This window comes from Ornithorhynchus anatinus, chromosome 19 (genome assembly GCF_004115215.2).
Source record: "Ornithorhynchus anatinus isolate Pmale09 chromosome 19, mOrnAna1.pri.v4, whole genome shotgun sequence".
Classification (NCBI taxonomy): domain Eukaryota; kingdom Metazoa; phylum Chordata; class Mammalia; order Monotremata; family Ornithorhynchidae; genus Ornithorhynchus; species Ornithorhynchus anatinus.
Genome location: NC_041746.1, coordinates 26,961,788 through 27,033,876, shown reverse-complemented (window position 1 = coordinate 27,033,876; position 72,089 = coordinate 26,961,788). Strand labels below are relative to the sequence as shown.

The following is a 72,089-nucleotide window of genomic DNA, read 5'->3' as shown; positions in this document are numbered from 1 at the left end:
ATAGGCTGTCCAGGATGCAGGCTAAGGGAAAACAAATTCTTCTCCAAGATCGGGTTCCCCATCTATCAGTGCATTGGATGCTGCTTCTCCAGGGCTTACCCGACTCCCGCACGATCGAAGAAGACAATGCTGGTTCCAAAGAATATCACATCAGAAGCAACATGCTGTGTGGCCAATCACTTTAAAAAGGTATAAGTAACAGTAGTAATAGTATTTACTAAACTTTTATGGTGTGCAGCGCACTGTGTTAAGGACTAGGAGAGAATACACAGGTGGGAAAGGTGATGGCATGAGTGGTTGCTGTTCTAGGGGGTAGAATTTGGGGTTTTAAAACCCAGACCAAGTGAAAAATCAGTGCCCCAGACATGTTCCTGGCCTAGGGTATTTCACCTTTGGGCATGAGGGTGACTTTGCCACATTCCTACTTAATTGTGCCCCAGACACACATTTAGTACAGTGCCTGGCACAGTTAAGCACTTAACAAATACCATTATTATTATTATTATTATTAAACATAGCAAAATATAGCTGTATAAATATATATAGAGAGAGGGAGAGAGAACTCTATAAATAGAGATCCCTTATCCATCCTTTAGGGAAGGAAGACCCTAGGATGGTTAAAATTCTGGTTATCTAAGAGTCAGGGCTGCTCAGCCAGGGGCTTCACAAAATTTCCCAGAAGACTAGTGATAATCACTGCTCAGCTATCTGAGGAAGGGTCACCAGGAACAGAAACAACAGTGGGGAGAAAGGGAACTCACTGATGAGTTGATTCCTGGTGGGGCTTAGTTTCAGGGATTTTATGGTCCCTGGAAATCACAACCTAACACCAGTACTGAGCTGTCTGCTGGTCAGATTAGCAGCCATCCAGTTACTGTTGCTACTCCAAACAGCCCTAAAACAACTCCTGGAAGAGTTTAGGGAGGAAGCTCAAAGAGCCTCTCTGGGTCCAGTAAGGATAAAATGAGGCCTTCCCCGAGTTCACCGGCCCCTCCTCCCAGTTTAGCTTTGGAATGAAGGTGCTCTATTGGGTGCCGAGCTGTGAGCCTTAGCCTCATTCTCACCTCGCTCCACTGTTTATCACCTATTCGTCCCTAGAGTTCCCGGGCAAGTTAGGAGTGTCCCCAGTTTGAGAGTGGAGCCTCCATCCTGAGTCATAAAAGCAACAAAGGTTTATTTCTCTTTGGTGTAATTGTCGCATGTATGTTTTTCCTTTTAGATTACAGTGATGGCTGACACAAAGATAGAGAACCACACTGAATGCACTTGTGGTACCTGCTATTATCATAAGTCTTAATCCTGAGGTATAAGACTGCTGGTTCCCTGAAAGGAAAAACAAGTTCTCCTCCCAGAACTGCTATGTAAATCCTTGGTTTTCTTCCCAACGTGCTTTGGTGTGCCACGCAACGTACTGTCATTTTACTGCTTTTATCCCCTTCCCCAGCATTAACCAGCATCCTAATTCCTTTCATTTGGAATGATGTATATAGCATGGCGCTGTTCTCCAAGGCCAAGGCCATATAAAATAAAGTGTTTATTATGTCATCATTACATTTCCGCAAACTCAGCTTTCCTTAAGGGCTGGGAAATAGGGGGTTTAATCAAATTGCTCTGGGGGGAGGCTGGCTATTACAAAATTGTTTTCACAGTGGGCAGCATCATCATTGTTGGGGAGTTGTTGAAACATCCACAGGTTGTGTCACGATGGGGCAAATCTAGGGGAGATTTTAAACTTTCTTGGGACCCGAAGGTTTAATGACACTAACAACTGCTCACTTGTTGACAGTCAATTTCCCACTGGCCCTTTTTTTTGGTGATAAAGCCAGCTGAAACTCAACTATCTTAGGTGTAACCACAACAGAGAGACATACAGGGAGGAAGGAGGTGGAGCAGAAGGTGGAGAAAGGCAGTGAAAGAGGAAAGCTGGCTGGCGGAGAAAGCGGATAAAGAAGGGGACAGGCTTGTAGAGGGACAGAGACAGTGAAAGATCTGCAGAGAACTAACCTAGGAGAGGGCTCCCTGTGCCGTCCCATGGCTTCTCCTCCTGGATGTGGAGAGTGGGGGAGTGCCGCAGAAAGATAAGTCCGGGAGCATTGCTTGGGTCCAGTTCCCAAGGACGTCCTCTCTATCCTGGGTGCCTCGGCTTCTCCATCCCATCAGCTGCTCTTGTCTTCAAGGAATGAGTAAACTTCCTGGGGGAGAGGGTGTAATTTGAGAGACCTGGGAGAGGTTGGGCTGGAGGTTGGGAATTGAGGGAGGAGGGTTTAGCCCTGTAAGGTTGGTCCATTTACACGTTTAAGCATTGCCCAAGTTCTTTGTAATTTCACCTTTACTTTCTCAGCTAACACAGGGAAGTCTTCCCAGTACACTGCCCCATAGGAAGTTAAACCTAAATAAAGGTCTTACACCCCAAGGAAGATATCATTAAAAGAAATGAGTTAAGGCCACAAAGGTTTCGGGGCAGGGAAGAGGCAGTCAAGTCCCTGGACAGTAAAAAGGATGAATTCTCCATGCTACAGAGGGACAGACAAGTTCTTAATGGACACACTTCCCCCGAATAAATACAGGCTGAAACCCCGACCTCATGGGTCACGAAAAGCACCATCTGGGTCGTGAAACATCTGACATCATTGTCCATGAGCTGCAGGGTAAGCCTGCCGTTTAGCCCAAACAGCTTTGATTCATTCTCCACCTCATACCCACACGCTCGTATTGGATTTAACGAGCCTCCCTGCTCTGCCAGACCTCAGGAGAGAAGCCAGGAGACAAAGGAAACTCTTTTCCCCCGCATGCCTATTTTCATTTCTCAATGCTCTCTTTTCCCAAGCAGGGCCGGATATTGAACTGTAAATACTAAACGCTGTTTTCACAAAGAACCGGTGCGCTCCTTTTCTCTTTGTGTTTCCCTCTCGAGCAAAGCAGGGACTTAATTATCTGACTTCAAACGGGAGACTTGAAAAGGAAATAACTCTTGGATGTTTTGAATGCCATTCCCTACTGAACTCCAGGAAAGCATTGCTCTGGAGACGGAGGTTAAGATTCCCCGGGTTCATCAGGCTCAAGAGCCTAAGAGTTGGGGGGTGTGGAAGGGGAGAGAAGGGGAAGGGAAGAAAGGGGGTTGGGAGGCTAGAGGGGCAGCAGTGAATAGAGAAAACAAATTGTAAAAACGAGTACTTGAACACCTGGACTCTGACCAGAGGCATCTACAAAATACCCTGCTGTTTCAATAGGTTAGTACTGTAATCTCTTATGCAAACACACCTTTACCATGGCTAATTTTGGAAGGAGCATAAAAACCAAATGGAAACTCCCTTCAAGCAAGGTACTGCGATTTACTCTGCTGATTAAGAACCAATCATATTATTTCTGAAATGCTAATGGGACAGAAAATCTAGTTCACATTCATTTATTAACCTATAAAAGAAGGATATTTTCATTCACTTTTAGGATACTTTTTTTTTTTTGGCCTTGGCCTTATTTATCTTTGGGATTCATAACCTGCCTCTGGATGGGAAAGCAGTAGGATTGGTCTGTTTGCTATGGGCCCTGGGGAGTCTGACATACAGTATCCCAGCTAGGGATGGTGTTACTATGGAATGGGATGGAGCCATCATGGAGGTAGGGACCTACGCTCTGGTCATGGGATATCTGGAATTCCCTTCAGCCCCCGTCACTGTCGACCTGCTGCTTGGACAAAAAAAGATGGAGTGGTGGTCCTCCTCTGTCATGTTGTGTAACGGTCTGGGTGAAAATAGAGGTAGGATTCTCACCAAGGTAAACATAGCCCCCCTGAATTTGGTGTGGCCAATGGCAACCCAGAAGGAGAAGTGGGTTAGAAATGGGGGAGATTAACGTCTCAGCCACCAAGAGGGGATTGGGTATTGGCTTGGAGGCCTCCAGGGTGGCCTGCACTTTAACAGGGCTGTGAAATTCAGCTGCAAAGTCACCTCTTCCTCTCCTTAGCCTCTCGTCATTATCAGTGGCATTTATTTATTGAGGGTTTGCTGTGTGCAGAGCACTGTACTAAGTTCGTGGAAGAGTACAATACAACAGGGTTGGTAGACACACTCCCTTCCCACAATGAGCTTACAGTCTAGAGAGGGAGACGCATCAATATAAAGAAATAATTTATAAGATGTAATTGAAATCTAAATAGTTTAACTTGTCCTCATCTCAACTTGTTGGGATAATTAAACTCAGCCTAATATAGATTTATTTATTTGTCTAATTATTCCATTAGTTGGTAAGGGACTCTCCTGTGCCCTAAATACAACATTCCAAACTCAGTGGGCACAAATGTCAGCGACTGACTACAACCAAAAATGCCAGTTTCAGAGTTTATCTGGTCAGAGGCACTTTTGGTTCTGCATGCAGTAAGTGCTCAATGAATATGATTAATTGATTATGAGAGCTCCAGGAGTGCTATGGGCTCTGGCACCTGGTGGTCTCAGTGGATAAAAGTGACAGTGTGCTTTCTGATGTCACTCAAGGAAAATGAGTCCTTCAGTCAGAATAAAGGTCCACCCAACTTTCAAATGGCAAATATGAGATTATAGATCCATTCCATGCCTCAGCTATTACTCTTGCATTTGAAGAGATGATAAGTTCTCATGAGAGAACTAATCATTCATTTACCATTGCAAATTCCCCAGAGCATGGAAAATGCAATAAATATGCTAAGTATTATTAACACAATAGTCTCCTCCGAACAACTGCCTGAGCTGTAGTTAGCTTTGGATGCAGGTCTGAATGAAATTGGACCTGATTACATTTATTCTGCTCCTGAAATCTCTTTTTCCCCAAAGTTGTTTGGCTCTGAATTTGAAGCCTGCTTAAGTGTCCTATATCCTGCATTATCTCTCGCCTCCCCCTTAGTGAAGAAACATTTCAAGCAAAGTGCAAGCTGGAGGAAGTGGAGCTGGTTACTGTCTTTTTCCTCTGGAGTTTCTACATTCAAATCAGAGGAGTCGCCCAAGTGCTTCCGTTGGTCACGTTCCTCATTCCACATTTTTACATGAGAAAAACATTATTTTGCCAGCGTCGTCCCAAGGAAGCCAGACAATAGAGATAACCACCCTTGGCAGCGATCTCAGGGCGAGACTAGGAAGCTGCCCTATAATAAACAAACCCCCCAGGTCTCAGTGAAACTTCTGAAAACATAAGTTGTTTCCTGGGAAGGAGGAGTGCAAGTGGCCAGCCCAGTGGATTCAAGGGGTAGCTAAGGTCCTTGTTGAACTCCTTCCACCACCCGGAACTAAGAGGCCAGATTCTGGCTGTCATCGTGGGAGCTCCAGGAAGGGGATGGATGGTGGTGGTAGACAGAATCAGAATTGTGTGCAGGATGGAAGAGCACCAGGAATAAGGTTGGATGAGTTTGAGACCGGGGGATCCAGGTCTCTGCTGCCTTCAGTCCTTCCCTGTGGTCCCTCTGAGCAAGAACAAGTATTTGGGAGCTGGCTGTGGGAATGTGGGAACGGGAAGTTTTCTCCAGGGGAAGAAGATTCGAATTGTGCTCCCTAGGAAGAAGATGGCTGGAAATCCTCATTCTGCACCCAGAATTGCAGCCGTAGAGATGGGGCTTTCCCTGCTCGCCTTTTTTTTTCTTAAATGGTATTCGTTAAATGCTTACTCTGTGCCAGGCAGGAAATGTTTGTTGCAGGCAGGTAATGAGTCTATCAACTCTGTTATACTGTACTCTCCCAAGCACTTAGTACGGTGCCCTGCATACAGTAAGCACTCAATAAATAATAATAATAATAATGTTGGTATTTGTTAAATGCTATGTGCCAAGCACTGTTCTAAGCGCTGGGGTAGATATAAGGTAATCAGGTTGTTCCACTTGAGGCTCACAGTCTTAATCCCCATTTCACAGATGAGGTAACTGAGGCACCGAGAAGTTAAGTGATTTGCCCCAAGTCACACAGCTGACAAGTGGCGGAGCTGGGATGAACCCATGACCTCTGACTCCAAAGTCCATGCTCTTTCCACTGAGAGTGATGGATTGATTGCCTTCCTCTGAAGCCCCAAAAGGGGATCACATGCAAAATCTTCAGAAACCAAGCCTCTTCCCATGCAGGGGTAGTGGATTTTTGGCACAAGCTGCCGCATTCTCCCAGAGAGTCTCTGACTTTGAGGGGGCAAAAAAAAAAAGGACTCAGTTGGGTGGATCAAAAGGGAAGAGGCTCAGTGAGTTGGGTCTAGGTCACTCTCAAGGGTCATCAGGCAGAACGGAGTTTCTGACCACTCACTGCCATTTCAAATGGCACAGACCCCCCCCCCCCCAGCCTAAGGCCATTTTAAGTTTTGAGCTCCTTGGGATTTAGAGTGAAAGGATCATTGAGCTCCAATCTCCCCCTCTGGAGGCCCAGGAATGCCATCCTCAAAAGCCCCAGTGGTTCTGCTGAAAAGGGATGGCGTGGGGGCGGGGAAAATTCTTAGACGGTTGGGGCTGGGGCTCTGGGGCAGTCCCATGCCCGAGCTACTGAATCCCTGACAGCAGGCTGAAAGGCACTTATGTCTGCCTGCACTCATCGTTCCTATTTCCTTGTGCAGCCAAGCATGGGTTAGGAATGTGCATTTTTGAAAATGAGCGTTGCTCAGTCTAATGCCCCCGGTAAACACGTACACTCCTAATGGCGCTGCAAAGAAAAACTGACTCTCATTTGGGGATCGATATAAAGACACGCCCCATATTTCTGACTTCCACGGGAAGCAAACTGAATGAGAGATAATGAAAAGTTCCCCACTTGGCTTTTTTTTCCCTTTTGACCAAGAAGGAAAAGGCAAGGCCCCTTGGCTCAAACAATTGGGAATCTGATTAGTATTCCACCCACATCTATACTCGAGGGGGGTGAGGCTGTCAGTTGGTCAGTCTGGGCCAGAGGGTCGTCACCTTTTCTTTCTTGACTATAACTCTCTACTTATCCCTGCCTCAGAGAAACAGCCAAGACAGTTGTTTGTAATTAAAGAAACCTCCTGTTGGATGCAAAATCCTCTGGAGGCAGGAGTCACAAACCTTTGCCATGGCTGCTGGGAGATGATCCTGTCTTTGCCAAAAGACTGCAGACCACCAGTTTCCACACAGACTTCGGCCTTTCTCGTACCCAAGTTCCCACTACTTCCAGCCGGCGTCCGGGAGAGATGCTTTCTGAGCAGAGCGGATTCTTTCATTCTTCCCAAGTTTGCTCTGTAGTAGGCGTAAATCAAGGAAGAAATCATTTTAAATATTTCCAGGGGCACTGGACAGTATTCTGCCTTTGGGCCCTTCCCACTTTTTTGCGGCTCTGGACATTTCAGAAATTTTTAATGGACTTTGAGTGCCACCCTGTGGCAGAGAGATTAGTTGGCCACCCCTGGTAGAGTCCTATGCCGATTGAAAATGTGTGGGCTGATGGAGCTTCTTCAGGGTCGGGGAGGAAATGAGAGGGAGTCATTCGCACATGTCCATGGTCCCTGGGGAGACCTGGACCATTCTGAACACGTGCAGAGATATCTGGGAGGCACAGAGATGCAGTCACGCCACAGTTACCACATGTACAATCATCCTGGGAATTAGGGCCACCTAAGGCCCTGCCAAAGAGAGAACAATTATATTGAAAACCGGTCTCTAATTATACCATTAACTCCTCCACTTCAGGGACTATGTCTTTTTCTCTCTGCAACTCTGACAGGGCTCTGCCCACTTTAGGTGATAAGTCCAGCCTGTGTGATGACTATTCATGCCCGTGGGTGCATTTCAATGCAGTTTGATTACTGCTGGTTGATTAACTCAGTTCCTGGACAGGAAAAGGGTGCAGTTTTGAAAATGCGTCCAATAGTTCACAAAGATGTTACACTTTGTTTTGTTTGCATACGCTGGTGCAAACTGTGGATCCTACGTGGTTTAGCGCCTGACACTTCCTGAGCAAACTCTCAGGGCAAGGCTGGGGAAGGAGCTGGCATTTGCTGGAATGGGAATGATGCTTAGCCGGGTAGACTGGTGATCAGAGTAAAGTGATGCGACAGAAAGACGCGCACGATTGAATGAATGAATTAGACTCTTATATGAAAAGAGGATAGGACCTCCCTGTCTCCAATCTCTCCCCACTCCAGTCTGTACTTCACTTTGATACCTGCATCATTTTTCTACAAAAACGTTCAGGCCACGTTTCCCCACTCCTCAAGAAGCTCCACCTCCAAATCAAATAGAAACTACTTACCATTGGCTTTAAAGTGCTCAATCACCTTGTCCCCTCCTACCTTATTTTGCTACTCTCCTACTCTCCAACCCAGTCCACACACTTTGCTCCTCTAATGCCAACCTACTCGCTGTAACTCAATCTCATCTATCTCGCCTCCCAACTCTCGCCCACATCCTCCCTTTGGCCTGGAACACCCTTCCTTTTCCTATCTGACAAACAAATCCTCTCCCCCACCTTCAAAGTCTTTCTGAAGCCACATCTTCTATAAGATGATTTTCCTTCTATCTCCCTTGGCTTTGCTCTTGCTCTCTCTCTCTCCTCCTCTTTCTGATCTTCTCATGACGCCTGCATTCTTGATCTTATTATAGGGCAAACTCCCTGAAACTTGGAGATGCCTGTTTGTGAGTTGTGAAAATTTTGTTATTGATGTTAAATAGTTAAAAATGGTATGCAAATCTTACAGCCTTCCAAATGTATCTGATTTCTCCACTAACTTCTATCCCAGCCTCTTTCTGGCCAACATTAGTTCTCTGGCTGGTGGGGATCTAAGGTATTTAGCTCTGGCAGGTACCCACTTTCTTATGTTATTAACTTCCATTCTGGACGCATAAAACTATTACCGCAAAATTTAGTTCCTGTTGGACAACTCCTTCTTGACCTCCTGGGAGTTGTTGTTATTGGGATTCAGTTATTATCAGACTATTATTTCCTAATCATGAGAAGCAGACAATAATATTCATATTTAAACAAAAGCAATTTTTTATTACTAAACAAGGTTTTTACGAATAATTGCATTCACACACACATACACACACATATGTATAATATCACCCTTTAGAGTTAACCTGCAGAAGTCCAACTACAAAAGGCCTGAAATTGGCTAGAGGCATTTTTCCTGTTCATTCTGATACATATTATCACCATCACTGAATTGCCTGAGCACTGATTTCCAGTATTGGGTGTCTACTGCATCTAGAGCTGTGTCTTAGACTTTTGGGATATAAAAGAAAAACTAAAAAACAGTATCTCTGCCCTTGGGGATTTTAATCAATTAATCAATCAGTGGTATTTATTGAACACTTACTATGTGCAGAACACTGTACTAAGTGCTTAGGAGAGTAAAACAGAGTTGGTAGAAACATTCCCTGCCCACAACATGTTTGCAGTCTAGAGGGGGAGGCAGACATTATTATAAATATATAATTTGTATTTTATATTATATTTATAATCTAAAGGGAAGAGCACGTGAGCCAATAGGAAGAAAGAACACTAGAGATGAATAAACCAGTTCCAAATGACAATTACGTAAACAGCTTGTAGGAGTGAGCTGAGGAAGTCAAAGGGACTGTGTGGTGGGGAAACTGGGGAGGGTGTCCTGGAGGCTTTGAAGAAGGGGAGGGATGTGGAGTGGCAAAGTTGAAGAGGGTGAATATTTCAGCTGGGGGAAGAGGCGTATGCAATGAGTGAGGGCCTTGGGTTGCACTTGGATTTGCCCCCTTTATTCACTCCTTCAACTCCACAGATTATGTTCATATGCATAATTTATTTATATTACTGTCTGCCTCCTCCTCTAGACTGTAAACTAGTGGTGGACAGGGAACAAGTCTATCAACTCTATTCTATTGTCCTCTCACAAGCGCTTAGTTCAGTATTCTGCACACGGTAAGTGCTCATAAATGTGACTGATTTGGGGGGAGAGGTAGGAGAGTCCCAGATGAGACTCCAGTGAAAGGCAGCCACTGGGCAGGCCCATCCTATTGGCCTCGGCTGTCACATTCATCAGTGCTGTGAAGGCAGACACACGCTGGGCCCTGGCTGGAATTTTGTTCCGATTACTTAGACGTTTAGACTGTGCAGTTACCCAGTAATCAGAAGCAGAGTCCTAGTTCTCTTTCTCCGAACTTTAGCCTTTCCCTAGCCAGGAGACAGGCATCTTGGGGACACTATACTCTTAACCTGCCATCAATCTGGTGAGACAGATTTTTCTGTCCTTTGGAGCAATCTTAAAAAGGTTTCCATGCCGATCAGCCTAAAAGCCAGAGCTTTTCACAAACACTTTTACAGAGGAATAATGTAACTCTGTGACTTTAAGACTCCCTGACATATGGGAGAGCAGGAAGGAAACAGCCCAAATGAGTACTTTTTCTCAGGGAGCCCATATTGCTGTCATTTGCCCTGGTCCCTCAGAAGGTCTGGTGGAGCTGCAAGGAAACGGGAAGCCCAAATCAAGGAGCGATAGCCTGTTTTATACCTTATCACTTGGCTCCAGATAGCTGAAGTCCTCCCCTTTGCTTTTTTTTTAATGGCATTTGTTAAGTGCTTACTGTGTGTCAAACTGCTCTAAGTGCTGGGGTAGATACAGGTTAATTAGGCCAGACACAGTCCCAGTCCCACATGAAGCAGCGTGGCCTAGTGGGAAGGGCATGGGATTTGGGTTCTAATTCCGGCTCTTCCACTTGTCTGCTGTGTGACTTTGGGCAGGTCACTTAACTTCTCTGTGCCTCAATTACCTCATCAGTAAAATGGGGATTAAGACCGTAGGCCCCATGTGGGATGGTAAGACACAGAGCAAGCACTTAAATACCATTTAAAAAAAAACCCATAATTGAGTCAACTTTCATTTCAACTTTCTGGGGTTTCAGTCCTAGCTCTTAAACTAACATTTCCAGTGAGCTTTTTCCTTTTTGGAAAATGCTGTGATTGATGAGGTTCTATAGGCACTACAATGGGGCCTGGCAGCTGAAGGAGGAAGCCCTGAGGTCCAGGATCTGCTTAGACTGCATCTCCCTGGGATCCTGTCGAAATTCAATTTGCTCATGTGACATGTTATTTATTTCTGAAAGGAGGAGAATGTTGTTTTCTGAGCTGCAGTTAGGTAAATGCGTTTTTTTCTTTTACTGTTGCTAGGCAGCAAGCTCAGTGGCAAAATCTTTAGCCATAGATGTAGTTTGCATTTAGGGGGGAAAATCCCAACCCACTTTACAACAGCTTTTTCCACCATCCCACTTCTCTTCACTCCCACACATCTACCCTTGTCAAGGCAACTGAATGATCCTTCAAAAATCATTATCAATACTCTCTTCTGTTCCTGGAAACCATGTGAGATTTCTCCTGTTTATTCCTGGGGATATTTCTTCATGAAGAGGCCAGGTGACATATACTTGGGTTCATCAAGGATGAAAAGGTTTTTGTGACTGCTGCCACCCACACCAAAAGGACAGCTTGAAAGCAGTCTTCCACATGCCCATTGAGAGTCACTAGCTCTCCTGGGTCTCCCTATTGTGTCCTGTACCAAATCATGGCCATTTGGAGCTTAATAGTGTTTTGATAGGTTAAGATGTAGTTGGATTAAAGTTAGGTGGGTCCGACATCACCATCATCATTATCATGACCACCAAGTATTTTTTTTTGAGATAGCTCTGACCAAATTGCTGTAGGAAGTTCCTTGGATCTTTGGACTCTCAGGCACGTTGCTTGCTTGCCCCCATAATCATTTAATCAGTAGTATTTACTGAGTGTCTATTATGTAAAGAGTCCTATATGAAGTACTTGGGAGAGCACAATAGAGTTGGAAGACATGGCCCCTCTCCTCAAGGAGCCTACAAGCTACTGGAGGGGAAAGATAAAGTAATTTACACATTATTTTGTAAATCTCAAATCTAAACTTCTAAGCTCAGACTTACTTCTAGACTGTAAGTTTATTGTGGGCAGGGAACATGTCTACCAACTCTGTATATTATAGTATCCCAAGTGCTTAATAGAGTGCTTTTACCCACAGTAAGCACTGAGTAAATACGATGGAGAGAAGAGAAAAATGAGACTAAAAATAGATATATGGAAATCTAAGGGCTTAAAATAGTAAATCAATATGTACAAAAGTGCATCCACAGTGTAAAAAAGACAGCTATATTAGGATTAACTGACTTCCTACTACTGCTCTGAACTATTCCCAAGCTCTTTTATTGAACTAGATTTCCCTGGCTCTCTATAAAGACATCTATAGAATGAATGGTGTACACACCCATCCTCACATATTATTTCTTTCTATAAAGGCCTATCTAGTGGTTATAATCTTTACCTCTTATCCATCAAGAGGTAGATGGATAGATCCCTGACAAGTCATATCTCCAGATTTAGCTGGTTTACACTCTAAACAGATGTAAAAGACTCAAAAAGATTCAGGAAAGTGATTCCCTACAGCCATTTTAACTTCTAAAGAGAGCTCAATTTCATGATTGTTACACTAGTCTTACCCAGCACGGCCTAATGGAAAGAGCACAGGTCTGGAAATCAGGTGAGTCCTTGTATCAGCTCTGCTATAACTTGCTTTATTTGACTTTGGGCAAATCACCTAACCTAGCCTCTCTGGGCCTCAATTTCCTCATCTATAAAATGGGCAGAATCACCCATCTACCCTTCCCAGCCTCTCAGGGGTATTGTATGAATACTGAGATAACTGATCTGAAAGCTCATTGGAAAATGAAAACAGGTTACCATTTGAGGTATCATGGAAACCCTGGACATTCATAGAGGGACTTAATCCTCGCTGCCATCCATGGTGAGAGCCCTAATGCCCGGGGCTCTTGATACAGGCCAATGAACCCAGGATGTGCAGTGCTAGAAAAGGCAGCAAACAGCGAGGGTGCTTTCAGAGGCTTCAGTTCCTTTTGGCAAATGACAATTTCCTCTTTCCTGATGGGAGGATGGCTATATATCTTTGACAGAATGTTAGCTGAAAAGGATTTTGGCCCTGAGCAAGTCACAAGAGCTATCCAAACAATTGTTATTAAAGAGGAAGCACAACCAACCAATACCTAGAATTCGAAGCTGTCATGGGGGAAGCTGTAGAAAATATTAGGTGCTGAAACAAGAGTACATTAAAAAAAGATATTAAAAAATTCAGTGCAAGTTGCTGTTGGCATAAATTTTTATTTATTTCCAGCACTGGGTGAGGGAGGGAACTAGTGTTTCATCTCATGTCTTTGTTGTCTCTAGTCTGTTTTGTGCTCTGCAGTTCACAAAAAGAGCATACTTTGATCGCAACCAGTTTGTACTGGCCAACAGGTTCTGCTGTGGTTGGCAGAACTTTTAACGTTCCTTCAAAGCTCTGGCACTGTTATGATGTGCCCCCCTTAAGCACTTGCTTGCTGTGTATTAAAAATCACATTCCTCGGGTTGAAAAACTTTCTTGCCCCTGCGTTTCAAATATACTCTGAAGGTTGAGGGTGAAAGAGTTGCCTCGGTGTTGTCTGCAATAAAAAAAGTGACAATCTTGAGCAACAATGCCCAACTGGTAAGCAACTATTACACTGACATTACCTGGCTGTCAGCTATTCTTCTGATGCCATCTGAAACTTTAGCACTGCTCCTAGAACAAAGGTCCTACTTAGGCTGGATAAGGGAACTGACAGAAATGATACGCAGCTTCATTTAATGACAGACAAATAAATCCTTCTATCTGGATCAACATCTGCATTATTTCCAAAAGAAGGCAGGAAACTGGGTACAACTTGACATCTATCATGGATCCTAATTTTTTGAGTGTGGTACTGGAAAAGCATAAGAGAAGGGTTTAGTGGTGGATGATGTGATGTTTGTTCTGCCTTCAAGTGATCTTGGAAAGAAAAACTTAAAGTACTTTTTTTGTCTCCCCTCTGACCCTAAGCCACTGAGCCATCCCACATCAGGCAGTGACATCTAGCCACAACTTGCCTGGTCACCAGGAAGCTTAGCATATTGGTTTATGGTTGCAAGGAGCCAGCCAAACCTGTGTTTAACCTGTTTGTATAATGGACTTGGGTAACAGTAAAAGATCATTTTTTTTGGAAAAAGGGAGCCCTATTAAGATTCAAATTCTATATTTAGTGTCTATTTTAAAGAACCGACTCTGTCACTTGTCTGCTGTGTGATCTTGGGCCAGCCACTTAACTTCTCTGTTCAAGTTACCTCACATATAAAATGAGGTTTAAGACTGTGAGCCCTATGTGGGACAGGGACTGTGTCCAACCTGATTAACTTGTATCTGCCCCGGCGCTTAGTAGCACAGAGTAAGTGCTTAACAAATGCCATATTAAAAACAGATTGGATTCTCTCTTAGAGGAATTTGGAGGCGTTACTTAGGCCAGGAGGGGGCACCAACGTGTCTTCATAAAACCAAGCAACAACGAGGACACCGAATGTAAATACAGAATTACATTTGATGAAACCAAAGGGGCGGCTCTAAGGTTCATTCCAAAGCTGAAGTGTGCCTGCTCTGTATTAGAGATGTCTGCTTTAACCTGTGTATTGATTGATCACTTGAAACAAAGAACTGGATTTGCCTGGATTTAAGAATAATCATTCATGGAAAAGCAGGCCGATGAGCTCACTGTGGGCGGGAAACGTGTCTACTCTATGTTTTACTCTCCAAAGTGCTTAATACAGTGCTCGGCACAGGGTAAAGTCTCAATAAATACGATTGATTGATTACGGATAATTCAGGATCAGACGAAATTGTGGGATCTTTGGTACATTAGAAAACTATGTGAAGAAACACACTAAATAAAAACAGGATTGTTGAGTCTTTGGTACATAAACAATGAAAAAACTACATAAAAATAGTATGGTTGTATTTGATGCATAAGAAGACTTTGGGAAAAAAATCGGACCGGACTCCTGACTGTTGAAATATCAAGGGACCCGCTTCTCCTGGAAAGAGACAGGATTTACAGAACACAGGCGGACTCTGGGGACCCGAGTGTTGGACTCGGCATTTGAAAAGGTCAGATTTGGGAAGCAGAATGGCGTAGTGGATAGAACACAGGCTGGGGAGTCAGAAGGCCATGGGTTCTAATCCCAGCTCCACCTCTTGTCTGCTGTGTGGCCTTGGGCAAGTCATTTCACTTCTCTGTGCCTCACTTCCCTCATCTGCAAAATGAGGATTAAGACTGAGAACCCTATGCGGAACAGAGACTATGTCTAACCCGATTTGCTGGTAGCCACCCCAGTGCTTAGTACAGTGCCTGGCACAGAGTAAGTGCTTAACAAATACCATCATTATTATTATTATCTACACATATATAAATAATAATAATAACAGTGGACTCCCAAACCCGTGCTCTTTCCACTTAGCCACACTGCTTCTTATGACTCATATATCTATGAATAGATATATAGATTTCTAGATAGAAGCAGTGTGACTTAGTGGAAAGAGCCCGGGCTTGGAAGTCAGAGGTTGTGGGTTCTAATCCCGGATCCTCCACTTGTCAGCTGTATGACCTTAGGCAAGTCACTTAACTTTTCTGGGCCTCAGTGACCTCATCTGTAAAATGGGGATGAAGACTGTGAGCCCTATGTGGGACAACCTAATTTGCTTGTATCTACCCCAGCGCTTAGAACAGTGCTTGGCACATAGTAAGTGCTAAACAAATACCAACATTATTATTACTGTTATTCTGCACCTTATCTCCTGTGTGACCTTGGGCAAGCCACTGAACTTCTCTGGGCCTGTTACCTCCTCTACAAAATGGGGATTCATTCATTCAATCATGCAGTTGTATTTATTAATAATAATGTTGGTATTTGTTAAGCGCTTACTATGTGCCGAGCACTGTTCTAAGCGCTGGGGTAGACACAGGGGAATCAGTTTGTCCCACGTGGGGCTCACAGTCTTAATCCCCATTTTGCAGATGAGGTAACTGGGGCACCGAGAAGTTAAGTGACTTGCCCAAAGTCACACAGCTGACAAGTGGCCGAGCTGGGATTTGAACCCATGACCTCTGACTCCAAAGCCCATGCTTTTTCCACTGAGCCACGATTTATTAAGCGCTTTCTGGGTGCAGAGCACTGTATGTACTAAGTGCTTGGACAAAGGAAGGCTCACATTCTAAAAGATGAAGACTGTGAGCCCCACGTGGGACAACCTGGTTATATTGTATTTATCCCACTGCTTAGAACAGTGCTTGGCACATAGTAAGCACTTAACTAAAATCATAATTATTATTATTGTAATAACTATTTGTCAAGTATTTACTACATGGCAGGAACTGTACTGTGCACTGGGATAGATACAAGCGAGGCAGGTTGGACACAGTCTGTGTCCCTCATGGGGATCACAATCTTAATCCCCATTTTACAGATGTGAGCTCATAGTGGATAAGAACGTATCTGTTTGTGGTTGTATTGTACACTCCCAAACGTTTAGTACAGTACTTTGCACAGAGTAAGCACTCAATAAATATGAGTGAATGAGGAAACGGACACAAAGAGAATAACAATAATAGTAATAGTATTACAACGGTAATGGTATGGGCACACAATGACCATGTGCCAGGCACTGTTCTAAGCGCCGGAAATGAAGTGACTTGCCCGAAGTAACACAGCAGACTAATTTCCTAGGGTAAGAACAAAGAAAACTATGAAGCTCTCCATCTGCCAGGGATGGTTCCACGTTCACACTCAGGCCCAGAAGAGGGAGGGAGCTACAGGAGAAGTAGCCGGAGTTAGTTTAAAAGGCACAGGTCTGGGAGTCAGGAGGCTTGGGTTCTAATCCTGCTTCAATGGCCAATTCCTATACGACCATGGGCAAGTCACTTAAATTCTCTGGGCTTCAGCTTCCTCATCTGCAAATGAGATTAAAGATGCTTTTCCTTTCCTTCAATGAAACCCCTCCTCCCCCAGGACTCAGTCATTAATCCTTCTTAAATTTGAATTGGGGGAAGAAAGACCAACTAGAAGGCACTGCTGTGTCAAGGGAGTTCTTATTTGGTTTACAAAATAAGGCGCCCACATGTCCCTTGTCATTTCGTAAGGTATCAGACTGAGGAGGGGTGGAGCAACCTAACAAAAGACACCTTGTAACAGTTCTTCCTCTGCAGGCAGAAAAACGGGCACCCGGGGTGACTTCAGCAAAGGGCAGCAGTTCAAGCAGAAAACTGAAGCTCTGAGCAAGGCTAGTGATTTAATTAAAATCTAGCAAGTGAGCTGGGGATGAGTACTTTTTCCATTAAAACAAGAAATGGAAATTAGGCTTCTCTCCACTTTTTAGTTTTAATTACCTCAGGTTATTAAAATAGAATAAAATCTTAAGCCTCATACTTACTAATTGGCAAGAATTTTCCAGGGGCAATAGCCTGTAGAGGGTGATGGGGAAAATAATTGGATTGTGTCTATGGATTCCAAATATTGTAGTTTCCTTGACAGTTGCTGCACTTTCAGCACTTCTGCAAATACTGCAGCAAAGAGCAATTAAGACTTTAATTCTGTCAGCACTGGGCACTCTCCTGCCTAAAACTGTGCTACCATCCCTATTTTGTGCATTTATATCAAAGTTTTCCTATAGCGCCGAGGTGGAGGGGGAATAGTCAGTGGATGGAAATAGGTGCAGTTATATGTACAGTATACCTATGCACATATTATTCCGTATCTTTATGTAATCTAAAAAAACAGCAAAGTAGGCCATACAGTACAAAGTTTACACATAGGCCTGAACTGAACTTTGCCGAAGTAACCTATGTGTGTATGTACACATGCACATATATTACTTGAAACAAAGCTGATAAAAACTAAGGATCATCATTTACATCAGTTCAGCTCTGAAAGCGCAGTTTAAAAACAATGGGGACATCTGCTGAGTCTTTATAGTCGGTCTTCACTTAGCCCAAGTCTTGGCACCCGATTCTGATGAAGCCCAAGTCTTGGCACCCGATTCTGATGAATGTCAATTATTTGCTCACTTCCCTTGTTTAAATAATTCTTCCCACCTTCTCTTATTTTTCCTCTAAGGCTGAGTGCCTCAAACCCTAGGGTGGAGAAGAGAATGTTTATCAGTCAGAAATAAAGGAAGCAGAGCAAACTGAGTAGGAAGGGAACATTTCACATATATTGTGGATTCAAATTAAAAGGTTCGGTACCACTGCTCTGCTACTTTACTTTTACTTCAGGTTACAGTCCTGGCTCTTCCATGTGAGGCTTCCTTGAAATTGAAACTCCAGTTGTTTGCACTTGCTGATGAAGCAAACAGACTGTGAGCCCCACGTGGATTATGTCTAATCTGATAAATTTGTATCTACCCCAGTGCTTTTGGGCAGTGCTTAACACATAAGTAATCACTTAAGTCCCCTAAAAAAAAGAAGGGGAAGAGATTTCAAGAGAGGAAATAGCACTCCAGAGACTGATCTGGACACAAAGGCGCTGCTTCAGGAATTCTTCAACCTGAGGTAGATACAATATAGTCAAAGCTGACACCATTTTTGGCTTAAAAAAATCTGGGGACCTTTTTCACTCTCAAGCCTCCTTTCTGAGGTAAAGAAGAAGTGGAAAAATCATATCTCATCCCTTGGGGATGGGGAGAGGGAAAAGAAGATTCTCTGACCCCTTTGGTCAGGACCTTAAAAAAGAAAGAAAGATCACATCTGTGCTGTCAGCAAATTCATCTCATCTCCTCTCCCTTTTGTTTCCTCCCCCTTCCCTTTCCCCCTGTCCTCGAGGAGCCAACAGCTATGACCGCAGCCAGGGAACCTGGTGAGGGTTTGGAACTGGCAAGCACAAATATCAAAAACATTAGGTAAAGTTCACCTTTTCATACAAGACGAGGAGGAGGTTGGGGTGGGGAGTGTTGCCACAGCAACCTCGGGATGTACAATGAGCTGCTGAAAGCAGCACCGCCAGTAGTATCAATAGGTTCTATGAGACGAAAGGAAAAATGAATGTGAATACCTGATATCTCTCTCAGATGATCTCCTAGGGTAGCTGGGTACTGGTAGCAGCAGAAATAGATAGACCAGCTGGAACCCTCTGAGTGGCCTAGTGACCCACCATATGTTGCCTGAGGGCTTCTAATCCCCACAGGGATGCTAGTAAAAACCACCCCATGCCCTCCTCCCTCTGCTCTATCACCTCAGAATGGCATTAATGTAACTTCTGGCTGCTAATCCTTTGAAAAATTGAATTTTTCCCATTATTATTAATAAAGATAATAGTAATTATAATATTAATGATGTTTATTCAGCACTTAATCTGCCAAACACAAAAGACGCAGATCAGACACAGTACTTGTTCCACATGGGGCTCACAATGTTAAGAGAGAGGAGGAGCAGGTATCAACTCCATTTTACAGATGAGGAAACTGAGGTACAGAGAGGATAAGTGATTTGCCCAAGGTCTCACAGCAGACAAGTGGCAAAAGAGATATTAGGACTCGGGTCTTCTGATTCCCTGGCCCTGTTTTTTTCATTAAACCATACTGCTTCCTTACGAATCCTAAAACACTGTCTTGTGGGACTAGAAGGTTCTCCTTAATGTCTTCATAAAAGAGATCCATGCGTCCTTCAGTAAAGTCCATTTTAGGAGTAAGAATGATCATTTAAAAACTTGTAAAAGTATTGTTAGGGGGATGAAAGGCAGGCAGAAGTGATTTGTTAGCTTGAGAGAGTGCCTGAGGGGGAAATGCCCTTGATAAATAAACTGAGATTATCCGTCACTTTAAGAAACAAAATTCAGCAATAAGAAGTGTTCTCCCTGCCCAGTAGATTATGAATCCTATGTGGAACAGGGACTCTGTCCAATCCAATCATCGAGTGCTTACCACTGGAGTTAGCACAATGCTTGGCACAAAGGATGCACTTTACAAATATCAGAACTAACTAAGGGTTCCTTCTGGGTGGAAAAGAGATATTTAGGTAGAGGACTTGAACATGAGGTGGGTAGGTTGTGTGAGAGGAGGTGGTGATACGAGGAAACCCACTGTTAACAAGGTGGGGACAAGAGAGTATCCCCACTAGACAGTAAGCTCCTGGAGGTCGTGTCTACTAACAATATTGTCCTCACCCCAGTGCTTAGTTCAGTGCTCAGTAAAACCTGATTGATTGACTGGGTTGAAAGGAAGGAAAATTCCAGTTCTCAGTTTTATTTGCTCTGAAAGGAGAAGAGGTTGTCCCAGTCTTTTGTAACTGGACTAATCTTAGTTCCGTCTTCCCCTCTGCTTGATAGGAAGAACCAAAATCAGTGGAAGCATCCTACCGCCCTGAGTTTCTCCAAGTCCAAGGTTGTCCCCAAGTTGGTTTTGCATCTTAGAAACACTGCCAGACTGGAACATACAACTGGCTTTGTATGTATGTATGTTGGACTGGAGAGCTTTGTGGTATGTGGTCTGTAACAGTGGAGGTACAAGTAACCAAACAGGAGACAACGCTTCCCATAGTGAACATCCTGCTTCTTTCTCGTGATCGAAATAGACATACTCACTAGCCTAGACAAGCTCTGATGGCAAATTCTGCATCTGCACTAGAGGCTATAGCGGAGTGATCTGTTTTGGAAACTTAAACGGACAAATTTCCCTTGTGAAAGAAAACACTCTTTCATCGGGAGGTGAATGCAGAGTTCAGCCTTTAGGAATTTCTTTATCTGTCCAGTGGCTACTTCTCTCTGCCACTGTGCTTAATTTACTTTCCTATTTTATGTACTCTAACAGGGTCTTCAGGTCAAGCTAGAACTCGATGCTGAAAATACTCTAGGTTAGTAGTAGAACATTACTCTGGGAATCGGGACCTGATGTTCATTTACAGATTTATTGCCATTTTTGGGGAACCCAGGTCTCCGTCTTGGACACTGAACAACAGGGAGTACAACGTCATATATTCCATAAGATGAGCATGACACTGCTAAACTGCTGGAAAGATTTTCTGAGGACTAGTGACTGTAGGGGAGGGCAAATTGGGTGCGGTCCTGAGACTGCCAATTAGGAACAAAGACTCTGGAATCCAGCTCAGAGGGAAAACTCTCCCTCATTTGAACATGCTTGAACTAATGAAGGGAACAAAGTGAAATATAAATTTATTATTTCCAATCTCCTTGGGTCCTAGTTGACTCTCTTGCTGAGGTCCCAAACACCTTATGACCACCACTTTTCTAAGTGATCACCTTTAACTCTTACTCCCATCCTATTAGACCAGTAAGGATTTTGCTGGCCTATGTTATTCCTAGAGGAGGCCACGGGGAAAGGGACAGGACAGATACTGCCTCCAGAACTTCTCCAGCCATTACCTGCAACCATGACCTTTCCTGATTCCCCTCTCCTCCCCTGAGGTCTCCCTCCCAAGCAAACTGAGGCAGGGGTACCGAGAGAGAGTGGCAGGGGAGCAGAAATTGAAGGAGGGGACCAGAAGGGGTCAGAGCTAGGACCTCTGAGAAAAGCTTCACTCACAATACCCCATGTTGGGCATAGCCGACGCTTCGATTCGAGTTCCGTCAAAGGGCAAACGGGTCTGTGCCTTTGCCACCGTCCAGCAAGGTGAGCAGATTCCACCTTTGGGTTTCCAGTAGTGGTTCAATGAGAGGTATGGAGTCTGCTTCTCATATTTCAGTCAGTCCATATAACATACTCAGTCTCAAGCTACTTGCAAAAAGAATCCCAGAGCACTGCAAGTCCGCTTTTAAAGACTGAGCAAGTTTATTCTCTTGGGTGACAGGTAGAAAACAGTGGGCTGGCTATTTGCCCCTGAGACAGATGGGCTGGGTACTCAGAAGGCTACAGTGATTGCTTTCAGTTCAGTTTTGCCCACAGCATGAATCAAGACGGGGAGCTCCTTTTAGTCTTTTTGTACCTCCAGATGAGTGTGCGCTTACGGAGCCTGGCAGTTGGATTCCATATCATCGAGGAGCAAATTAAATCACACACTTGTCCCCTGGCAAATTATCAGATTTGAAGGGGGATTGATCAATTATAGGTGTAATTACAATCACAAAAAATAAGTGGCTAGTTATTCCCATTTTGTTTCCTCTCATGACAAGTTTACATTATAGGACTGTAAAATTTATCTTACACTAGGGAGTGTGAACACTACCCGGAGGTAGGAAACAGCATGACACATGACAGGACTCAAAGAAAGAGAAGAAAAAGGACACACACACACACACACACATGCTCTCTCTCTTTCTCTCTCTCTCTCTCTCACACACACACACACCCCTACCCTCCCTCCCTCCCTCCCCTGAAACAGTCCTGAGCGACCATACTTGACAGCCATCAGGTTGATTAGCCTGCCACAGTCCCAGCAAAGGGCTTTGTATTCATGAATGTTCTCGGCACCGAATCAGCTTTTTAAATGCCAGTTTAAAATCTTCATTAAAACTAGTGTAGAGCAGAGGGTTGATGAGAGAGTTGACGTAGCCAAGCCACGTCAGGAAGTCAGCCACGTCTGAGGACACAGTGTAAAAGCTCAGGCCCACGATGAGCTCCTTGATGAAAAACGGCAGCCAGGACAGAATGAACGCCCCTAAAATCAGTCCCAGGATACGAGCGGCCTTGCGTTCTCGGGTGCTGGAGATCTGCTGCCGGTCCCCAGCCGGGTCCAAGTCTCCATCAAAGGGGGGGATCCGGACAGAGGCATTGATCCGATCGAACTCTGTGGTCGGGTCCGAGGTGGAGAAATCGGACACGCAGAAGGTCTGCGTAAGCTTGCAGCTCGCGAAGGAGTTCTGGCTGTCGGTGCTCCTGTTGCTCAAGTGCCGGCTGGAGCCTCGTTTCTGGTAAAGGCTCTTGGCGGCATGGTAAATCCGGTAATAGAGGATGAGGATCAACGTCAAGGGGATGTAGAATGCTCCCAGGGTGGAGTAAATGGTGTAGAGTACATGGTCATGCTGGATGGTGCACTGGCTGGGGATGCTGAGGCTGCGGTGGCTCCTCCAGAAGAGAGGAGGCATGGAGATGAAAATGGAAATCGTCCACACCGTGAGGATCATCAAGCCGGCCCGCTTTGCGGTTCTCTTCCTGGCGTATTCGATGGCGTCAGTGATCGCCCAGTAGCGGTCCAGGGCGATCACGCAGAGGTGAAGAATTGAACAGGTGCAGCAGGTCATGTCCACGCTCAGCCACACCTCGCAGACAAAGTAGCCCAACGTCCAGGTGTCCATGACAATGTACATGATGCTCAGGGGCATGACCAAAATGGCCACCAGCAGGTCTGTGACGGCCAGCGAACAGATTAAGTAGTTGGCTGGCTGATGGAGCTTCTTGGTGGTGAAGATTGCCATGATGACGGCAGAGTTCAGCAAAGTGGTCAAGGTGGTGATTACTGCTAATGTCATGGAAATGAGCATCTTCTCCATGACAGTTTTGGGTTTCATGGCCACACTGGGTTCTGTGGTGCAGTTTGTGAAATTCATTTTTCCTCTCCAGAATACAGTATGAGAAGAATGATTACTTTTCCTCTCGCTAGGGATTGTCCAGGTTTCAGGAAGCTCAAAATATTTCTCCAATCGGTGGGACTTTATGTCTCCTTTTCATGGTTAATGGTCCAAACTTCCTCCTGATTAAGGTTCCCTAGAAAACAGAATGCCGTCAGTTAAGACCTGGATGGACTTCATTTCTCTCTTTTGCTACATTATTTTCTTTAAAACAATATGTAAGTTTTAAACCACTCTTCCTACTGCTTCAAATGGGGAGGATACTAAATACTACTTGCAAGTCAAATTCCCCAAATGCTAACGGAGCGCTGAGAGGTGGCTGCCACAGAACCAGTCACAATTACCCCATTCAGGGTAAAGGCCTAGATTTCTTGGGGCTGTTAAGGAGCAGGAAGAGGGGAGGGTGAGGTGGGAGTGTCTGTGCCCCCACAAGATTGCAAGCTCCTTTGGAACAGAAGCAGCATGGCTTAGTGGAAAGAGCATGGGTTTGGGAGTCATGAGTTCTAATCCCGGCTCCGCCACTTGTCAGCTGTGTGACTTTGGGCAGGTCACTTAATTTCTCTGTGCCTCAGTTACCTCACCTATAAAATGGGGATTAAGACTGTGAGCCCCACTTGGGACAACCTGATTCTATCTACCCCAGTGCTTAGAACAGTACTTGGCACATAGTAAGCGCTTAACAAATGCCATCGTTATTATTATAACAAGGGTCGGACCTACTAACTCTATTGTATTCTCCCAAGCCTGTCAAAGAGTGCTCTGCACTAAGTGCTCAATAAATTATATTGATTGATGGGTTGAAATCAACTCTAGAGAGGTAGGGTATCGATCCCATATTGATGAGCTGTTGGCATGGCAATGTATTGATGCTATGGCATTATTAACCTCTCCTTGTAGATGCATTACTTCCAGAGAGTCTATTGAGCAAAAAGTCAGAAGCCGATTTCAGTCTGTGCTTGCTATTTTCCCCAAACATTTCAAATCACTTTTCCTATTACAAATATCACTTTTTTAATAAATCTCAAGAACAGCCATTAGAAAAAATCCATATTAAAATCAGCCGCCTTCAAACATTGAAACTTTTGCAGCAAATATTCAACTTCAATAATGTATTAGTATCATAGAGGAGGTTGATGACCATTGATCATACAATTTTGTCTAATTATACCTGACATTCTACTAGTCCTCCTACGCATGAGTCAACCCTGAAGACTTCCAATGAATTTTGGCTAGACACTTGATCAAATATTCAAATCACTGTCCACAAGCCTAAAGAAACTGCCCTCCCTGTGCAATATGTTTTCTTTGAAAGACAAAATTTGGGTAAACTATCCACTCACCAAGAAATATTTATTGAATGCTTGTAAGCTGCTCAGATGGAGGAAGAGGTGTGGGAAGGAGAGGGGTTTGGGTATGTGTTTGTATATGTGTGTGGGTGTATTTAGGAAAGGCAGACAGCCCTTGGTCTTGGAGGATGATAAATATATGTCAGTAAGTTTAATTTCTGTTAAATTTGAAAAGTATGTTTCAGCCCTGTTGACACCTGGGGAAACTGTGATGGCCAGCTCAAAGTTCTGGGAACTGTGCCTGGATCAGTGAGAAGTGGGATCCAGCAGGAGTTGGGGGCTAACAGAAAGTTGGGGGCTCAGCCATTTCCAGCAGGTGATGTAATAAGGCTAAGGCCCTGCCAGCAAGGACTCAGCTGTCAGGGGATAGACTGAGGATGTCCACAATGGACAACAATGATAGGAGCTAAAGTCCAGGGAGCTTCAGGAGGACTTCACAATAAATCTGCCCTCTCATCCAACCCTGAAGGTGGGGAAATACTGGCAAAGAGAAGCCACTCACCAGCCCCCAAAGACTGGGGCCCATCTTGCTTAACTTTCTGGCTGCTGGCTCATTTCCCATTGCCTTTTCCTAGAGGTCAGGTTTTCTCTCAGCCCCTAAACTGGGCTCACCTATGGCTCATGTAGAGCAAACTATTTTTGCATATCTGGTTTTGAATGTTACTAGTTGATTCACTTTTTCGTATTCCTCAAGTATCCTCATTTTTTTCCCCAAGGTATTAGTTAAATGTTTACTATGTGCCTAGCACAGTTCTAAGCATTGGGGTAGATACAAGTTAATCAGGTCAGACACAAGTTAATACCTGTCCCACATGAGGCTCACAGTAGGAAAGAGAACTGACACTAAATCCCTATTTTGCAGTCAGGGAAACAGGTACAGAGAAGTTTTGTGACTTGCCTAGGGTCACAAAGCAGGCAAGTGGTGGAGCTGGGATTAGGGGCCAGGTCCTCTAGCTCCCAGGCCCATGCTTTATCCACTAGCCAAGCTGCTTCCTAATTGTCTTCCCCTAATTGTCTCCCACATTGCTCCATATCGCTCTCAAATCTTCCCTTTCCCAATGCCATCTACCTTAATGTTTTCTGATCTCTCTCCTGTCAACCTCTTCCCGCCACTCAATTCTTCCACCCAATTTCCCCTGCCTTTCAACTCTCTCCTACTCCTTCCCTCCCAAGCATTCTCCCATGCCTCACCTATGGCCCACATTCAGATGGCTGGAGACATAGGAATGAGCCACAACAGCTACGAATGTTACAGATTCTTCTGAAACTTGTAACTGAATTTAGCATGAACCAGAGAAAAAAAGGACTGTATTTGAAGGAAATTGTCCACTATAATTAGTCTGACTCTTTCCAGTCAAACTCTGAAAGATGCTCTCAGGTTAAATAGTGACCAGAGGAAATCCCTTATCTTTACTGATTATGTGCTTCTCCTCCCTCACCTCCTTCACTTCATGCCAAGCCCTGCTCTCTTTGCTCTCATTTTGTTCAATATTACCACTCCCACTCCTCTGCTTTTTCCAACCCTCCAGCCTAATCCTTACCTTTCTTCTGCTGTTTCATCCACCCTACAAATGTCCACAACAACAAAAACTTTCTTTACACAAAATGTCAAAAGTGACTGACAGCTAGTATGCTGTTGTTGTAGATCAATCCCTGGCTGCTGTCCTGCTCTGTGTGGGATTATTTCCTGATTTCTGGTCCTGAGCTCTTTCCACCAGGTCATGTTAGTTCTCTAAAAAGTCACAGTCCCAGGCCCCTGTCGCTATTTGTGCAGTCTCCTCAGAATGGTAGACAGAGCATTTTTCACACTTTGGCAGCAGCACACCTAACCATGAACCAACAGCTATCTCTCTTTCAGGGGAGACAAAAGGTGCAATCTTCATCTTCATTTGGACCACCAACACCCAGACCTTTGCTCTTTTCTAGTTGTTTCAAACAGAAAGAATTAAAAATGTTGCCTGGAATCGATATTGTTTGTTCAGCAGTCCTCTAGGGTACGTATTTGCTTTCCCCAAATAATGCCAAATAGATATTCCTCTCTTCAGGCATTGAGTGGGGGGTGGGATGGGGGAAAATCTAGAAATATGGCTTCTTCTCAGTGCCTAGTAATACCCGGAGTGGCAAAATTATAGGGGCTGATATGCGGTGTGGCCTAGAGGAAGGACCACGGATTTGGGAGTCAGAAGACCTGGGTTCTAATCCCAGCTCTGCCACTTGCCTGTTGTGTGCCTTTCCTTGGCAGGGGAAGCGACAATGCGATTGCTGGGAAGGTGCTTTTTTCCTTTCTGGTTTTTAGTGCTTCTCATTCAAGGGAAGATAAAGAACATGAAACAGCAGGGCAGAAACCATGTCACTGAACCTCTGCTACTACTTTTTCAAAGGCACAAAATTGGCATCTTTGACCGTTACGTTCCTGAGGGAATATTTCCTAGGGCGCCCTTTCCCCTCCTGTGTTTTTCTTCAGGAAAAAATTTCTCTTCACAGGGATTTAGTTTGATCTTTTAAAACTCACTGACTGCACCTCACTATCTGTCTTAGGGGAGATGGTATGGACTCTGGGGCCCCTCCACCTGCCCCTCTGATTCCATCCCTTCATATCTTATTAAATTCCTTGCTCTATTGCCAGCTTCAACCATTCACTTTCCGAAAACTTCTTCCCAACTGTTTTCAAACATGCCCATGAATCCTCTATTCTTAAAAAACCCTTCCTTGACCCCACGGCTCCCTCCAGTTACCACCCCATCTCTCAGTCAGCTGATAATAATAATAATAATGATCATTGTGGTATTTGTTAAGCGCTTACTATTTGCCAGGCACTGTACTAAGTTTTGGGGTGGATACAAGCAGACCAGGTTGGACACAGTCCCTGACCCACATGGGGCTCACAGTCTCAATCCCCATTTTACGGATGAGGTAACTGAGGCTCAGAGAAGTGAAGTGACTTATCCAAGGTCACACAGCGGAGCTGGGATTAGAACACATGACCTCCTGACTCCCACGCCAGTGTGCTCTGTCCGCTGCACGTATGCTGCTTCTTATACCCTTCTACCTTATCTCAGTGATCTCCTCCTACAGCCCGACCCTCACACTCTGCTCCGATAGCGCCTTGATCTTGTCTGCCTCATCTCCAACCCCTTTCTCACATCCTCCCTCTGGCTTGGAACTCCCTCCCTATCCATATATGCCAGACCATCACTCTCCCCTCCTTCAAAGCCTTATTAAGGTCACAACTCCCCCAAGTGGGTTTCCCCTATTAAGCCCTCTTTTCCCCAGCTTCCTCTCCCTTCTGCACTTGGATCAGTTCCCTATAAGCACTTGGTATTCACCCCACCTTCAATCCCTCCGCACTTGTCACAGCTGTAACTTATTTATTTATACTAATAGTCTCCCCCTCTAGTTTGTAGGCAAGGAATCTGTGTGCCAACTCTGTTGTACCGTTCCCCCTGCCAGGGCTTAGTGTAGTGTCTTGCACGCAGTAAGCACTCAAAAAATACTACCGTTTGATTGGGTCAGAAGTCCCCATTCGCTTCCCCAGTATATTGCATTTGAAACTGTATTTGGGTCAATCCCCGATATCCCTACTGGTCGCTTGGCCTCGTGAATGGCATAATGGCCCGTGTAGATGTGACCCTGCCTGATGAATATCCAGGGAGCTCAATGCTGGCAGTTTAGTTTTCTTTCTACATGTTTCAAATCAAATTCTTCTTTAATTTCTCATCCTTTGGGCAGGAAGATGCTCCCTAGCTAAGCAATTACAATTCTGAAAAAATCAGTAATTAGTAAGCAGAATGCACTAATACTCTTACAGCTCTGTCATCGACTGCAGACAGTATGGCTCTAATGTAGCCACTATTAGACTGCAGGTCTTTGGAGCAATTTGCGGTAAACTAATTCTCTTCTGATCGGTGGAGAGCATTAAGATCGTTTTCAGATTTTCCTACGCTCACGTTTGAGGTTGCAATTACTCTTTAGAGAATTTCAAATGCTGACATACACCTGTGACAAATTTTGGAAGTACAATAAGACTTCCCTAATTCTACCAAATTGAGGGTGAGGAGAAGAGAGGGGGAGTGGAAGTAAAGGCTGGTTTGATTTAGTTAAAGGCTCAGTGCAGTGCTTGGCGCACTATAAGTGCTCAATAATATGACTGATTGAACTGCAAAAGTTTTGAAAAAAACTGCAGTATTATTACTATAGGGCATTCTGCTGTCTGGGCTGGGTGATCCCACTCTTTCATGGATTTCCCTCAGCAGCATTCATAGTGCTCGCCAGGCTCATTAATTACCTTCCTTCTAATAGGTCCCATTTGCCAACTCTCAGTGCTGGATGCCCATCCATCATTTTCAATCCTATCATCATCATCATCATCACCACTACCACCACTTGGGCTGCTCTTTTTTTACCATCTTCTACAGGTTTTCTTCAGGTCCTTTCCTTGGGGAATCCTGTCTGGCTGGGCACTCACTTGGTCTAGTTGGCTACCCCAAAATTATCATATGACCCTGATTTTCTTCCCCAGAGGCTCTACTAGGGTTGAGCTGGTATGCAAGTCAGGAGTTTTCCGGGGGTAAGCAAATGATGATTCAGTGCAGCTACTGTGTGGAAACAAACCCAGCTAGGCAATATGCCCTCTTCCCCTAATAACTGTCTGGTAACAACAGTATCAGTTGGAGAACACTATGTTCTCCAAACTAAAAGTGAGCAGGCTGGATTCTTGCACCAGTCTCCTCCCTAGTCTTCCTACTTCCACCCTCTCCCTTGCCCAATCTATATTTCAACCAAGCAGTTAATATTCAGCATCCACTTAGATTGGGAGCCCCGTGTGGGACAAGGACTTTGTCCGACCAGAGAATCGTATACCAGTTCCAGTGTTTAGTACAATCCTTGGGACATAGCAAGTGCTTAATAAATGTGATCATTTTTATTATTATCTGGGTGTACGGTACTGTACTAAACACTTGGTAGAGTATAATAGAGAGAGTAGGCCTGATCTCTGCCCTATAGGACCTTACAATGTAGCGGCTAAGATTATCTTCTTGAAGTTTCAGTTGGCACCCGCCTCCCCACCCCTCAAAACCTAGATCAGCTTCCACTCTCCTTCCACATGAAGCTAATACACATCACAACTAGCTTCAAACCCGTGAACTTTTCCAAGTGCTTAATACATCACATGACACCCAGTGGATGCTTAATCAATATTTTATTACTAAGAAGCAGTGTGGCTTAGTGAATAGATCATGGGCCTGGGAGTCAGAAAGAATTGGGTCCTAATCCTGGCTCTGTCACATGTCTGCTGTGTGACCTTGGGCAAGTCACTTCACTTCTCTAGGCCTCAGTTACCTCATCTGTAAAATGGGGATTAAGAGTGTGAGCCCCATGAGGGACAGGGACAGTGTCCAACCTAAGTTGTATCCACCCTAGGGCTTAGAATAATGCTTGGCACACAGTAAGCACTTTATAGATACCATTATTATTATTATTAGTGGAAAATAAGGCCTGGGAGTCAGAAGGTCCTGGGTTCAAATCCTGGCTCCACCACTTGTCTGCTGTGTGACCTTGGGCAAGTTACTTCATATCTTGGTGCCTCAGTTACCTCATCTGTAAAATGGGAATTGAGAATGTGGGCCCTATGTGGAACAGGGACTGTGTCCAACCTGATTTACTTGTATTCACCTCACCAACTACAGTGCCCGGCCCATAGTAAGCACATATTATTATTATTATACTGAACTGTCTCTCGGTCCTGGATTTTTCACCTGGACTGGCCTCTTCTGTGGGGTTTGGAACCCTCCCACCAGCATGCCGGTCACCTATGTGGCTTTGGCTGCATCATCTCTTAAGTTGGATGGGCTCAAGGCCCCGCTTATGGGTTTGGATCGGGGCTGCTTTTTGACCTGATGAACAGGGGAGATGATGGTTTAAGGAGCAGAACAACTTGCTGAAACAGTAGATCTGTTCCTTAAATTGTCCTCACCAGTGAATCTGGGATGTTTTATTCCCAAGGATCCCTTCCCAGATTCTTTCCCAAGCCAATAGCCCCTGGAGACTACTTGTTTCAACCGTACTTAAGATCAGCAGTGGTCCAAATGTCCTCATCACCCTGAGTCCCAGAGGCCGAGGCAGCCTCACCCTTCTCATCTGGCCCTGTGGCAGTAAATGCCTCCCTGTCTCACTGGAGCAGAGGATGGCTAGAGCTTGCCTTCCCAATCCACATAGCTTCAGAAAGGACAACGACAGTGAACACCCTGGAGACTTTCCCTGGCCCAGTGTAGGTGTTTAATTCCTGTAAAATAGTAACACTGACCGTTACTCTCCTAGATGGGACTTTGATTAAAGCTGAGCCATTTTGCCAATGGATTTCTAACAAAATTAAGGCTCAATAACTTCCCCAGCAAGAATTGATATTTATATACAAAGAAAAAGAACTGGAACTGAACCACTTATTTAAAATATAACTTTTCCAATTGCTTCCAGATGGCATTAATAACCATGTCCTTTTCCAACATCTCCCCTTCCTTTTCAAGTTGCATCTTACAACTAGACCAGATTGGGTGGAGGCCTTTTTCTGTCCACCTGCATTTTCCCTCTGTTACCTTTGAATCTGGGGTTCTGACCAAAGTGGGAGGGGAGGGAAAAATGAGTTAACTATCACTTTCCATTTTTCTCACTCGAGGTTTATCACCTATATGAATGCCTTTTGCTGCCCTGCAAGGAGTTACACATCCTCCCCTGGGCTGGAGGGAACTCTGTGGAGGTCACAAACACGTGTAGCAGAGGGTTATTTTCCCTGTGAGGCCTGGCCACCCCAGGCCCTGAGATTGGGTGAGGGGTTTCTCTGGGCTAATGATGCCTGGGTTCACATTTCTGTCCCCTTTCTTTCTTTTCTTTTCTTGGCATTTGCTAAATGCTTACTATGTTGTAAGTGCTGAGGTAGATTCAAGGGTTTGAGATTAGACATTGTCATTGTCCCACAAAGTCTCACAATCTATTTTATTCCCATTTTTCATAGAGGAAACTGAAGCACAGAGAAGGAATGACCTGCCCAAGGCCACCCTGAGCAGGCCAGGGGTGAGTAGGGACTAGAACTCTGGTCTTCTGACTCCCAGTCCAGCACTCTTTCTGCTAGACCCCCCCACTGCCTCACTACACTTCTTCCGTCTGAGTTAGCGAAAAGTCTGAATGGCAAAATATTTTTCAAAATGCATTTCTGTTATTTTTCAAATGCCTTCTCTATTTTAAGTTAGAACCGGGTGTTCATTGTATTTTCCACAGGGTTTCCTCATTAGTAGTCTCACTGTGCCCTCCTAACACCTCTGAGGAAGGCAGGGATGGACTTGAATATTTATCTCCTATTTAAAGAAAAGAGGCCTAGGGAAGGTTAAATGACTTGCCTGAGGTCACACAGCAGGTCTGCACAGGGTGCACAGCTGGGATTAGAGCCCTGGCTCCAAGATTCCCAGGTTCCACTAGGCCGCAAGGTACAGGGGCTGAAGGGAAGAGGGGAAGGGGACTGAAGAAACAACAGGCAGCAGCAGTTTGGCCTTCCCCCTTAGTTCACACCTATTGGACCTTCGTGCTGTTTTTAGGTTTGTTGGCCAACTAATTGAACATTTTCCCTGAATTTCCGTTCCCTAAACGCCGATAAAATAGCTTCTTTTAAAAATCTTTAGCTACTCATATTTTCCCTCTCATTTCACCTATTTTAACTTCACTGAACTTTTCACTCAGGATTTTTCAGCTGCAGGATGGACCCTCTAACTCTGGATGCCACTCTTTCCCTATCCTTTTCTGGATTCTCTTGTAGAACCCGTTTTTTCATTTTTAATTCTTGTATAATCCCTCAAAGCCTAGACTACTCCATTCCTCCCTGTTCCCCCAACCCTGGCACAGTTCCCTCTATCCTTTCTCAGGGATGGACTCCTGGGTGGTAAAATTGTTGAAAATCCTCCTCAAAATAAATACAACACAACCTCCCCACCAAACTAAGGGGCAGGTATCAACAAATCCAAGTCATCTACAAGGTCAAAAAACCAAAGCTTCAAGTGATCAATCAATGGTATTTATAAAATAAAATTAATCCCTGAAAAATAACATTAGGGTTAAAACAAGGGTTAAGAGTTAAGGAAAGGATTAGAACAAGGGTTAGGGATAAAGTTTGATGATTAATTTAGTTGACTATCATATTGATGATTTAATTTCTGAGGATTGGATGTGCAGGGCTGAAATCATTCTTGGGTAGTCAATAATTAGAGCTCTATTACTGTTATTCCCCAATTCATTGATGCATGAATGATGAAGGGTCAACTAGCCAGAATGTCCTTTAGCGATTGACAGATTGTGGCAGGAATGACACAGTAACTCTAATTCCAAACTAACAGTCAAAGCTGCTGTGATGTCCAATTTTGAATGCAGCTGAGAAACCTGGATACCATAGAAGACACCCAGGATTTTGAACAATTTATTCAGTAGCACTCGTGAGAATGATTGAACATCAAATGGCAGGATAGGATCAACTCCAAAAGGTCCTGAAACCCAATCAGGTCATCAGCATTTAGTCAATGGTCATTGCAACTCAGTTTCTCTTAGCATGCTACTTACAGAGAATATATGACCACAGGAAACTAGAATGTGAACTCGTTATGGGCAGGGAATTTATCTGTTTGTTGTTGTAATGTACTCTCCCAAGAGCTTAGTACAGTGCTTTGCACACAGTAAGTGCTCAATAAATATGACTGAATGAATGAATGAAGCAGCTCCTGTCTGGTGAACTGAGATTGGGCCCAAGCAAACAGGGAGAGCATAACAAACATTTTAAAAGTAGGTTGAATCACAAGGTTAAACAATATTTTATAAAAACAGATTGTGTGTGTTGGGGCAGGGCACAGCAGCAGCAGACAGAACAGTGTTGCAGGCAGCAAACATGAGAGGAACTGATCTCCTTGAACAGAGGTTGGGGAGATTGGGAGACTAAAAGGAAAATTAAAAACATCAACAGGTGTTACAAGTGACACACATATCAGTGTAAGATGGGACAACCTTTAGTAGAGTACTCTGCACACATTAAGTGCTCAATATACTATTGATTTATGGATTGATGCTCTCAAGTGGAGGAAGAGGTCAGTTGCCTATAGATCTTCTCAGCCACATCCCACTAGAAATTTAAACTGTACCTAAGACACTGAAGAGGACTTTCAAAGGAAATTGATTTAAGTATAACTTAGGTCTTCAGTTCACACAACCTCTTGCCTGGAGTCCTCTTGTACCAAAAACCATGGGAGGCCAACGAGGGTGAGGTCCCCTTGAGATGCCATGGTTTTACAATGGCTCCAAGCCCTGGTTCCTACCAGAACTGTGTGCTCCCTAACACCTCTCTACCAGAAGGACTGCCAACTGTTTGTTGGGTGGATTTGGTATGAAGCAGGTTGTCAGAGCAACATGGGTTTTTTTCAGATGGTTTGCAAAATTTTAGACTCCCTTCAGTTCTTCAACCTAATCCTGGATTTATTGCTCTACTGAGATCTGTTTTTCTTTCCATTATTTTCATATATGTCCTTGTTGTTGTAGCCTTTATTTGAAAGTCCAAGTATCTCCATGGGATTAATAAATGGAGCTATTTTGTTTAACCTTTGAACCCCTCATTGGCTTTTTCAATCAGTGTTTTATGAGAATTTTGTCAATGAGGCCAAAGGACTCAAGTTGCATTGGAATTATTGCTTATCCTCCTGATCTGTAGAAAGCATAAGTCAAAGCACAAGCAAACTTGTTAATTAGTGTTATAAAAGTCAACATCCTATGTGACTTGATCGTTTGCCACATGCTTCCCATCCTCCTCAGCTCTTTCCCCACAAAATGCTACCGGATAAAAGGAGGGTGGGGAGAGAATGCATCATTTTGCATTTTTTTACCTATTTCATAGCCTCAAGTGGCATTTTTAGATGACATTGAAAATGATGATGTGGATGATTTAGTCTATTCCCACATATGCGCCCTTTCAGAGAGTGGAACAGAATGTTGGAAAATGTACTTAAGAAGCTAACAGTCTGACAGCTGTCAGTTAAAAGGAGTTTAGACTTACATGGTTTATTTCTACATACCTTTCCCTGTTCCAGTTTGCTACCCTAACTGAGGTCCAGCTCTAAAATCCTGGTTCCCATCTATGCATCTCTGGGTCAAGCTTAAGTTTCTTGCCAGGTCTCATCTGATCTTGTCTTGAGTTTTCCTACTGGTCCCCTGGATTCTTTGGGACAGGATCAAGAGGGCTGGTAATGGCCTTGGCCATTTCCATGATCCAGTAACACAAATGAAAAGCAGCTTCAGTTGGGAGTCCATTATGGCAGACAGAGTGGACTACAACATGTACACAGAATGTTTTTTTCATAACGATAAAGGTTATAAGCAAAGTAACTGGGGTAAAAAAAAATGCCTAAAGACAGAGTCACAAGACAGGAACATTGCTTTTGTTCGTTCCTTCAGAGTCAAAGCTTCTTCTTCGCACTCAGTAATACCCGCTGTCATGATACCATGGTGATGCACTTGGCAGACAGAGGACAGGCATGAGAGTGAAATGTTCAATCCATTGGCAAGGACAGAAAATCAATCAGAATAGGGTGACAGAATAGGGAAACAATGACAAAATCATAACCTAAGGTGTGAAGTAGGTACACAAGAACCCTGAGTTTTATTCCTCCAGTCCATCCCAATTGAGTTTGAGCTCTGAAATATGATGGTAAAAACATGGAATATTATTGTGGACAGAACAGACAAAATAGTCATTGGAGTGAAAATGAAAAAGTTCTAATTAATTAGGACAGGTCACAATATAAAGCTGAGAAAATACTGAATGGGTAATGGGCAAGGGTTCGGAAAGGATTAAACATTTTTAAATAGGCAGGGGTTTAAACTACTATAACAGTACTGATTTTCCAGAGCAGATGTATAGAACACAGGCAAAAAAAAAAAAAAACCCTCATTGGGCTTAATTCAAAATGGAAAGACTGAAAATGAAGTTAAAGATGCAGGACTGCCTCAATAGTCCAATGTTTCATTTTCATTACTGTTACTGTTTGTATTATTTCCATTGAAATTAATGAGCAAAAATAATGTCTCTGTCCCCATTGCCCTAGCTAACCATTCTGGGTAAGACATAAAATAGTAATAGTAGTAGTAATTATGATTATTAATAATAATACCCAGAGGCCATAGTCAAAGGAATAACAGGAATTTTCTTTCCCAAGATCAATCTCATTAATGTGGATTTGAAGCCAAAGAGATATCATGACATCTTGAGGCTTTGTGAGGAATAGCTGGGTTGGCAAGGTGTGGGATGAACCTGAAAATTGGGAAGTGGAAAGAGGGGACCAACCAGAGGCGCCTGCTCAGAGTTGGGCAAGAAAAGAGAACTCACTGACTAGGAATAAGATCCATGGTGGCCAAGGCCTGGGAATCAATCCATTAATCCATGGTATTTACTGAGTGCTTATTATTGGGAAAGTATCATACAACAGAGTTGGTAGGTGCAATCCCTGCCCAGAAGGAGCTTAAAGAATACAGGGAAAGTGGGGGAGAGGCCTTTCCTGAGGAGTTTATGAAGAAAGAACTCTCAGGAAGGGTAGACTCCCCCTGTCAGCTCCAGATCAGGCCCTGACATACTTTTAATCTTTCCTCTGTTCACCAAATTTTTTTTTGTGGTACTTGTAAAGCGCTTACAATGTGCCAAGCAGTGTTCTAAGCAATGAGAGAGTTACAAGTTAATTAAGTTGCACACAGTCCCTGTCCCACATGGTGCTCCCAGTCTGAGTAGGATGGAGAACAGGAAGACGGAGGCCCAGAGAAGTTAAGTGATTTGCCCAAGGTCACACAGCAAGTATTTGGCAGGGGTGGGTTTATAACTCAAGTCATCTGACTGCTGGGCCCGTGCTCCTTCCACTAGGCCATGCTGCTTCTCATATTGCTTTTCAGGTCTTCTGATCCCAGGCATCATAGGCAGGGGGCAGGGAGAGTGAGCCAGCAACCTGAATCATATGCATGACACAGCGCAATGATCCTACTTATACTCTGGAAAGTTTAAGTGAAAGCAACTCTGCAGAGTTAAAAAACAACAACCCAAACCTCAAAAACATTCCCTTTCGATACCCTGACATCCACCAACAATCAGCACCTACCTTTTTATTTTTCCAGACAGTCCTAATGCCTCCTCTTGGGTGAAGATGCCTAGAAGTGTTCCAAATCCACCAGCTTCTGATCTGGAAGGGTTTCTTCAACCCTGGTGGGCAGATTCTGTTGGGAGGACTCAGTTCTTTTGATTCCTTCGGTGTTTCTGTACAGTCCGAGAGACGACAGCCCCAGCTGCCACAATAAGGTGGAGGGAACTCCCAGGCTGCTTTATGTATCGGGGGCCAAAGCGGTCACATGATAAATCCCAGCACCAAGCACATTCAGTTTGGGGATGGAGGGCAAGGGGGTCATCCGGCCCATCTGAGGACAAGGCGGCCGCCATCGAAACCCAAACCTGGGACCCTGGGGCCAGACCCAACAGTTCATAGTTCCTTTTCTTTTTCTTTTCTGAGTAGAATTCGGCAAAGCTCTCTAAAATGCTATTTTTGTATATCCAAATTGGTTTCGCTCAACCCTCCCCCGCCTCCCTCAGGGCTTTTAACTCATGAGTTTTTCTACTCCATATCCAGCTAGATTCCACAGGACTCCAGGGCTGGTGCGAGCTGAGGGGTCATGCTGAGGAGACACAGGCCGCTTGCGGTGTAGCTGGATTTCGTGGAACCTACGGTACAAGAGAAGAAACACATTACAGCCCCCGCTGATTCTCAGCCGTCAGAGGGAGCATTACTCTACTAGGGACTTGTACAGGATGGCTAATTTTTAGCAGCTGATGCTTTGCAGTCCCCTTGACATGGGTGAATTCCTTAAAATAGGAAAACCTGAAATGGATTTGGGACTATGAAACATGAGACATGAGACTATGCCGGCCTTTACTGGAAGAGCCCTGAATGCACTGGAAATCCGAGGCCAGACCCAACCCGGCTAACCCCAGGTCCAACCTGTACCTAACTTGAAAAGCAGCATGGCTAGGGAAAAGATCATGGGCCTGGGACCCGGGAGGCCTGGGTTCTAATCCTGGCTTCACTATTTGCCTGCTATGTGACCTTGGGCAATCACTTAAATTATCTGGCCTTCAGTTTCTTCATCTGTAAAATGGGATTCAATACCGGTTCTCCCTCCTCTTTAGACTGTGAGCCCCAAGTGGAGACAGGAACTGTATCTTACCTGATTATCTTGTATCTATCTCAGGGCTTACTACAATGCTTGGGACATAATAAGCACTAACCAATACCCTAATTATTATTACTATTAGTAATAGTAGTAGTAAGGCTCTACCAAAGGAGACACTAATGTGCACTTGGCTGCCCTTGAGTGCTGCTGGGAGATTTAATCCCAGCAACTCAGGGGCTAACCAGAAAGGAGTTGAACTGTCAAATGGGCAGTAGATTCCACTGGACACAAGTCTCTGTCGCCTTTTGAGTCACTTAAGATCAGGGGACCTTTTCTGGTGGTGTGAGTGTGTGTACTGTATCACACAGCAGCTGTAAAATTAAAAAAAAAAAAGAAATCCTATGGAGCAGGACAACTGCTCTTGTTAGGGTGTTGACCCAGCAGATTGGTGCCAGGAAAAAATGGTGCATTAACCATTACTAAAACAAGTTCAAAGGTTACTGGAGACAATTCTGCTGACAAAATGCAGTTTGAGCATCCTTCATTCTCGGAATTTGATCTGATAGTATGAAAGAAAGAAAATGCTTCTCACATTTTCTTCAGTGGCCTTCCATCAGGGACACTGCTGTACTTGCATCTCCCTTGGTAGAATCCCAATCTAATTCTAGGTGGGAACAGGGAGCCGAGTCTTGCAATGTGAATCAAGATAAATGCTCAACTACTTAGTAGATTTCCTCTTCCTCTAACAAAATATGGCTTTTAACCATTTCACTCTCAAACTTGGAGGGAACTAACTTTTAGATTCCTTTTTATCACTATCATTTCTTTGACCAAAAAGGAATAGAAAGGGTAAATATGGAAGATTTTGGGCAAAGCTTGGTCAAAAGAGAACTTAAGTGAGGCTATTCCTGGGAAGTGGATATTTGTGATCGTTCATGATGACTTTGTTTTTCAGACACCTCTAGAGCTGATGATCTGGAGCTCTGAATGTAATTCAGATGGCAGAGGGGTAGAAAGGAAAGCAAGAGGGGAGGAGAATATTTCCCTGGAGATCATTTTTCACAGCTAGATAAACGTGTCAATTTTTTAAAAAATAATTTTCATTATATGTTGATTCAAAATCTTTAGAAAAAACACAGGACAGACAGCCGGTCAACCACAAATATTTTCTAAATATCCGTTGCACTCCACCCCATTTGATTGTGACATCTTCTCATTGTTTCTCAAACAACCATTTCAGTTTTATCATAAATACCTTGAATATTCCTACTTTTTCCCTAAAATTCAGCCTAAACCCATGGGAAAGGGATAGTGATTAAGTTACACCTTTCCAAAGAAACCATTGATTTCTAGGTTGAGGTTGAGGATTTGCTCAATTGGAAGACAGAATGATTTAAACGATTGCTTAACTTTATTGGGCTTGGCTGCAAATGTGTCAAAGTGTTAATCAATCAGTCAATGGAATTTACTGAAAGCTTCCTATTTGTTTTTTTAGACAAAACTTTATAAAAATAAAGATCTTTCTCAGATAAAGTTGCAACACGAAATTGGAGCACCGAGATTCCCTGTGGAGTTTGGGGTTAATATCATTCGATAGTTATAAAAACAGTCCTAGCAGACATGTTGGCATGGAAACATTATACTCCCAAATTCTCGGCAAACCAGACTTCTGGTCTCTCAAATACACTGTGAAGTGGACATTGAGCAATTTCCAAGAGAACAAAAAAAATGCTTCTCTGTTGAGGCCAGGTCCCCTCACACCCAGGATAGCACAGAGCTGCGTAGGGCAGCCAACTCACAAAATTCCAGCCAGGAAAATCAGGTCCCAATGGGTGGCACCTGAAGTGGCCTCTGCAGAGAATCATGGCCTGAAGAGTCGAGATGAGGTCTGAGGTCGGAGTCACACACCAGTGGTCTGGGAAGGCAGAGGAGGGCAGATGGGAGATGAAACAAGGAAAGGGCCATGCTTTTCCCCCAGGTTTGCCCCTATCTCCATCAAATGAAGATATCCCCTCAGGGTAGGCAGAGGAAAAGAGAACTCCCAGCCTTCACACCTTTCTTAAATGGGGGAATCTATCTCTGCCACTGAGGAAGGGGGGAGGCATCAGGGGAGGGAAAGACAGTTGCTTCCACACACAAAGCTGAAGAGCATCGGCTAGACGGTGGAGGGCAGGGGAAGGTGTGTAAAATAGGGTACCTCAGGGCCTGGGGAAGGTTGAAGGGGCAAAGAAGAGAATGAAGAGCAGGCCATGGCAGGAGCAGGAGTTACCTAAGTTTTAATCGTGAGAGACTTGAGGAGGCATCTGGGCTGGCCACTGGGGAAGGACTGTGGGAAGGGGATGTGTTTGTTATATTCTTATACTGTACTCTCCCAAGCATTTACTACAGTTCTCTCCACAAAAGAAGCCCTTAATAAATATGATTGACTGACTGCCTGTATAATCCCAAAGAAAATCCCATAAATTGGCTATTTATTATTATTGGTAGTATTAGCAGTAATAGTAATAATTACTGTTAGTACATAGTAATAACAACAATGGTATCTGTGAAGCACTTACTACATGCTAAGCACTGTACTAAGAGTACGGGTAGTTAAAAGATAATCATGTCACAGTTTCTGTTCCACATGTAGTTATACTCATAACACATACTGAGTTTCACTCATCCAAGCACATCAACGAGAACTTAAGGAGAGTATTTAGAGGCCAGAGGGTTTTCTAATCAAAGGAAGAGAAATCTATTATGTTCACTTTAAAACAGGAAGAGAATGCAATGAAAATTAAACAGACTGTAAACCTACTTAAATCCACGGTCTTCCCAGAAAACTAAAATTAGCAGTTTGCTTGCAAAATTAGTTGTTTCCTTAGCCAAAGATTCTTAGTGAATTCCATAATCAGGTGGTACTGCTCTGACTCTCTGGATGTTTGAAGGTATTTCAGACTGTCGGAGGAAGAGGGAATGTAGGAGTGGAGCATCTTTCAAATACCTAGTTTTTAGTCCTTAATCTCATTTTCTCTCTTCTTTATTGGGTCCCTCTACTCTGACCATTTGTACTTCTCTACAGTTTTTTTATTTCTATTAATGTCTGTCTCCCCCTCTAGGCTGCAAGCTCATTGTGGGCAGGGACTGTGTCTGTTATATTGTTATACTGTTGTACTCTCCCAAGTGCTTAGTATAGTACTCTATGCACAATAAGGACTCAAATACAACTGACGGACCAGACCACTTCTCCCCTCATTAAGGGCCTCCTTTCATTCTTAGGATCAAATTCAAGATCCTCCCCATGGAAAGTCTTCAAATACTCAATGAGTGCACCATCACTACCTCATCATCATCATCATCATTAATATTTATTAAGCACCATTTTACTAGATGCTTTGAGTTTCTACAGAAAATGCATAAGCCAGACCCTGCTTGCGAAGTTTACAGTCACCACTAGCCTCCTTCCCACCACCTTAGCCCTGTCCCATCTTCTTTGCACAATCCTTGTGATCTTGATTCCCATGACCTGCTGTTTCATTAGTTCCAGGGTCATTTCCAAGAAGTTTTCCAGTCCTAGCAAAGAGAGGCATTGAACTTTTCCTCCTCATGTCTGTCTTGTGCAAATGGTTAAGTACAAAGATTAAATGTATTGGTTGAATCGTGTACAAATTCAACAGCAACGTATCAACATTCCCTTTGAAGTCAGGTCAAGCTAAGCACAGGCTGTCTGGATTCCTCCTCATTAGCCTAATTTTTGGCTCTTATCCCCCCAGCCCCACCTCTACAGTTCTTTGAGAAACAGAACTGCCCAATGAACAAACAAGTAGTGGATTTAAGAGGCCAAGCCCAAGAGAGTGATTTGGGGGCTGCCCCAGACTGCATCTTTTTTGAGAGTCTGGATTAGCTATAAATTCAAACTACACTTCCTTTTTGCTGCCAAGCCGTGAGACAACATTTCCTAGGAGTATTTGCCCAAACATCCTTACACTCAACTAGATTGGGAGACTACCTATCTCAACAATCCCAGACTGCACAGCCCTGGTCTGAGGATGACAAAATGTGGAATGCACTGCCAGCTAAAACCTACACTATAATCTTTATCGACTGGAGAAGCAATTCCTGCATCTACTTTGAGGACAATTTTTTTCAAAGCTTTTAACAACTCCATCAAACCTGGGATAGTTAAACAACTACTTCAGTCACATGCATTGTATCTGTTGGAAGCCAGTATTTTTAAATCAAGCATGGTCCTTACACATTAAGATATTAAAAATGAGGTAAGGAACACCTATTTTTGGAAGTTATATAATTTGACATCAAAGGAGGGAGCTAATGCTTTGTTTTTAAGAATGACAATTCATTTGACCTGTGCATACTTTGGAAAGGTTTTATCCACTGTACTAGGTACTCTCTTTCTTCCTCGTGGAAAAATCCATCAAAAAGATGTATATTCATTTACCATATGTCCAAAACCACCCAAAGCCAAACATAAATTCTGGTTTACATTTTGAAAAGGACAGCTGCTTTCCCCCAACAAACATGTTTTCTGAAAGCTTCGTTAGGTAAATATGAATCTGCTAACTGGTGCCCAAATGATTCAAGCCCTTGGCAATTAGTTACTGGCTTGATAAGAAGAATTTGAATAATTTTACCCTTTTAGTACACAAATGAATATTTGCACTTAAAAAAAAATGCTCATGGTGGAGGAGCTGGGATGCCAGTAAAGAGGTTTTCTTGTCTGCCCTACTTGGAAAGCTGTGAAATCTAAAACCCATGGGACCATGACTAAGTCCTGATCTGCACTTGAAATGTGAAGTGGAAAAAATCAAGGAAATTATTCCAGATCATTCTGATAAAAAAAGCTCTTGTGTTAAAGCATCACATAATTAAGCACAAGAAGATTTTAGCTTGAATTATATCCAGTTGTCCTTCATATTCAAAGAAGACACTGCTGATGGTGAAGTTCACCTGCAAGTGCACCAAAGAGGGATCCATAGTCCCTGCCACATTAGAATCACAAAAAGGTCACCCGCTGTTGTGTTGTTGTCCTTACCTGGTACTGTTTTATGTGGCTTGGAATTATTCAGATAATTACCATTTGGCCAAACTGCTAACAGGGTAGTTCAAGAGCAGGTAAGTGGACAGACTTGAATTTCAACTTGCTTTTTCCCACTCTCTGGCAGGGTAGTGCAGGCCTAAGGCAGTCAACAGGGAAGAAAGTGAAGAGAAAAGGGTCTGGATAATTCCCAAAACAGATAATTGGTACTTTGGCCAAACACAACAGAAGTGTCTCATTTATTGGCTCATTACCTTACTCCACAAGATTATAAACAATCATCATCAATTGCCATATTGGGTCACACTAATGGTCATCCAACCAGGCTTCAAAAGGGCTACGAGATGTTTGCAGGAACTATGACATAGATGGTTGCCCTCATTAAACCACTATCCTGTGAGGAAGGGTGGAACTACTAATCTATTACGGCTCCATCTAACTGTTCTGCAGCCTTCTGACCTACACAGACGGTCCCGCCAACCCCCTAAACTAAACACATCCAAATCAGAACTCCTCATCTGACTCCCCAAGTCTTTCCTATCTGGGAGACACCACCACTATCTTCCCTGCTTTACAAACCCATAACTTTAACATCATCCTCAGCTCAGTTCTCTCATTCATCCCACATATTCAATCACCCAATCCTGCCAGTTCTACTTTCACATCATTGCTAAAATCCATCTTTTCCTCTCCATCCCAACTGCTATTATGCAGATCCAAGCCTTATCAAATCCCACCTTGATTACCGCATCAGCGTCTTCATTGATTACCCTGTCTTTTGTCTCTCTCAAATCCCATTCCATACTTCACACCTTGCCTGGATCATTTTTCTAAAAAAAAAAAAGTTCCATCCATATCTCCTTATTCCTCGAGAACCTACACTGGTTGCCCATTCAACTCTGCATCAAACAGAAACTGCTTATCTTTGTCTTTAAAGCACTCAATCAGCTCCTTCACTCCTATTTTTATCTCACCGATTTCTTACTACGATCCAGTCTACACACCTCGCTCTTCTAACACCAACTCATTGTACTTGATCTCAACGAACTAGCCAACAACCCCTGCCCATGTCCTCTAGCCTGGAACTCCCTGCCCTTCACATACAACAGACCACCACTCTCATCACTTTTAGAAAAATGGCTTTAAGAAAAATGGTTTATGGAAAACGAGGACTTGTAAGCTCGTTGTGGACAGGGGATGTGTCTACCAACTCTGTTATACTGTACTCTCCCAAGCACTTAGTACAATAAGTGCTCAATAAATGACTGACTGATTGACTTGGGTTTTACTTCTGGATCTACCGCTTTCCTGTTTCATGACCTAGGACAAGTCACTTTATTACTCTGTGCCATAGCTCCTTCATCTGTAAAATGAGAATGAAATACCTGCTCTCCCTCGGTTGCACAGAAACTATGTTCAACCTAATCATCTTGTCTCAACACAGTGCTTGGCATATAGTAAGTGCTTAATAAACACCATCATTATTAATGGCCAGGCTCAAGCCTAGCCACTAAGATGTGGCCCATCCTCTGAAAGGCCCCACTCCCTCTCAGTCGTGTTTCAGACCTCCCTGTTTCGCCACCTACGACTCTGCTGCCCTAACCCTTCCAAAGGTGGCAAAGGAAGGAGGATGGTGAGCATGTATGTATCCTTACACTGGGTTGTTCCCCCTATCTGTAACTTACTTTACTTTTGTAAAGCTTTCTAGGGCAGAGATCATGTCTAATGCTGTATTTTACTCTCCTAAGCAATTAGTACAGTGCTCTGCACACAATAAGAGCTCAAAGAATACCACACTGATTGATGGATGGTTAGATTGATTCTCAGCCCAGCTAAAGGCTGAGAAGCAGTGTGGCTCAGTGGAAAGAACCCGAGCTTGGGAGTCAGAGGTTATGGGTTCGAATCCCGGCTCTGCCACTTGTCAGCTGTGTGACTCTGGGCAAGTCACTTAACTTCTCTGTGCCTCAGTTACCTCATCTGTAAAATGGGGATTAACTGTGAGCCTCACGTGGGACAACCTGATGACCCTGTATCTCCCCCAGCACTTAGAACAGTGCTCTGCACATAGTAAGCACTTAAATACCAACATTATTAAGGGCAGTAGCGGAAGGCTTTGCAAGTTTTCATTTCCAGGTACAGCTTTTTCTGCTGCCCTCTGCTGGGTTTATGACCTTGCTGGCTGAGGAAAGTAAATCAGTCTGTTTTTCAGGTCCCAAGAAGGATGCCCCATGCCTATTAGACTCTTACCCTGTGGTGACTCTGTGCTCTTGTTATCATGTAGAGCTGTGAGGACTCTGGATCACTCCTGGGATGGCAAGACTCCAATTGAAAGAAGACAATGAAGGTCCAGAAGTCTGAGCAACGGATCAAAAGAAACAGTCCCCACTCCGATAACTCAGAGAGACAACGTCGGTTACAAAAATTACAAAACCACATCACCTCTTGCCAACAACCTGAAGATTTAATTAAATTGTGAACTGAGATTTCTGCCTCCTCTAAAGCAGAGCTGCCTATTACATTCCTGGTATAATGATTTCTTTGCAAGGGAAATGGGTGCCTAGGGGCGGGATAAGGGTTGTTAGAAACATGCTTCCTGGGAGGCTGAGGAGATTGAGTAAAAGGAGACAGTTATTTAGACATGTGGGCATCTGTGGAATATTCACACAACTACTCGTTAGATCCTGCGTGGCTTAGTGGAAAGAGCCCAGGCTTGGGAGTGAGAGGCTGTGGGTTCTAATCCCGGCTCTGCCACTTGCAGCTGTGTGACTCTGGGCAAGTCACTTAACTTCTATGTGTCTCAGTTACCTCATCTGTAAATGAGGTTTAAGACTGTGAGCCCCACGTGGGACAACCTGAATATCTTGTATCTACCCCAGCACTTAAAACAGTGCTTGCACTCTAGTAAGTGCTTAACAAACACCACCATTATTATTATTAATATTATCCTGGATCTTCCTCCTGCTCCCTCTAATGGTAAGCAATTTCTGTCTGCACATCCCCAGCATTTGTCCTGCTTCTTTTGCATTTCCCCAACTATTTACTGTGCCAAATGGCATTCAATAAATCTGCAAAAAAATACCACTGATTAATCTGCTTCCATCCTGACTCCACATCCTTATCAATCTATGAATTTATGGAACTATTGAGTGTGGTGCACTGAGTTAAGCACTTGGGAGAGCATGACAGGAGCAAGACACACATATCCCCTGTCCTCAAGGAGCTCAAAATCTAAAAGGGAAGACATTAAAAAAAACCCAACTATTTACCAACAGTGCACACGGGAGTATATTATAGGAAGTAGTTCAAGTCCCTCGGGATCTTCTAGAGTGATGAGAATACCCCAGAGAACCACAGAGGGGATTTGGTTGATTCAAAATAGGAGGCAGAATGAGCTGTGGGAATTACAAAGGTGTCTCACCACCAGAAAGATCATTGCAGAAATCCTCTCAATTGCTGAACAGCTTTCAGAATCTCATGGTGGACTGAGACAAGACAGTATGCAGCTGAACACTAACAACTGGAAAAATGTCAAGAGCAGCACTAACCAGAAAATATGGCATTCCTCAATTTAGGAAGGACTTCGACAGGTCATCTGGAAACTCGGGGAAGGATTCTTTGGAAGAGTCGATGGACACCATATAGTGGCAACATTCTTTGCCTGCTTCATGAAGGGGTGCAGCAATACAGGTTAAAGTGCATGATAAAGGCTAACATGGAGGTATATAAAAATAATGATGATGCTGATAATTATGGTACTTATATGCTTACTCTGTGCTAAGCGTTGTTCTAAGTACTGGGGTAGACACAAGCTAATCAGGTTGGACTTGCACTCTTAATCCTCATTTTTTACAGATGAGGTAACTGAGGCACAGCGACGTGAAGTGACTTGCCCAAGATCACCCGGCAGACAAGTGGCAGAACCAGGATTAAAAGCCGAGTCCTCTGACTCCCAGGCCAGTGCTCTTTCCAATTAGCCATTCTGCTCCTCTATATCACTGCTTTAACACACCTTTTGATATTTATTTCCCTGCTCTTAGATCAAGCAACGATACACCCTTTCCCGGCATAGAATTAAATGAAATTCTGTTCGATTTCATCCAGCCTGAAACAAAAACTACAACCTTTGATCTCCAACAATGTACTGATGCTGCTACCACAGCCGGTGCTGACTGAGGGGCTGATCTCTAAGAAATCACTGAAGACTCTCTGGAGGCAGCCGGAAGAACGAGGTGGATGCTTAACATTCAGATCAAGGCATTTCATCCAAGTACTTCTGGTGAGCTGCCTCCAGTTGAGGCTGCTCGATGAGGCACCAGAGAAGGTGAGATATTTCCCACTCCTAGGAGAACAACATTCGCAAAATTAAGATGCCATCAGATAAAGCAAGCCAGAATCATCTGGAATATAAAAGCCTGGTCTATGAGCACCTGAGGAAATGGCTATTTGAAGGCTGCAGCATCAGATGTTTAAATGAACCATATGGGGTAAGTTGAAATGCCCACCTGCCTGTATACATGTCTAAAATGAGAACAGCGTACACGATGCATCCTCAGATGATGGAAAAAATCCCATCGATGTTGCCTTTTGAAGATCCTCCAGGACACTTGGGAGCAGCACTGGCAATTGAGGCAACGATCATCAAACCCAGCTTCCCTGGATGTGTATCAGCACGTCAGAGTCCAGGCTCCCCAGATAAACACCGTACTCCTAATTAAGCCTAATAAGGCACTTTCAGTGTCTCAAGCCTCACTTAAAAATGCAAAGTAAAGCCAGAATTTTGGTAAATCCCAGGCAAGAAGTAACAAAACACAAGGAGTCTATCGCTTCGCTGCCTCCTGCTGCCAAATGGATTAGGAGAGAAGCAAATTAAAAGCCTGAATCAACCTTCCTCCTTAGATCTGTTCATTCAAATTGCAACAAATCCTGCTGGTTTCAGATTGGCCTTATTAGTCACATTCACACACAGAAAAATGGCTCAAATGGAGAGGAAAAATCACCCTCAACAGTGAGAGAATGATGCTATCCTTGTTGCTGACCAGGAAGATAAACTCACTCAGGTAAAATGGGCTGATCAGATAGCCTAGTATATCCAGCAGAGTTCTGGTTTTCTGTAGGCTGACTGGGGTAATTTTAGGAAAATATACAAGTGTCCTAGAATTGGGACAGTCCTGATGGGTCTCTTTTGCAGCACACATCGGTTACTCTTGCCCTTTTTCTACTCTTTGCCGTGACACATCCAAAAACAGTAGACAGACAAAATCCTTTGCAATTCCTCCTATTCTTAAGCCTTAATTTAAGGTCCCAGGATCTCAGAGTTGAGATCTGAAGATTGCTGGAACCATCAATATATCTGGGAAGATTAAGACAAACAACAACCACGAGAATGAACAGGCTTCTCAACTTTGGAGGGAGAGGATCTGGGAATACCCAACAAAACTTGCAACTTAAGGGTAATGTCCTTGTACTTTTTTTTAATGGTATTTGTTAAGCTCTTACTCTGTGTCGAGCACTGTTCTAAGAGCTGGGACAAATGCACACTTATGAGGTTGGTCACAATCCCTATCCTACATGGGATTCACAGTCTAACTTCTGTTCTTCCCAGAAGATGAATAAAACAATCTCTAATCTGTTACTTTATGAGTTTACAAGAGTGATTCACATAACGGTTTGAGTGATTCATGTTCACCCTTTTTCCTAGGGGCCTTGTACATAACAGGCTTAACATTTGAATGCTGGTAGTGTAAGCAGTGTGTGCAGAGCACTGTTCTAAGAACTGAGCACTGTTCTGTAAAAATAGTACCTATTAACTCTAATCAATCCTATTTGTCATAAAAATATGACCTTTGTTTGATTTGAGCCCACCTCCTTCGAGTTTCAGTGGTTATCCCCTTGTCCTGGTGTTGGAGGATTTGCTGAACAATAGTAGTAGTAACAGTATTTACTAAACACTTACTGTGTGCAGAGTGCTATAATCGCTAGGAGAGAGTACACACAGGAATTAAACATGGTCCCTGTCCCTCAGAGTGCTCACAAAATCAGAACAATAATTTTGAGTTCATCCAAACTCTTCGGAACAACACAGTCTTCAATCATGTCTCCAATCAGCCTTCTATTCCAGGCTGAAGAGTCCCAATCTTTCCTGCCTATCCTCGTTTGGCAGCTGTTTCAGTCCCATGATTATTTTTGTTGCACTTAGCTATCAATCATTTCACTATTCAAAGTGCTCGGGCACGAGGAAATTCACTCTGAAACATATCCGGCTGTCTCAACTAGCTGCAGATCCCAGTGCCTGATTCAAAGCTTGGGAGATTTCACCAGGCGCAAATAAAAAAAAAGAGAGAGAAAACACAGACAACCAAAACAACAACAAAATCCCTAGCTTCTGCCCTCAGGGGCCTTACCTCCATCCCTCCCAAAATTGTGAAAATTTGCATGATGCCACGGGGCAGGTATGTGTTGCTCCTGGAATGAAGGAGGAGGAGCAGGAGAATGAGAAGGAAGAAGAGGAGAAAGGGAGGGCATTTTATTGAGATTTGGCAGCCTTACAGTTGTTTTCCTGTCATTTAAACCGTAAGATTGTGTATCTACGGCCCATCTCTTCTCCTGCCAACTCTAAAGGGGTCCTGGGGGGACTTTCTCGAGCTCACCCTCACTCGGCAAAACCCCCCTCGGTGCCCACGGCTCCTTCTGCTGATGGCACAGCTCACCCAGCCCGACTCTCTCTTACCTGGGCGAGGCCACGCTGAGGGACCCTCCCCACTTTTATTCTGGTGATGCCCAGATGTCTGTCTCTGGGGGCTGACTTCACCCCAAGGAGTCCGAATCAAACCTGTTGCTGTTTGATTCCGGGCAGCAGCAAAACACTTGACTTTTTTCCCGTTGCCCGGAGGGTGGGGAAGCGAATGGAATTCCTCGGGATACCTCGTTTATGCCCCGTCACTGAAGAGCCCGGGTCCTCGGCCTCCTTCTTCGGGTCTTTTTCAGATCCCGATCGCGAGGGGTCGGGGGTGAAGTTGACCGACCCCTGCCAGGTGGGCAGATGGAAAGGGGGGGAGGGGGATGGACACCTTATTTCCCTCCCCCTTGTGCAGCGGGTTGGGAGGACGGGCGGGGACGGACTTTTGGATCTGAGTGTCCGGAGCGCTGGGAAGCAGCGTTTTATTTTTCCTCGGGTTGGAAAGTCGGGATCGTTCCCAGCAGGGCCAGGCGACCTGGAATCTGTGTCCAAGTTTGCTAATGAGGTCGGGCAGGGCCTCGGGGGGCCCGCCGTTTGATGGTGGGGTGACCAAGGCGGGGGGCACCAAATCCTCCCTCCCTCCCCCCAGATTGGGGGGCCAGTGTCTTTCCAACGACCCACCTCCGGTCCTTGGGAGGTACTTCGGTTGGGATCCCCCTGCCCTGGCTGGACGTTAGGTATCCCGGGATGGGTCCAAATCCTCACCTGATTTTGACCCCCCGCTTCTGGTCCAGGTAGGTGAGGACACCCTCTTCTCTTCCTCCTCTTCCAGGCGAGCTCCGATCTCAGCCAAGGGCCGGCGGACACGAGTCCGAGGGGTGCAGAACGTAGGGCGCAGGGTGCTTGGGTGCTGCTGGCCGGGATGTGGACCCCCGTTGCTGGATGCTAGCGGTGGCTCCTGGACACTGGATGCAGCTCGCTGGACGCCCGGCCGGATCTGGGGCCGAATTGGACTTTCCAAGCGCTTAGGACAGTGCTCTGCACCCAGTAAGCGCTCTATAAATACGGTTGCATGAATGAAGGGGCGCGACGTGCTGGGTGGCGCTCGGTGGATGCTAGGCGCGATGAGCTCGGGGCCGCTCGCTGGACGCTGGGTGGAGCGTGCTGGACACCGCTCGCTGGATGCGGGGTGGAGCGTGCTGGATACCGCTTGCTGGATGCGGGGTGGGGCGTGCTGGACGCTGGGCGGAGCGTGAAGGACACCGCTCGCTGGATGCGGGGTGGAGCGTGCTGGATACCGCTGGCTGGACGCTGGGCGGAGCGTGCTGGATGCCGCTGGCTGGACGCTGGGCGGAGCGTGCTGGATGCCACTCGCTGGACGCTGGGCGGAGCGTGCTGGATGCCGCTCGCTGGACGCTGGGCGGAGCTTGCTGGATGCTGCTGGCTGGACCCCGAGGGCCGAGTGTGGGGCGCAAAGTGCAGGCGAAGAGGGGGGTCCTTCCAGCCGGGAGCCTCCCCGGACCAGCCCCGCTGGCCAGCGGCCTGGGGAGGAGGGAGAAGGGAGGGAGGGGAGGTGGGCGGCCAAAACAGAGCCCGCCCCCTTGACCCTGACGACACTACAGGGTGGCCCGGTCTGGACACCCCCGGACCCTCTCCCCGACCCTCCATTCACTCATTCATTCCCTCATTCATTCAGTCACTCAGCCCGATTTACGGAGCGCTCACTGCACTGTACTAAGCGCTCGGGAAAATACAATACTGCGATAATAATAATGATGATGGTATTTGTTAAGCGCTTACTACTACTAATGATGATGATGACATTTAAGCGCTTACTCTGTGCCCAGCACTGTTCTAAGCGCTAGGGAAGGCACAAGGTCATCAGGTTGTCCCACATGTTTTCATCCCCTTTTGACAGATGAGGGAAATGAGGCACAGAGAAGTGAAGTGACTGGCCCAAGGTTACACAGCTGACAAAGGGTGGAGGCAGGATTAGAACCCAGGACTCTGACTCCCAAGCCCAACCTCTTTCCACTGAGCCACGCTGCTTCTCTCCATCCACCGCCGGACCCTCTCCCCCGCCCTCCATTCACTCATTCATGCCCTCATTCATTCAGTCACTCAACCCTATTTATGGAGCGCTCACTGCACGCAGACCACTGTGCTAAGCGCTCGGGAAAGTACCATAGAGCAATAATAATAACGATGATAGTATTTGTTAAGCCCTTACTACTACTAAGCGCTCAATAAATACTACTGAATGAATGAATGAATAATGATGGCATTTGTTAAGCACTTACTCTGTGCCAAGCACTGTTCTAAGCACTGGGGAGGTACAGGGTCATCAAGTTGTCCCATGCGGGGCTCACAGTCTTCATCCCCATTTTCCAGATGAGGTAACTGAAGCAGGGAGAAGTGAAGTGACTTGCCCAAGGTCACACAGCTGACAAGGGGCGGAGGCGGGATTAGAACCCACGACCTCTGACTCCCAAGCCCAGGCTTTACCCACTGAGCCATGCTGCTTCTCTATCAGTACAATAAATTATTATGGTATTTGTTAAGCACTTCGTAGAATCAGCGTGGCTTAGCAGAAAGAGCCCGGGCTTGGGAGTCAGAATTGTGGGTTCTAATCCCGGCTCTGTCACTTTTCAGCTGTGTGACTTTGGGTAAATTGCTCCAATCCAGGTTCCACACTCCAGGTGCCACACAGGGAATTGACATCACACTTCAGCTCCTTGGAGGTGGGAACATCCTAGAGGGAAACAGGGTTGCAAAACTCCACTCCAAAGCCGGAAAGCCAGGAGGATTTGAATTTGCCAAGTTTCCTGCCTTGTGGACATGCAAATATCATGCTGGAGGGGAGAGGGAAGAAGTGATTTCTTTTATTACAAAAATCCTGAAGTCAAAATGTCAACAATGCAGCAGTACAGTAAAGGATTATTGGAGGAGAGAGTTAGATGGTCCATCTCTAGCCAGGAGGGTGGATATGGCCAGGAAGGCAACCATTACGTAGTTCCCTCAAGCGTTCTGGTGATGTTGTCGGAGTCCGAACTGAGAGCAGCAGGAACCACTGATCTGCCCCAGGAATGGCACTGGACTCAGGTCTCTCCCTCATAGGCTTTAGGTGTTCTCTTGAAGGTAACCGAGAGTGCTGGCAGAGTAGGGCAGGATCCAGGCACATGCAGGTAATGGGAGCAGCTGAACCTCTTACAGTCCTGCTAGTACCCAGCCTGCTTTGGAAAAAGAAGTGTCAAGTAGGAACAATAACCACAAAGGGAAGGGAGTTGGAAAGATGACATGTTTCTAGAACAGAATAGCTTTAAATGCTTTGTATTTGATAGCCAAAGCATGAAATTGGCCAGAAGCTCAGCTACTTTACCTCACTGTTTGAAAGGTCTTTTGATCCTAGTTAAGAGTCAGATGTCAAGAGGTCTTGTAGAGGGCAGGAAAAACTCAGCCCTCTCCTCTGACCACTTGGAAGAAACCCTCCTATTAGAGGAGCCATTTCTAATCTGGTTTGAAAGACAATAGTTGACCCCTGTATCATCTTGGTCTCTGCTGCACTGAAGTCCTGTAGGTGCAGGAAGATGGAGAAACATCTAATAGCAGCCCATTTGTGACTGATTTCTGCTTGTTTGGTAGCATGCACCATCCTACACCCATGGGAATTTACTAACCTGAAATGGGGCCTTACGTAAGGGTGGAACTATGGTATTTGACCAGGATTCTCAAGTACTTTGAAAGGGACTTATTATCCAGTCTCTTGGGTACTCCTCTTCCTTGTAATTTGGATTCTGCTGCTTCCTGGTGATGGGATTCCAGAGGAATGACTGCTTTACAGGGCACCTCCTTCCTTCTTTGCAGGGATTGCTGGATTGTTGTCATGGATTGGGAGTTTATCTGGAAATTTAGGGATACCATAAAGGGAAAGGCCACGTGTTCTGAGAGGGTGACCCCAGCAAGGGAGATGGGTATGATACACAGTACTGCCAAATAGCAGTGTGAATACCTGGTCCCTCAGAGGGGTAATAGCTGGAAGAGAGAACTAGCTGAAAAATTGCCTCAATCTGGTCCAGTTGAAGCTGGAAGGACATGAAGCGGCGAGAAGCAGCATGGCTCAGTGGATAGAGCATAGGCCTGGGAGTCACAAGGATCTGGGTTCCAAAACCCGGCTCTACCATATGTCTGCTGTGTAACCTTGGGCAAGTCACTTAGCTTCTCTGGACCTCAGTTATCACATCTGTAAAATGGGGATTAGGAGAGTGAGCCCCATGTGGGACAGGGACTGTGTCCAAGCTGATTAACTTGTATCTACCCCGTTGCTTAGAACAGTGCTCGGTGTGTAGTAAGCACTTAACAAGTATTAATATTATTATTGGAACCACCCTTAATTTAAACCCCGATTTCCTGATTAATGCCATCTACATGACCACCAAATACTACAGAGATTGGCTGCCCGGGGCTTGGTGCAGGGGAACAGACAACTAGAGTCAGTAGAGATCATTCACTGGAAGTCAGTGGAGCTTCAAGCAGCAATAGCCAGCCCCACCGGCAACCTGAGATGAATGGAATCACCCAAGAACAAAATCCTTGCTCCAGGCTGCCTGAAATCTAAGAGGGCAAGCGGTAGTAAACATTTGAGAGGGTGAGAGATAAACCTACTAATAGCTCACAGAAATCATCCCGAATGTGTTTATTCATCTGTGATTAAGGGGCTGAGTGGTTTGGAATTACCCTGGCCATTTTCTTGCTGCTGTTTTCAAGCAATTTTCATCTATTCTCACCCCATGTTCCCTTAAGGTTCCAACTTTTGATATTGATCTATCTTAACTGATATCATGGCAGGACCTGGGCCAGGGTGGAGTGTATCTATTGAAAGATATTTCCAGGTGGAAAACTCCTCTTTTGATCAGAAGCTGCAAGGAGCAAACTTTGCTTTCCACTCTGCCCCCCGATGTCAACACTCCTACCTTCTGGATGATTTTGGCTTTGCAGGTGTCTCCTGGGCAAATCCCACTGCTATTTGCCACACAGATTTTGCTTATGGGTGAAGACAAACCTGTACTAAGATTGGGTGGGGAAGGGATGCTATGGTCTTCCCCTGCTCCGACCCCGGGCTCAGCAGCAATGGATAGTTCTGGGGGGCTATGGGAGGGTATCAAACTGTCTAGGAGCAGGTGGATGACCGAAGTGGGATGGGTCATTGATTTGGACATTCAGAGGAAAGATCCTAGATCAGATGATGAGTTGTGTGCCCTGCAGTGGGTCACTGTTTTCTTTGGTGATGCTGGAGAGCCAGTTTCAAGAGGTGGGGGGTGCCCACACTGCCCAGCCCTTCGCTGCCAGATGGGATCTGGCTTGGATAAATCCTGGCCCCTGGGCTTTCCTAGGTGCCTATTCTGGGCCCGCTGGACCAGATGGCTCTAACTCCTCCACTGGTGCCAGGATTTCATGGTCTCCAGAGAAAACTACTCTTCCCACAAAACCGGAAATGTTTCTTAAGAATATCTTGTAATACTAACAACAATGAACAATGTGGTTTGTGAGAGTAATGTTCATTTCCGGGCATTACGACTTCCAAGCGAGGCAGCTTGTCTGTAATTACCGCAGCTTCTCCATCCCTCCCAAATTGGATTTCGGAGCCAGTTGGATGAACGGTTCTGATCAGAATCTGACTGTCGTCGAACCTGTCTTGTGAATTCATCAATCATTTCCTTAGACAAACGACTCATAGTCTTTGTCAGGGAGAATAAAGCTGAATAGAATGATTTCATAAGTGGCTGCACAAAAGGTAATGTGAAACACGTCAACATTTTAAGATTTCTTTCCCATTTAACAGGGAATAAAAACCAAGACTTTCAAAGACAAAAGATTTCTGGAATCCTGCATAAGCAAGCTAAGCCTTATTCTTGGAATAGATGTCCTGTTGAAATCAACCTTAAAAAATGGGATTTTTTTTTTCAAAACAGCACCTCCTCGTTCTCAGTTGACAGAATCATTTCCTTTCCCTTTCTTCTTGTGATCTGAAGTCCTGGAGTAAAACCATTGCATAATGGCCATTCTGAAAGACTGCAGGGGAGGTGGGGTGAGGTGCAAAGAGCTGCGGGAGATGGGAAAAAGGGGGAGGAAATAAGAAATGAACAGTGGAACAAAGCAATCAAATCAGCCTGATATGGTTTGAGGATTCAAGAATGGGGGCAGGGGAGAATGGAAGAAAGGGAGGAAATTTTGCCCCTTTCTCTCTTCTTCCCTCTTCCCCTTTGTCTTTCCATCTTCTCTCTCCTCTCTTCCTCTTTTCTCCACCATCCATTTCCCTTCCTCCTTTCACCTCCTCTTTTCCTCCTTCTGGGAAGAAAGGAACATTCCCAACATATCAGTTATTAAAAATAATCACGTAAAACATGTGAACATATTCATAATGAATGGCCCTTTATATACCAACTCTCCCAACCAATTACCAACTGGGAGTCACCACAGTGTCAATCAAAGCACTTGGTGCTAGCCTGGGCAGAGCAAATTTTATATGCAGTTTGGAGGGCAGCAGTTGGAAAAGGGGTTGTTACTCTCCTTGAGCAAAGGCTTTGCAAAGATGAGGAGACCGAAAGATAGACTTGGAAACAGAGTCAATCCTGCATGACTTAAACATGTTAAGTGCAGCAAGGTATCTCTTTACAGACCCACATTGTCTTTCCAGCCACACTCACACACATGGATAAGAGCTCCCAGTATTAACATCAGCTCTGAAAATGAAGGCCATCTTTCTGTTTCTCTCTCTGTCTCTTTCTCTCTCTACGTAGATAGGTATGGCCAAACAGAACTACAGGGAGGCAGGGTCCCAACCACTGGGGCTGGGCCATTTAGGGGCTGTAGCCTTGGTCCCCTTCCCATGAGCTTTGTCCACTATCTCAGTGCCCAAGCCCCCTCTCCAGAGTGGTGAAGCTGGGACCCCTTAAGCAGGGAGCCCTTCCTATGTAGTAGTAATTGTTTTTGTTTTTGTAATCATTTTTATTCAGCACTTACTGTGTGCAGTTCCCTGTGGGTAGAGAACTTGTCTACCTGCTCTGTAGGACTGTACTCTCCCAAGTGCTTAGTGCAAGTGCTCTGTATTCAGTAAGCACTCCATAAATAGCAATGATTTACTGCCCAGCACTGTACTAAACACTGGGAAAGAATAGACAGGTGGGTGCCTTTTCGGGGGCTCACATTCTGAAAATAAAAGGAAGGAGAGGGGATTGATGATGGATACATAAGAAGAGATGAAACAGAACACTACGACAGCTTAAATACAAAAACAAAAAACAAGTGCAGGAGTGGATACAAGACACTCAGGTCAAGTGCAGTCCCTGGCCCACATGAGACTCACAGTTTCAGAGAACCTACCTAAATTCCCTGATGAGTGCTGGCGTGGCAGTCCGTTAGGCTGTAAGCTTCTTGTGGGCAGGGATAGCATCTACCAATTCTATCGTATTGGACTTTCTCAAGTGCTTTGTAGCCAGTAAGTGCTCAACAAACACCATGGACTGACTGCTTGATTGATGTGTTACTATTTAGGCCTTATGCTCTGAAAACTCCAGAGCCCCTTTCAAGGTATCAGTGCACTCTACAACCTCAGCTTCGAGTTCCCTCAGCCAGAAAGCCAGAAAGGTCAGCTTCAAACCATGAATCGGGTGGGTATCTTGGGGGGATGGGTGGGGAGAGACAGAGGCCACAGATGGCCATAGAGGGTTTCTTGGGAGCTTTGCTCAGGAGTCACACTCAGTGACTTTAACATTGTATGCCACTGGACAGACTGAAGGGTATCAGGGAAAGATTGGAATCTGATGGCCCCGGTCACTTTTTGACACGTTCCCTAGAATTACCTAAACAATCCACTGAGGGCATATTTTCAGCAAAGGGAGGCCTGGCTTTTTGAAGGCAACTGGATGATTGGTGTAGGAGCAGCCCAAAACAGGTGTGAAATGACAGAGCTAACAAAATCCATGCCTGAAAATGACCAGAAACATGGGTAGGCGATGGAACAAATCTTTCCTGGAAAGAGATCACTGAGGTGAAATGATTAAACTAACCAGACCTATAGCTCAAAACAACTAGAGATGGCGGAAGATGATGGAACAAACCTTTTTTTAGAAAAAGGTCACCGACCGCAGAAGCAATCAACCAATCAGTTGTATTTATTGAGCGCTTACTGGGTGCAGAGCACTGAACTAAGTGCTTGGGAGAGTACAACACAACAATATAACAGAAAGCTTAAACTCACTTTAATTCAATTTCTGGAAGTGAGACATATTTTAAGTTGGAGCAGAAGGGACAAAAAGCTTTGGGAAACAAGCCAAGATCTGTTGTCTCCATAGTTTAATCAGAACAAAACAAATCTATTTAGGTCTACTGAAGCAATGTGCTGTAAAATTGGGTTTCTACTGAGTTGTTTAGCTATGTTTGTCTGCTGTCAGAATCAAAGCAGTTTGGAGAGTCTCCCCTACTTACTGTTTTCCAGCCTTTTTCTGTATCATCATTGCCTATGTACAAGACTTCTTAGAAGTGCAAATGAGTTTACATACAAAAGGCAAAAGCTGTAACACATAGGAGCACCGATTCTAAGCTTTAAAAGAGACTGCCAAACTACAGAACCAATGGGTTTTTCACATACACAATAATCTAAGATGTGTTTGAGCACCGAATACTAGAAAAACACTTTTTTCTAAAAATGCTTGAACAAAGGATTTAGCCTTAAACGAGATCTAATGGTCAAAAACAATTACAAACAGGGCCAGTGAGCATGAACACTGAAATTTTATTTTCAGCCTGGGGAATTGGCAGTGGATTTTGGCATGGGGGAGGGGGATGGCGGACAAAGTTCTCATCAATATTTCCCCAGAGACCCTGCTCTCAGCCTGCTACTCCCAGCTGAGCAGACTCGCAGCAAGTGAAGCAGCGTGGCCTAGTGACTGGACCCCAGGCCCAGAGGTCAGAAGGATATGGGCTCTAATCCCGGCTCCGCCAGTTGTCTGCTGTGTGACCTGGACAATTCACTCCATTTCTCTGTGCCTCAGGTACCTCATCTATAAAATGGGGATTAAGACAGGGAGCCCCATGTGAGACAAGGACTGACTTGCTCCCTTTATTCATTCCCCCACCGAGCCCCAAAGCATTTATGCAAATATCTGAAATTTTTTTACTTATATTAGTGTCTGTTTCCCCTTCTAGACTGTGAGCTCACTGTGGGCAGGGAATGTGACTGCTATATTGTGGTACTGTACTCTCCCAAGCTCTTAGTAGCTCTTAGAGAGTCAACAGATGTAGACTACCAAGTCAGGGCAAGTAAATCAACGGTGTTGGGAAGGAACGGATCCTCAGTCTCCCCACTGCTCAGTGCAATCTTTATTTACAAACTACTATCCAGACTTCCCTGGGTGCTAAAGGTTATATAGGTGGGATGGAGAACCGACCCTCCTCCCCTCCCCCCACACACACTACCCTGAGGTGCTGGGGAGAAGGTTGTCCCTGGCATAGGATGGTGGCAGACTTGGAACCCAGGTCTAAAGGAAGTTCCAAGCCGAGTGACTCAGTCTCTGCCCACCCCGTGCTCGCACAGGAAATGATCCTTCTGGCCAAACTAACCTTTTAGTATTGAAAGAGCAGGCAGATCAAGTGCTTAGTCCAGTGCTGAGCTTCAATGGGCAGAGTTAAAGGGTCCTCCAGATGTCAGTCAGTCCATCTTTTGGCTTTGGGAAGACTTCACCAAAACTTATTCTCTTCTGGACCCTCTTCAAATTCACCTCAGAGCTCTTAAATGGATGCTTGGGCCCTCTCTACTGAATCTACCAATGAGAAATGACCTAGGGCATCCAGAAATGAAACAGTGAAACATTGATTATCTTGTATATCTGATTACGTTGATTACCCCAGCCCTTAGTACAGTGCTTGTCACATAATAAGCACTTAACAAATACTATTACTACTACTACTACTATTATTATTATTATATTACAGGTCCTAGAGTAATGGGGGTGGTGTAGGTTAGATTCCTTCCAGGCTTCTCATGTCAGGCAGATTCCCCAAATGCCATGTCATCATATGGAACTTCAGGGGTAAATGTGTCCTAATTGACCTGGAAGAAGGACCAGAGTCAGGGCAGGGTGGAACTGGAGTGAGAAGTCCAGACTCTGCTGCTCCCAACCCACTTCTGGAACCCTGGATGAGCCCCTGGACAATACCTTAAAGCCAGCTGGGATAGTAGGACCCTGCTGTGTCCCATTATCCTTTCTCTAATTCCCTCAGGTCCCCAGGCTCTGGCTACCTTTTTAACCTGTTAGGAGACTTTTATTTAAATGTCACTTGGAATTCAAGTGTCTGTACATTAAACTATGCTGGACCTCCTTTAACTGATTATACAATCATCCATCTATTATTGACAGTGACTTGATTCTGTTAGAACCTGAATGCCTGTCAAAGACATCTGTAACTTAGCAACGGAACGGATCCTGGCATTACGCTTAATGGGACTTAAATCTTGTAAGGAAAAAAAAAACAGTTTAGCAACAAAATAACTTCTCATGAATATTTAGCTGGGCATTTTGAAAATACACACAGATTACCTTTACCAAAATATACATTGTATGGATGTCTTTAAGTGGGCATTGTATTTTAGTTGGTATAATTCGGCAAAGAGAACTATGGAAATACACTTATTAAAATAGATGGAGAAGAGAACTCTAATGTTTTTCAGTATGCTGCCAGAAATGTACTATTTTAGTTTTGTTCATGTCCAGGCAGGTTACAGTAGGCTGAAGCAGCGTGGCCTATTGGATAGAGTATGGGCCTGGGAGTCAGAAGGACCTGGGTTTTAATCCCTCTTGACTGTAAACTCACTGTGGACAGGGAATGTGTCTGTTTACTGTTATACTGTACTCTCCCAAGCACTTAGTTCAGTGCTTGACACACAGTAATCGCTCAATAAATATGATTGAATGAATAATCCCAGCTCTGCCACTTGTCTGTACTATACTAAGGCATGGGGTAGATACAAACTAATCTGGTAGAATACAGTTCCTATCTCAGATGGGGCACACAGTCTTAATCCTCATTTTTCCGAAGAGGTAACTGAGGCACAGAGAAGTGAAGTGATAACTTGCCCAAGATCACCCAGGAGACAAGTGGCAGAGCAGGGCTTAGTACCCAGGTCTTTCTGACTCTCAGGCCCATGTTCTCTCCACCAGGCCACGATGCTTCTCATGGCTTGTTGTCTACAGCTGGATTTGGGCAGGGAGGTGGGGCTACAAGCGGGAAAGCCGGGGGATGAGGGCAGGTTGTACAGTGTACAACCTTGCTGTGGTGCTGTGTCACTAGCTTCAAAACAAAACAGTGGAGCACTGAAGATAGAGGGATAGGGGAAGAAAACTATTCAGAATAGGGGAGAGTGGGATGGGAACAGGGTGAGGGGAAGAGGGGGGGGACAGGGAGGAAACTGACTTACCTGCAGAGACTGGACATAATGTACATTGGGTGGGGCAGACATATATGCACCCTGGGATCCATCAGCAATTAGTGTAGGAATTCCTGGGGGGCACAAAAAGAAATGTCCACTCACAGTACCTAAAAGCATCACGTTTTACTTCAAGAAATATTGGACTTGTTTTCCCCCAGGTCCCTGAGAATAAATTAAATTAAACCACTCCCTGAGAATAAATTAGGAATTTAAGGAGGCACATGACTATTTCATGATTTTGGGGTAGCATTTGATCTACCAGTAAGACAATCAACTAAGTATTTAGGACGGGTCACAGATGGCACAGCTCTATACTACATACATATGTATTGATGGGTGCCACAAATAAAATGTACATCTCAAACTCAGTTTGGCTGGCTTTGTAGGATATGGGGTTGGAAATCACTTCCTGCAACTGTGGGGGAGTTCTAGGGACTCCTGACTCTATGAAAGTACCAGGAACATGCATCCCCATTGATCCCTCATTTGCTCCTCCACAGATTGGACACAGTCCATGTCCCACATGGAGCTCAAAACTCTTTATCTCCACCTTACAAATGGGGTAACTGAGATACACAAAAGTTAAATGACTTGCCCTAGGTCACATAGCAGACAAGTGGTGGACTCAGGATTAGAATGCAGATACTCTGATGCTTCTGGTGGTAGCAGGGAAGAGTATAGGAGTGGAACAGGGCTGACAAAAACAAGATACCATCATAGTCCCTTAACTGTTACTCACTCCTCCTCTCCCTGAGCACTCTTCTCCCCATAAACCCAGCCAAAACAAAATGCCTTGGTAATTAGGCCCAGAATCAATGAGGTGAAGTGATGTTATTTTTGTCAGATACTGAAAGAAGCTGGTAAGAGTACTTACACATTTACACCTTTTTATGTCTAGCCATACATACTGTTTTCTTTGCATATGATGCTGCTATTGAGTTTGCCTTTGCTCCGGGGTAAATGAATATGACAGGGCAAAAGTGGCTATGGTCACTGAATAAATGCGTCTCCCCTGCTATTTCAAATTGTAATTTCCACTGTGAAATCAAGTCTTTTTATATTCAAAAATCAGAATTAATGCGGGAGTTTGAAGGAACACACTGTAGATTTAGTATTATTTTCCAGGCGTATGAATACTGGCTTTGTGTTGTACCTGTGAATCTGTGGGATTTTAAGAGACAGATATAGGTAAGGGTGCTAGTTTCTGATAGTGTTGATGGGAGATTAATGCTAGTATTTTAGTATCCCATGGTGCTGGAGATTGGGGTTCCCATGGAATTGTTTTAAGGAATTAATGTTTCATGCAAAATTTATATATCATTGAGTTGAGGATAAAGTGTATAGTAACTGACATTCACAAAAGGTTGTTGCAGTATATTTTGGTGACATTTTGAAGTGCATGTTGGATCTATCTCTACATTACTCTTGGGCTCCATCTCAAAGCCAAAAGAGAATTTGTCATTCGACTTCACTGATACTAAGTAGATTGGTTGCTCAAGCGGCTGATGATGAATAATGGATCTCCACGAAGCGCTAGGAACATCGTCTCCTGCTCTCGACTGTAAACTTCTCGAGACCAGTGATCTCATCTTCTACTTTTGTAGTATCTCCCTCATGCACCTAGTAGAGTGCTCATGTTGTTGTTGTCTTATACTGTCGAGTCATGTTCGACCCATAGTGACGACACAGACACATCTGTCCCAGAAAGCCCTGCCTCCATCTACATTCTGGTAGTGTATCCATAGACTTTTCTTGGTAAAAATGCAGAAGCTGTTTACCATTGCCTTCTTCCGCGCAGTAAACCTGAGTCTCAGCCCTCGACTCTCTCCCATGTCACTGCTGCCCAACCCAGGTGAGTTTTGACTTGTAGCAGATTGCCTTCCACTCGCTAACCCACTGCCCAAGCTAGGAATGGAATGGATATGCCTCTATTCGACACTCCCTCCCTTAGTCGAGACTGGTAGAGTACTGGAAACTTTCCAGGTGTGACCCTGAGAGAGTAAGAGCACTCACAGGGCTCAATAAATCCTGTGAATACTGATACTGCTACCTGTACACTTTTGCCTGCTACTTCTCATGGGTGAAAGTGAAACCATCTCATTTGTCCCGAGTCTCACTCCTGCTCTGGAGCATATAACTAGCAGAGTACAGCATGCTTTCTGGCAGTCAGTTGGACAAGTCAAGCACTCTGCTAAGCTCAAGCATTGAATTAAGTTGACCCTGAGTATTCCCCAGGTGAAGTTCCAGGCATAGGGATAAGGCCCAATTTCCTCCAGAGAAGCTGGCCCTAGTTGAGACTCCACCAGAATCAGGACACCTGGACCAGGTCAGAGGTCTCTTTGAAGGGATATTAAGTGGTGATGCCCAGAATTAACATTTGACTGCATTCAGAGAAAATGGACTACATCTTGTTCCCTTAGAAGGGTTTCTTTTAACAGAAAGTCGAGAGCTGTTCTTCAGTGAAGTAGTATGGCCTGGGAAACAGACAGCATCCAGGGAGTCAGTAGACCTGAATTTACCTAATAATCATAACCATAATAATGGTATTGATTAAACACTCACTATATGCTAAACGCTGTGCCAAGCATGGGGGTAAATACAAGATAATCGGTTCAGACACTGTTTCTACCCCATCTGTATTTTAACCCCATTTTATAGATGAGGAAACTGAGGCACAGAGAGGTAAAATGACTGACCCAAGGTCAGACTGATGATCAGAGGTAGCAGTAGGCCTGGAACTGGGGTCTTCTGACTCCCAAACCTGTAAGCTTTCTACTAGGCCATGCTGCCTTATTTCTAGCATGGGCCTCTCTTTTGTGAACCATCGGCTTTCCCACCTTTTAAAAATTTAAGCCTTCAAAGATTTCAATTTGTTTGTCTTCCCCACTTGATAGGAAGGCAAGCACCTTAGCTAATTCATTTCTGTGAGTTCCCAAGGCATAAAATGAACCTTCAGCAAATACAGTCATTGATCGGTTGATGGAGTGATCTGTGAAAAAGAAATAATACCTTCCCCTACCTCTCTCGAAGGGAGGGTGAGAGATTGATGAGGGACAGGAATATAGATGAAATGCGTTGTGCTTCTTGGAAGAAAGGTGGTCTTGACCTTCAGGGAATGCTTCTTCGTTTTTTTCTATTTTGCTTTCCACTGAATAGTCCAATTCAGAGGTCATTTTTTGTTCCCACTGTTGCTGGAATAATGGCGTAAGGTGGGCAAAAGCATCTCCAGAAAAGATGCGAATTTTAAATAGTCTTGTTCGATTCAGTGTTACAGATTTATGATAGTTTCCCAATAGAGACAGTTGGTATGACAACCCTGCATTGGTCATGCTGGCTGAAGATATCCTTTCCCTTTCTTAGAATCAATATTTATCACATACGTGACTCATTTCTGAATGAACGTTTTTATTAAAGCTTTTCTCACACTTCTCTCCAACTCTTGGAATAAGCTTGATGTTAAATATTTATAACTCAAAGTGTGATTGCAGATGATCTTTTAAGCAGGTTTGGGCTGAGCTTGGATAGCATGTTTTAGTGAAGAATATGGACCTGGGAGTCAGGAGACTGAGGTTCTAGTCTTAGCTCTTTTGTGGCCTGCTATGTGACCTTGGGCAAGTCACCAATGTTCTCTTTGCCTCAGCTCCCTCATCTGTAAAATATGGATATGCTGCCTGCTCTCCTTACCTCATAGTGGGACAGGGACTATGTTTGATCTAATTATTTTGTATCTACCCCAGTGCTAAACAAATACCACTATTACTATAGCTATTCAGTTAGGGGGGAAAAATGAACACTATTCATGCACTCAGTCCCTCCATAACATGAGGTTTTCATTTCTAGTATGAACACTGTAAGGGAAATAGGAAACATTCTCCTAGAGACCAGAGCCTGTTTATGTTCAACGTGCTGTGGTATTGGCAGAAGCTGCTTTTGTACTTGTGTGCAGCAATGAGCACCCAAGTGACTCAGGCTATGGAAAGAACTCAACTCGGGTTCAGGAGTTGACAGAAGAACTGGGTGCACTTCAAATCCCTCTCCTTATTCATTATCCCACCTCAATTTTCCCTCTCTCACATTGGGCAGGAGCATTTTCAGCTACGCTTCTTCGCTGCCCCAGATTCCCTTCCTGGCAGACAATTAAAAATCAAAGGAGTATACCATTATTCAAGAACACCCACAAGTTTCGACTTGGCTTAAAATCTTGGGGCAGACTCAACCCATGGCTGACACCATCTTCTATATAACAAGAATTAAGCTATGTAAATCTAAACTCCATATTTCCTTTAACCATAAAATGCTGTTAAGCAGTTGTTTTCATTCCGTCAATAAAAAGCCTCATCATTTCAACTACAAAATCAGATGAGATTTTCATATCAAAATGCAGTTTTCGGTTGGCACATTGTTAATTTAAAAGGAAGTATCGCAAATTGATTTGATTTCAAAACCAAAAGATTTCTTTTTACAGCTTTCTTCATTTCCCTAAGCCTCATGAGTAAAAATATGGTGTACGTATTGCTGAAATTTTCCACAGTTGACTACTACAAGTAAAAATCAATCATTCACAAGTTTACTGGAGGCTACAGAACACTTTCTCTCCTCCGATCTCCCTGTCAAAGTTAATCTTCCTTTATAAAAACTCAATAAAAAGCTCTACCTAGATCTTCATTTTTTTTGTCGAGCATGGCCCATAATACTGGAAGGGATAAAAAAGCCCATTCATTAAGTATTTTCGACAAAGCTTACTTCCAGCAGGCTCTATAAACAGCTTAACAATGGACCACAGTCTTTCTGTTTAGAGTCATCTCCTTCATCGCCAAACATCGATATGAGCACCAGCTTCAGGAAGCCAGTATTCCCTCAGTGAAAGCTCTCACTGGGCTTCTAGGAGAGCCTGGGCCCTACGAAAATTGGGAATCCTGCAAGAAAAGGTTTTGTTTGGTCCAGGAGCTTTGTCCAGTCTATAATGTTGCTATTTTCTGAATTCAATGAGGGTTCCCTATGTGGAGTGGGGATAGCTGGTGAGAACAGGGGTTTAAGGAGTAGAACTGCATCTAGGCTCTCCCTCCATGCCTTGTCTTCTTCATCCACAGGAGCAGCCCATCGGTGCTGCAGCCACTTTGGTCGGACAAGCCCCTTTCTGGGTCATTTCCCTAAACTGTAAGCTTGTAATGGGCAGGGAACTTGTCTGCTAATTCTGTTGTATTGTACTCTCCCAAGCAGCTTAGTGCACACAGTAAGTGCTCTATAAATACTACTGATAGATTAACTGACTGATTTCCCCAAGGTTTACCCTGCAGCCAACCTGAAGTGCCATTGTTGGTTTGGCTGGCAGAGGTTGTGCTGGCAAAAGCACAACACCACAGTCTATGAAGTGAAAGCCCCGCCATTGTGACCGGCAGCTTGACTGTGAGCTCTGGGCCATCTTGGTCATAGCGATGGCAACCCCTGACAATCCACAACCCTGTGAGAGGTCTTAGGGGAGCAGCAGATGGCAGCAGACAGCAGCAGTGCTAAGTCTCCCTTCCCCTCTTCCTTATCTATCCCATTTTTCTGTCCTTTCCCCCAATATCCCTTCTTTCCTTTCCCTTTCCGCCATTCTCTTTCCTTTCCACCTTTATTCCTCTCTCCCTTTCTCCTTCTTCCTTCTTCTCTCTGACCCTTTCCTTCTTCCCGTCCCCCTCTGTCCCCACTTTTGGCCCATGCCCAGCCCCTCTGAAGGCGATCAGGAGCTAGTGACCTGGATAATTACTAATTTAACTTCAGCTCGTATATAAAGATATGGCCTTTGAGGACCTGAAAAGCTGACTGAGCTTCCAAAGGGGCCTGAAGTAACTGGGGATGGGGGGGGGGGGGGGCCGCGGGGGGCGTTGGTTCAGCCCAGAAAGACTCCAGAGTTAGCAATTTCAGTTCCCTGGAATCAGCTCTAAGCCTGGGAAGAATGTTTACAAATTGGAATTTCTGACGTTTGGTTTTTCAACGAGCTGTCTGATGAACAGGTCTCAAGGAGCTATCCCATTTCGTTTGCCAACAACAGGAGCAAAATTATTTTTCCATTTCCCTCATCCCTTCCAATTTGCAGAATTCCTCACCATCAAGCAAAATGAATCTGTCACCTTCATTGGTCATTTCTTAGCAGCAAAAGGCCCAGCGAGTGCTGCCTTTCTCGAGGGTGATGACATTTCCCTAGGCAGTTTCAAGCTTTGGAAAATCTGTGGTTCTCATATCTGAAACTGGGAAGAGAGACACTTTAGGTTTTCCAAGTGTTGTGACAGTGGTAATCTTTGCACCTGTGTGCTAGACTCATCACAGAAAGTGATCTCATTTAGATCACTCAAATAGACAAGTGTGGGTTAAAGATGTTAGAAGATATTATCTTGAATAAAAATATTTCTGAATTTTCAATCAATGTGGGAGCTTTGCATAAGGGGAAGTTATGCACCTGGGGAAGCTGAATTTGTTCTTTAACTAGGCAGCCCCTTTGGTAAACTGCCTGGGGTTCAGAAGAGTTAATGCTGCTTCCAAAGATTTTTGATACACTTCCAGGAATACTCTTTAATTGTTTTAGAAGAACACAGAAACGCGGTATGGCCTGGTAGAGCATGAGCCTGGAAGTCAAAAGGAAATGGATTCTAATTCTGCCATTTGTCTACTATATGACCTTGGGTAAGTCACTTAACTTCTCTAGGGAGGCGGTGTAGCGAAGTGACAGAGCGCTGGTCTAGAAGCTGAAGGATGTGGCTTCGAAACCAAGCTGTGCCATTAACCTGCCATGTGACTGTGGGTGAGTCACTTAACTTCCCTATACTTCAGTTTCCCTATCTGTAACCTGCATTCTCTCCCTACCTCACAGGGTTGTTGTGGGGGCTGAAATGAATTAATTAATGTGAGAGAGCTTTAGAATACCAAGAGCTTTAAAAACACTATAGAATACCAAGGTACTATTTATCTCTAAACCGTAAGCTTGTTATGGGCAGGCCATGTGTCTGCTAATTCTGTTGTATTGTACTCTCCCAAGCATTTAGTACAGTCCTTGCATGCAGTAAGCATTCAATAAATACAACTGATTGATTCTCTGTGCCTCAGTTACCTCATCTGTAAAATGGGTATTAAGATTGTGAGCTCCATTTGGGACATGGACTGTGTCCAACCTGATTATCTTGTATCTACCCCAGCACTTAGAACAGTGCCTGGCACATAGTAAGCACTTAACAATTACCACAAAAAAAATTGGATCACAAGCACTGCCAGCCACTGAAGGCTGGCCAGTGGTTCACTCAGTCTTGGATTCTGTCTCCAACAATGGCAACAAAATGCCTGTAGAAACTGAATGGTGGTTGCCCGCTGGAAAATACTTCTGGATCTACCAACTAAATATACAACCTTCCTTCTAATAACTTCGTATGGCCTCTTATCCATGAATATTTCAAAATATTTCTTTAACATATGCATATTTTTTAAGAAAAAAATACTCACCAAAACCCATGATAATGAAATCCTTATGTTTAACCACCCACTTTAGGAACAATGTTTTCCTTTCATTTGTTTTGAATTTACCCCTTTTTAAAACTGTCCTACCTGTAATTATTTTAGTGTCTCTCCTCTACTAGATGATCAGATACTTGAGACCAGGGATCATCTCTAATAACTTGGGAGGTACAATAAAGTTAGTAATAAAGTATTTAGGATGATGCTTTCTGCATATAGTAAGCACTCAATAAATACCATATTAATAAGATCATTCCACCTTCTCTTCTCACTACACTTTCCCCACCTACCCTTTGCCTCCTGAACCTGGGGCTACTGTGGTCATCATTAATTCCAACCTGAAATAGCATGTATTGTCATGGAAAGTTTCACCGACACTCTCTTTCCCCAGTTTTGAGAACAGGGAATATAATCAGTCCTCAAACAAGGAAAACGAGTTCTTTGGAGACAAGTTGAGGGATGGAGGACAACAGAATGGCTTGTCACTGATTTTTCCAGAACTGTCAGATCAGCAGTATTCTGGCTAAACCATTTTGAAACTATGAAAAAATCTGTAGCTAATTAAAGCTGTAGCTCATTTAAACAACAGGGGGACTCTAAGAGGGAAACTGAAGTCTATTTAAACAATTCTGACTTTGATTAGATTTCACTAGCAAAAAGTGCATCCTGTTTTGGCCTCACATGATTCGGAAGAAGAATTCTCATCACCAGAAAAGTCAAATAGCTCATTTGTGAGACTCTGGGGAAACACTGGTGCCTACTGAGACACATTGGATTATTTGCAGAGATGTGGACCGATGTGGCAGTGTTTTCATGAACTCTCTTCTGGGTTTTTACAAAAAGCCTCCAGTTCTCTTGAATTTGGTAAATAATATGTTTCCATTCCTCTGGAAGAAGTAAATGTCAAGAGTTTTTCATGCATGTGCAGTCTGAATTAGGAAAAGCATTTCCCATGTAGAATTTCTTTTTTCTTGAAAGACTCTCAAAAATCGTCTAAGTAGCATAAATTATTTCAGCTAATGATTTCTCTTCCATTTATATTTATTTCTTATTCATATGGCTGATGAGGACCAGCATCCACCATGCAGAGCTTGTCTCTTTTCATTGGTGTCAGCATGCAAAAGGGAGGCCCAGAGCTGAATCAATTCATTTAGAAGCCTGAGGTGCAAGCCTCACAAGCAGTAGCGACACGGCTGGACAGAGAAAAAGACAATTGGCAACACGTGCCAAGTTTGCCACCATAAGCTTCGTATCTCAAAATGATATAGATCCTTTCTCTTCCACAATCCTTTCAGAAGAATGAATTTGAAGGGCATCTGGAGCATGGCCCGGAGGCCTTGGAAATGAAAGGAAAGCTGTGGACAGCATATGCCTGGCGCAGGTCTCTTGCTGAGGGATAACCAGCTCTCAACTCTCTTTGGTTCTGGAGGCCCAGAATCCTGTGGATCAAGAAATTTCCAAGTGAATCCAAGTCTTCACTTGCCTCCACTCCACTGACAGCCTGTCCCCTCCTAAGGTCCAATGCCTCAAGGGACCGATTTTAAAAAAATAATAACTGGTATTTGTTAAGTACATACTCTATGCCAAACACTACTAATGTTGGTGTTGATACAAGAGAATCAGGGTGGACACAGTTCCTGTCCCATTAGGGACTCACAGTCTTAGTAGAAGGGAGGCTAGGTACTGAATTCCCATTTTACAGTTGAGGAAATTGAGGCACAAAGAAGTTGTGAATTGTCCAAGACCACACAGCAGGCAAATGGGGGAGCTGGGGTTAGAACACAGGTCCTCTGATTTCCAGGCCCAGGCTCTTTCCACTAGACCATGCTGCTTCAATTTTCACTGTCCCTTCTATTCCTGACTCTGGCCAGCTGTAGGAGGTGTCAAAGAGCAGGAAAATGGCCAAGAAGTGGACAGTGAAAAGTGAGAAAAGTGAGTTCAGGATAATTCACATGCTGGATAAATCGTAGCTGATGGTTAGATGGATTTAGCGAGGTCACTTAGCTACAGAGGCTTTTAGTGTCTAGACAGTAAGCTCATTGTGTCCAACAACTGTATTATATTGTACTCTCTCAAGAGCTTAATAAAGGTGCCCGGCACACAGTAAGTGCTCAATAAATACGATTGATTAATTGATCTCTTAGAGTGGAAATTGTCTACATTTTTTAGAACCTGTGCCACCTCAAAGTCCCACTCAAAGTACCCACTTCCCTCAAACCTACCACTCTTTCTCTCACCCTTCTCCATCACCCAAGGGGAGCCAGTGTCAAGGGGGCAGAGCAGGGACAGGAGGAGTGGATGAGATGAGATACCATTCCTGCTGCTGCCATTCCTGGCTTCTCAGAGTTCATGCTCCGTGAATATCTGCAGGTGGTGGCAGCATCAGGAAAAGCATTTTCCTTTCTCACCAGCTCTACCTGCTGCACTGTAAATAATGATGATGACAATGGTAATAATAGTAACATTCATTAAGCACTTACTATTTGTAGCCAAGCAGTAGATACAAGATTATCAAAGGTCAAATCTTAACTCTACCAGCCTAAGAGGTAGGGAGAGGAGGTATCATCCCCACTTTACAGATGAGGAAACTGAGACACAGAGAGGTCAAGTAACTTGCTCAAGATCACGCAGCCAGCCAGTAACAGAGCTGGGAGTAGAATCCACAGCTCCTGACTCCCAGTACCTTGCTCTTTCCACTAGGCTATGCTACCTCCCTATTGCTTGCTGGGCTGCCTGGAATTCTCAATGGAGTTGTTGTTGTTATCACTTTAATAACCAAGCTTCCTGTGAAACACCCATGGATAAAAACCTGCCCTAAGGGACATTTTACTGGGTATTAAACACCAACAATTTGTCTGAGTGGAGTAGTTTCTTTTGGATTCTGAAAACTCTGCTACTCTTGTCTGCTGTAACCTAAAAAGGGCATTTAAAAAAAAAGTACAAGAAAATAAAATTAAATTCCCTGAGGCTAAATCTTCCTGAGTTAATTTGAAGCTCAAAGGAAGTGTTTACAGCAGAATAATCTAACCCAGAAAGACTGAAATACTGCTTTCAGAACTGTATAAAAACTGTATAAGATATATTCAAGTTTTAATGATTAGGAAGTTTTGATTTTCCAATGCAATTCTCTTCAGCTTTATATTTGTTGGATCAGAGTTAATGATTTCAGCTCAAGCCGAGAACATCATTAAGACTGAGAAAAACCAATTTTTCCGTATGTGTTTAGAATCACTTTTATGATAGCAACAATTGTGTGTCCACTTTGATGGTAGAGTGGTGTTGTGCATTCTCGGATTTAGAATTCATAAATGCAGCAAATATGTGATTGCTAATTAACATCGGCATTATTTAACAATCAATGAATTGCTGAGATTTGCTCAAACAGCAAGCCCTCTTGGAGGCCTTTAAGCTCCAGAAATAATGAGGTGATTTCAAAGTAGGTAGTGTGCATTATTTATTGTAATACGAAACCGGAGGACAGCCTCTTCCTACA

At 44.3% G+C, this 72,089-nt stretch overlaps 2 protein-coding genes across 3 annotated transcripts in view; one reads left to right on the top strand and one right to left on the bottom strand.

Moving 5' to 3' along the window:
* Positions 1–1,534, top strand: part of CGA (glycoprotein hormones, alpha polypeptide) — a 9,522-nt gene extending 7,988 nt beyond the window's left edge. For both annotated transcript variants that reach the window (XM_029047619.2, XM_001510272.4), the window contains exons 3-4: positions 5–189; positions 1,220–1,534. In XM_029047619.2, coding sequence (XP_028903452.1) covers positions 5–189; positions 1,220–1,297 — 263 coding nt within the window. In that variant the 3' untranslated portion in view covers positions 1,298–1,534. The remainder of the gene's footprint in view (positions 1–4; positions 190–1,219) is intronic.
* Positions 1,535–22,116: 20,582 nt separating this feature from the next.
* HTR1E (5-hydroxytryptamine receptor 1E) lies at positions 22,117–50,935 on the bottom strand. The gene is made up of 3 exons (XM_001513151.5): positions 50,392–50,935; positions 36,850–37,463; positions 22,117–23,478 (listed from the first exon to the last, which is right to left on the bottom strand). Exon 3 carries the CDS (start codon positions 23,319–23,321, stop codon positions 22,227–22,229), a length of 1,095 nt encoding a protein of 364 aa, XP_001513201.4. The 5' UTR covers positions 23,322–23,478; positions 36,850–37,463; positions 50,392–50,935; the 3' UTR covers positions 22,117–22,226.
* Positions 50,936–72,089: the final 21,154 nt, after the last annotated feature.

Bases quoted from the DNA above. Each gene is read 5' to 3' on its own strand.
- HTR1E (XM_001513151.5), bottom strand. From the start codon at position 23,321: ATGAATTTCACAAACTGCACCACAGAACCCAGTGTGGCCATGAAACCC.